The sequence below is a fragment of the Prosopis cineraria genome, unplaced genomic scaffold, assembly GCF_029017545.1.
Source record: "Prosopis cineraria cultivar Desert tree isolate PC_DT_omini unplaced genomic scaffold, ASM2901754v1 PC7, whole genome shotgun sequence".
NCBI lineage: Eukaryota > Viridiplantae > Streptophyta > Magnoliopsida > Fabales > Fabaceae > Prosopis > Prosopis cineraria.
In genome coordinates, this window is record NW_026555338.1 from 25,098,284 (window position 1) to 25,170,372 (window position 72,089).

The following is a 72,089-nucleotide window of genomic DNA, read 5'->3' on the forward strand; positions in this document are numbered from 1 at the left end:
CACCAAAAATGATAAGGGGACATATAGATCATGAGGAACAATTATGTTTGATATGAGAGATAAATAGATGCATTGATTAGCTTGTCCATCATATATAAATGCTACTCCTATTCTCAATATCACTAATCAAGTGTTGGGGATTTCATTATTTGTAATATGATCTAATCTCTTTTTGTTTCTTTATGCATGATTCTTCAATGGTCATGTATTAAAAAAAGGAAAAATCATAGCCAAGGGCTGCTGGAGAAACATATTCACAGCTGAGGACCAATTAATTTTGAATTTACACTATAGACTCAAAGGTCCTAACTATAATTAATTTTAACTAGGAAAATATGAAAATGCCCCTCTAATGGAAATGAAATGAAGCATGGAACTCAGGAAAATAAGCTGTCGTTTGCGTGAAAACATTTAAAGGGTTTAGCTAATGTAAGCTAGTAAGTTGAAAATTGCAGATTCCTTCCTCAATCCCTGTCTTCCTTAGTGAACTAGTTTTGCATTCTTTCTTTCAGCTAACTTGTATTTGGTTCTGTTTTTTGGGTATCTTAAGCTTACCATCGAGTTACTTTAAGAGATAGGCAGTTGAATCCAAAGTTTACAGTGTCATCGAGGTAAATGATTTAGCCCTGACTAATATTAGCTTTAAGATTCTTGATTGCATTATATACTTTTATGCCACCGAAGAAACATGTTGAATGTGGGAACAAAGTAGTTAGGGGTTTAGCATATACAGTTAACAATAGTAGGTTGCATAATAATGGTATTCAGTAGCATTAATCTATCTTATTTAACGTGGGTCTATCTTAGCATCCACAGAAACGTTTTGTTCTGATATGAAATGTTGTGTTATAAATACAATAATATATTATTGTTAAAATGGAGAGTGTAGTTGTTATTTTATGATTTGATAATATTTTTCTTTTCAATATATTGTGATAGCCTGAGAAGGAAAGTCTAGAAGTGATAAACTATTTTTTGGTAAAATAATAATGATATATAGTTGATATTGAAATTTTAGTTATATTAGAAAATAGAGTAAAATTTAGTTGAAATATGGAATTGTTGAACTTTTTGTTGTCAAAATAATAATAATATATTGTTGATATTAGAACTGCAATTATAGACTCAAAAATAGGACAGATGTTCCCTGATGCAGTAGCTTTCAGAAAAGCATTGCACAAATATAGCCTCGCTAACAAGTTTGGGTATAAATTCCAGAAGAATCATAAGGACAAAGTCATCGCGAAGTGTGTGGCTAAGGGGTGCAACTTTATATACAAATAACCCATTATAATATTTTTTTAATAGATTATTGTCTTTTATTTATGTTTGTGCAGCAATATGATGTAAATGGAAGAAAAATTTCATTAGGGTACTTGTTTCTACCATGACAAGTACCATTATAAAATTAGGTGGGATTGATGTTGTCTATATACTAATATTAACTTGTTCTCAATATAATGAAAGTTGTTCACCAAAATGGATGTTATATCATATTATAAAGTATGATGATGCTGTCTGTATCAATGTTAGTTATGTATCAGTGAATGTAGACTTGTCATTTATATAATAGTTTTTTTTTTTCAAAATGGTGAGTTGTTCACCAACTTTGAACACCTAGACATTTTCCTAAGTTAGGAATTCTTGCACATAGTATTATTTCTTATAAAAATGGAATGGGGAGTTGTTTTTGTCGAATGGTGAGTTATTCACCAACTTTGAACACTTGAAAATTTTTTGGAGTTATAAATTCTAGCACATGAAATTATTTCTTGTAAAAATAAATGGGGATTTTTTTTTGGTGAATGGTAAGTTGCACACCAACTTTGAACATCTAAAAATTTTCTTAAATCAATAATTATGGCACATGAAATTATTTCTTATTAAAATGGAATGGGGAGTTGTTTTTTCAAAATGGCAAGTTGTTCACCAGCTTTGAACACCTAGACATTTTCTTAAATTAGAATTCTAGCACATGGAATTATTTCTTGTTAAAATTCAATGAGGAGTTGTTTTTTGTCTAATGGTGAATAGTTCACCAGCTTTGAATACTTGGAAATTTCTCGAGTCAAAAATTCTTGTTGGCGGCACCGGCGGTAGATGCGAACAGCAAACTTCAAATAGCTTGAGTTGTGCCCGGAAGGACACTGTCCTGAAAAACTATTTCGGCACACCTAGATGATGGACCAGCAATTCCCCAGGATTAAACAAGCACTTCCTGCGATAGAGTAAGGGAACAGAATAACAGAGACTAAAAGTAAACGCAGATGAATGGACGAACAGAAGATAGAGGGAGGAGAGAATTGCCCCGAAAACTGAAGAGGCTGGCACACTGTTCTGTCCGCACCAATGGCTATATATAGCCCGAGGAAGGAGACATGAACGTTGGCTCATAATCACCGGATTAAAGCTTTGGTTACATTCTCATAAATCACGTTTAAGGACTTGTCTGGGAGTTATGCAGACGTAAATCTCAGTTAATCTTCTGTCTGAAATGTTGGCAGACAAAACATTTAAAATATTAACTTCACAAAATCAATTTTCAGAAGAGGTTTAATGCTGAAAAACTGCCAAAGCTTCAAGTTCAAATTTGAAACAGTAAAATCAGAGGTTTTCGGATAAGCTAAAAATAATTATTTATTTAATTATTTTTGTAAAAATAATTATTTATTTTGGGTAAGCTAAAAATAACCCGGTAAAAGGAACTTATTGCCTCTGCGATTGCCCTGAGTTGACCTGTCTCATATGCACGAGGCCACTTCTCCTCTAAACCCATTTTACTAGCCCATTTCATTCCTTAATATATATACACTAGGAGAGTCTTTCTTTTAGTCAATGTGGGACTTTGACACACACACATTTTTTTGACACACATACAACAATTTTGGCACATGAAATTATTTCTTTTTAAAATAGAATGGGGAGTTATTTTTTTATGAATGATAAGTTGTGTACTAGCTTTGAACATCTGGACATTTTCTTAAATCATAACTCTGATACGTGAAATTATTTCTTATTAAAATGGAATAGGGAATTGTTTTGCTAAAAAAAATGGAATAGGGAATTTTTTTTTTTTCAAATGGTGAGTTGTCCACTAGCTTTGAATACTTGGACATTTTCTTAAATTAGTAATTCTGGCACATGAAATTATTTCTTGTTAAAATGGAACGGTGAGTTATTTTTGTCGAATGGTAAGTTATTCACCAACTTTAAACATGTAGAAATTTTCTCAAGTCAGGAATTTTGACACATGAAATTATTTTTTGTTAAAATGGAATGGAGAGTTGTTTTTTTTTCTAATGGTGAGTTCTATGCTTCATTTCCTTTCTATTAGATGGGTATTTTTGTATTTTTTTAGTTAAAATTAATTATAGTTAGAACCTCTAAGGCTGCAGTATAAATTCATAATTAATTGGTCCTCCACTATGAATCTGTTTCTCCAATGATCCTTAACCGTGATTTTCCCTTAAAAAAGAATAGTATATAAGGCTTATTTGGCAATCTAGCTTTTCATATTTAGGAAGCCACTTTGCATTTTTATGATGCTCAAAGTTGTATGGGTAGCAATTGTTACCCAGATTGACTTTGTTGAAAGCAAGGTACTGAAAAACAGATTAGTCATTGAACCAATTGAGGTAATGGTCCAACCACAGGTCAACCTGAATTCAAATCGATCACGATTAAAATAATATAATTTGATTAAATATATAAAAATATTCATATGAAAGACTACAATATTTAAATAACAGTCATTAATTCTTGAGTAAATAAAAATTTATCCATAAAATCTTACGCATGTCTTATAGAAATAATAATTATGAGTTTCTGACAATAATAAAACATAATATCATTAAAATTATTCATTAAGAAATTTATATTTGATTTAAAGTTCAATGTTCAAAAGGAGAAAGGAAGAAATAGAGAAAAATAAAAATAAAAATACCAACTTAAGTCAACCTATTAACCCATCGAGTCGCCAAGGATTGTTCAGATTGAGGTCAGCTTGACAAGGTTGACACCGAATCATAGATGATTAGTTTTCCTCAATCAATCAAACTAGCTAAGTAATTGGTTCATTGGTTTGTGGGTCAACCTAACAAGTTAGTCCGAGTTTACAAAAAATGATTGAAAGCACATTCAAATGAGATTTAAAAATGAATCGAGCAAACGTTGACATCTGAAACTATTGAGATTGACATTTGGCCAATGTCTGACTGGCACAAGCACAATGCCTCCTATGCTCATGGAAATCAATATTTTTTTAATAATTATAGATCATGAATAAAACCATTTTATAAATGTAAACCATTGTTATGTAATGCTTATTCTTGGATTTTGTTTTAGTTATTGCAAATAAAAAAGTTATTAAAAACCATCCATCTTTTAAATCATGGATTGTTTTGTCCATTTTACATATTAACGTTTATTTATTTTTATTAGCATCAAGTTTTGAACTATTCAATGTTATAAATAACTATCATCCTTTTTGTATCTGAGCTCGTGGTTATCTTTTAATGAAACTTTTTGCAGGAATTGATTTTCCTCCTATACATAGAAGATAAAGGAGGAATTTAAATTTAATAATTTTAAAAAATATAAATTTAATTTGAATAACTTAGATTTATAGTGGAGAGATAATAAAGAAAAAATATAATGAAGATAAACTCACTTGCTTTTGGCCATACGACACTAACAAACTAAATTCATGATTTTTTGTTCAGGAGGAGAAGTAAATAATTACATACTGATAAGCAAATTTTATTTCTTTTTAGCTTCAATACAAGACAAAATTCGAGTACTAAATTAGTAAATTTTCTTTTATAAATTTATCCCTAATTTATTTATTATGATTTGAATTTTTATAGAACAATTTATTATGGGTATTAATTTTAAAGAAGGATAAAATTAAAAAAATTACATATTTTTCAACAATTTTTAGAATATAATTATCATTTCATTATCATTTCTTAATATGCATCTGATTAAATTTGTTTTATATTAACGACATGAACAGTAACTTGTAAGCTTCAGTTCAATCATATCTCTAAGGCCTCGTTTGATATGATAGAAGAGTTTTTGATATAATTAGAATCGGAATTGAAATCGAAATCGAAATCGGAATTGGAATTGAAATCAGAATTGGAATCGAAATTGAATTGAGTTTTAAAAGTGTGTTTGGTATAAAGATGAATCATAATATAATTTTAATAAGTATATGTATTTAAAATATAAAAAATTAAAATACCCTTTATTTTATTTTTTAATGAAAAACTTAACAATAAAAAAATAAAGAATGTACTTTTAAAGCTAAAAATATCTTTTATTTTATTTTTTAATGACAATAAGCCAATTTCATGTTGAATTAGTGGATTTTATGGTCTCTACAATGGAATTGGATTTCATCAATTTAATGGAATCAGATTTCTTCAAGAAAGCAATTCTGATATATCAAACAAGCCATCAACTGAAGAATTCATGTCCAATTTCATTTTATTTTCATTTGTATCAAACATGACCTAAGGTTATTGGTTAGGAACTTCACACGAATCAAACCTCGTAAAATTAATTAACAAAATATGTTCTTATTATTTTCTTCTCAACGGGGGCAAAAAAAAATCTCATCTTCACTTTTGATTTTTTGGTAAAAAATATTCCGCTCAATTTTTTTTTATCAAATTACTATTTTTTTCTCTGGTTAATTCATTGGTCAAGCTAAATTGATCCTGTCTATACATGGAGCTAATCTGCCTACCAAATTTCGAATCAAAAGCGCGAATCTTGCATTGCATCTTCCTCATAACAACACAAACGGCTTTTTGCCTTCGTTTTCCTTCTCTCTGTATATCTGCTTCCGCTGAACTTAAACCCTATTCTGGGTTCCTATCCTTTTCGATCCCAAACGGAATTTGATCAAATTCGGGTGGAATTTATCTCGTTTCCTTGACTTTTCCATTTTAAATGGAAAGAGATGGGAATTATGTTATTGCAGGCGATAAATGTCAACCTGATGCTCTGCTAGATGGTGAATCAGCTATCTCGAGCTGCAATGTATTCTTAGATCATGTTGGGGAAGTCACCCTCGCTTTTAATTCAGACGGGTTATCTTGGGAAGCGGTTGAACCGTTGGTTAATGTAAGTGCTGTTTGATTACTTTAAAATAGTAGTTATGTTCAATTGGTTGTGGTATTGGCCTTTGGAAATTGACCTGATCAAATATTTATTAAAATTTTCTACATTGCAATAATATGACTAAATTTTGAAACATGAATTTTATATGTTATGATAAGATATGATTTAGTTTAGTCATCTATCACCTGTGCTTTAATTGATGTTTACATGTATTTTTATCATTGCTTTACTTATGGACGACGATGCCTTCTCAACTTTGATACAATTGTGGTGAAGACTTCTAAAGGTTTGAGTGAGTCTTACTGGGCTTGTTTTGTTTTCATCTAACAAGACCTGCTTTACCAATCACAAATATTTAAATTAAGAAGGCTTGTTGTATGGTCATGGATTATAATTGAGATAGTTCTCGTTCTCAAAGCTGTTAATTACCAATGAACAGGTAATCCATGTTTCATCTTCTAATACTTATCCTAGACTTTCAATTGAACAGGAGAGTTCAACCTGTTTGGGGATAAAATACATTTCTAATGCTGCTACGGCAATCAAACTTTGTGACATATATGCTGCTGAGTTTACTGGTTATGGTCTGGTGCATTTATCACGTATCTCTCGTGCCATGAAACATCTTCTTATTGGGCATGATGCCAAGGTTTGTCATTGTTCTTGTTTATTTGTTTATATTCTTTCAGGGGCAAATCAAATAAGGTGAATGGTATTTCTTGCAAAGTTGCAGATGTATCGTTTTACGGTGTATGGTGTCCTAAGGAATGAGATTCAGCCTTCTCTATTGGTCCCTGTTAAATATACTTTTGGCCATAATAATATGCAAACATGTCAGATGTGGGTAAATCGGCTTGATTCTTCCTTGAACCTCAAAGTTGAAAGGCCAAAGAATCTCATGGTATGTTCTGGTACTGGTCAACACTAGGCTTTATACTTTCTTTTAACTTCCATTGATTAGTTGAAATGAACATTTCCCAGAGATGATTTCTGATTCACTAGGTTTTTGTTCATCCAAGGAGTGGGAAAGGACTTGGCTGCAGAACCTGGGAAGCTGTGGCTCCTATATTCTCTCGTGCTAAAGTGAAAACAAAGGTGAATATTTTTTTTTAGCATATTTAGTGATTTTCTGAATGGTCTACTCTTCTAAACATCAAATATTTGTAATTTAACATCTGATATGCTATTATACCTTATTTAAGAAGCTCACACTGAGACATGTAATAGCTTTTCCCGACCGTTACCTTTGTACTTGTTCAGTGGTTGAAATTGAGATAGCATTCTGTTCCAATTCGTATAAAGTTTAAAGCCCTTCCATCCACTTTCTATGTTTACTATGGAAAAAATGATGAAAATCATGCCTGATCCTCTGTTAAATTTTGCAATGATAACATGCTGGTTGCTTTCATTTTACCTTCAAGTTTGTTGTGTCAAAAGGTGGATCAAACTTAATTTTTATAATAATTAAATAAATCTGTGCATGATACCACGCAGGGGCATTCAATTGTAACTATGAACATGTGTCTGAATTCAATAATTCTGATTATACCAGTAACAAGGGTTATTTTCCCTAAAATTACTGTTGATATAGACAATCTCAATTGAACTCTACTTGAAATAATTCTATTTGAACTAAAACAGACTACTGGAATCCTATCAAAATACTAATAGATGATATCCCTATTCCTTAGACCCAAAAAAACACCTTGATGAAAGTTGAAGTCACTAATAAGCCTATAATTTAACCGGAATTCTCAACTATGAAATACAAACCATAAATTACATTTATATCATAAATTCTACCCCCTCAGTCCCTTTTTATAAAAGCCAGTTTTGAGATACCAAGGAAGTAGGTAAAGTTAGTTGATGTCTTAAAAATTTTAGTTTCTTTCCAATTCTGCCCTCCATTAAATGTCATAATTTTGCACAACTCCAAATGCCTTTTTCAAATTCATCATTTATTAGGAGTATATCTGGAAACATTTTCTAATTCTTCCTAGAACTGTGAAAAAGCTCATAACAAAAGGGACACTGTACCCCTGAAAACTGGCTCTTATTAAAAGGGACCAGGGGAGTAATATTAATGAATGGTTTTTCCCTCGTACCATTACAAGTGCTTACTGATATATATATATATATATATATGTTACATGTTTATATTCTTGTTCTTGAACTTGACTAGACTTGGGCTTTACTTCTGTATTTAATGAGCTGAGCTTGAGTGATGATTTATAATTTGACTTGCGTTAAACTTTCATTGGCTGATATATGGAAGTATGCGTGAGTTCTGAATCCATTCCCATCTCAACGAAGTTTATGTTAGATTTGATACTTTAGAGAGCTATGATGACATAATGACATTTCAGTATTTGATTTGCAAATGGGAACAGCTATATATTTTAGCTGCTAATATCTAATGTAATTTTGTTTTGATCAATTTCTTAGTAATCCATTTTCCTTCCTTTCACTAGGTAGTTGTAACGGAGAGACCTGGACAAGCCTTTGATGTGATGTCCTCTATAACAAACAGGGAGCTCAACTCTTATGATGGTGTCGTAGCTGTTGTAAGAACATACGTATCTTTGATGCATTCTTAATATTATGAACATTTACCATAGTGCTACTTAACTGATAAAGTTATAGAAGCATGTCTGGTGATAGTAGAATGAAATGCTTCCCCTCGAGCACAGTGAGCAGTGTGCCTGCTTAGTTTCATGACATTACATGTTGTTAGTTGCTCCATGCTACTAAATGATCTCTTTAGCTAACTTCTTTGTTAGCCTCCCTTCCTTCTCTCAATAACAAAGAATCTAAAGAAGATACATAAAATGTGAAGGAGGAAATACCTTTTTCCTTTTCTTGGGTTTATCAATCATTTGAAACCTCATCATGCATTATCATACTTTTTCTAGTCTTCGGACCATCAAAATGATGCAGCATCTCAGAATGTCTAAAAACTATTCATGTGAAACTTTGCACCATGCTAACAACTTTTCATCCACATTAATGTTATGAGTTCAATAACTGCTATTCAATGGTCATGTAAATTTTGCATCCCTTTTTAACTCATGGGTACTTAAATAAGATGGGAAAGTTTATCGTACTGCTATTGTCAGGAGATCAAATTATACCTCAAGTGGAAAAGTTTAGATATTTGGGAGCCATTATTAAAATGATGGCGAAATCAATAGGGATATTTCACATAGAATTTAAGCTAGGTGGTTTAATTGAAGAAAAGCTAAATGAGTTTTTTGTGATCGTAAAGTGCCTAATAAACTTAAAGGAAAGTTTTATCGTATTGCTATCAGACCGGCTATGTTATATAGTAGTGAATGCTAGGCTCTAACGACAAACAAGAACATAAAGTTGGAGTAGCAGAGATGAGAATGTTATGACGGATGTGCAGACATACACGTAAAGATAAAATTCAAAATGAGCACATTTGCGAAAAAGTGAGGGTAGCACTTATTGAGGAAAAAATGATAGAAAATCGTTTGAGATAGTTTGGGCATGTACAAAGAAGACCGCGGGAGGTATCAGTGAGAAGAGTGGAACATATAACTTTGAGCGCTGTTAAATGGGGTAGAGGAAGGCTTAAGAGAACACTCTTAGAAGTTGTTGAACGTGATCTTTTAATTAATAATATCTCTAAAAGCTTGACAAATAATAGAGCACAATAACGTCTTGCAATCTAAGTAACCAACCCCACCTAGTGGGATAAAGGCTTGTTGTTGTTGTCGTTGTTGTACCTAAATGGGATGGGAAACCCTCCCCCAAAATTAAGAATGGAGAACCTGTCCACTTAAATACCCCATTGAACATTTCATATTACTCTATGTGACTTAGGTATTCCATACTTACATAGGTCTCCATTAACCAAGGAAAAAATTATCTTGGAATTGAACCTTGTGGGATTTGACTTGGGAATTCATCATCATATTCACTTCCAATCTTGAACCATGTTTTCACTACGCAAATTAAGCCATACTTGTAGTAGAGAGAGGCTCTTACCAAATCATGTTTGAAATTCATGCACTTATGTTTGCATTCTTCAAAATGAGGCTGACTGTTGGTGAAAGTTCAAGCCTTGGCAATTTAAATGGATTCATTTACTTGATTTTCTGATTTGCTTTCTGTTTGTGAGTGATTTTCTTTATTATATGCCAATTACTTGCTCTTTTCTAATTGAGGTGGTTCCAGGGTGGTGATGGATTTTCAATGAAATCCTTAATGGGTTTCTTTCTACCAGGCTAAAAGCTCCGATCCCACCTGCTCCATCGGATTTGGTTCATTTGGTTAAAGATGGTCATAGTTCCTTGGTTCATGATGGAAATGAAGCAGTTGAGGAGAATCCCAATCAAAATGAAGAACATCCTCTTATTTCAAGTCCAAAACAAATTGGATCCAGAATTGCAAATTCCAGTGAGTAGTTTGCCTATACTTGCTTGCCTATCACTCTACAACTCCTTCCTGGTTGTAATTGTTGGATTGCTTTCTGATAAATATTTTTTCTTGGTTAGTGGTTGTCTTTGAATTTATGGTAACTGAAAATGACTTTGTAAACATGCTAATATTTCCATACTTTACAAAGTAATGTTATGTTAGTCTTCCATTCCCCATCTTTTCTGTTTTCTATTTTATGTTTTATTATCATAGACTCACACCGTCACAAAGAAAAAAGAAAAGGGAACGAGAGCAGAAGGAAACTTATGGGGATAATTTTTTGGCTTTTGAAGATTCAGCAGATCAAGATCCTGAGTTTCAAATCCTCAGTGAACGTTTTAGATTGGAATCATCCCTGCAGGTTCAACTGATGCCATTGTAATGTGGTATGATTTTCTCCCCTCTAATAATATGTTTGCCTTTCCATTGACTTAAGCTTCATATCTATAAACTCAACAAAAGATCTATATTTGTGAAATTGTATCAGGTTTTATTTTGCAAGGATTAAAATTATTTCCCTTCCTGGAATAGGCTCATGATGTAAGGCTTGCTTTATGCTTCATGAGTGTCATGTTAAGATGAACAAGCCTCCATAGTATTATGTTCTGTGACTGTATGAGACATATGAATCAGCTTTGTTGCTAGTTGACTTGAGGGATGTGATGTTCAGATCATCATGGTCTGTATCTATACCACTTTTTTGTTGCTAATTGTTGAGAATACCAAGTATTTATTCTCCATGTGGTTCATTTGTGGTACACAGATTGCATAGTTGCAGGTTAAATGCTTGCGATTATTTGATGATCTGTCTATAAAGTTGCTTACAACACGCCTCCTGACAAAACAATTTTGCTACAAATGTCTCGTCTTGTTTTCTAATACACTTTGTGAGTTATCTGAATACAACTCTCTCGTTTGTATCTTTTCTAGTACAACTGGATGTCGAGATCCTATAACATCAGCACTGCATATTGTTCTTGGCAAAAAGGTGCACCTTGACATAGCGCAAGTTGTAAGGTGGAAAGAAACACCTAAATCTGCAGTCGAACCTTGTGTGCGCTATGCAGCTTCATTTGCTGGGTAATGTCTCTATTAGTGTTTTCTGATAACGTTGACAAAAGAATTCAGTTCAAACTGTAGTTCGTGACTCAGAATAATGCATTTAAACATTGTTTTTTCTAAGTGTCTTCTTTTGGCTTTTTTTAAGTGTCTTCTTTTGGCTTACTTTCTGGAATTTTATTGATTATATAGATTTTTCTTCTTTGCTGGCAAAAAAAAAATGATTTCCTTTTTCCTTTTTTCAATTTTCGATGCTTTTCTTCTTTTAGAAAACAATTATTTGTATCAGGAAGCTTGTTCTCTCTTTCTCTTCCCCCTCCTTCCTCTTTTGGATCAGAAAAATGCCTGGTACATGCATGGAAAATTAACATGTTCAAATACCTTGATGTAAATGCAAATAGTTGTTCTATGGCAATGGAGGAAACTAACTGATGCTAGCTTTTTTGAAAACTTTTTAGCTATGTGGATTGCTAATCTCAGATTCCCGTAAACCTTTAAACAGAAAGGTTGAAAATAAAGAGTAAATTTCTGAAATTATCATAAAGGCATTGCTACTAGCCCTTGCCTTGAATTTAGTTCACTTTAATAACACCCTTGAAAACAATGAAAATTTTGTTCATGTGTCTTCAGTTGTGCATTTCAGTACCCGTTACCATACTACAAGTTAAGACGCTTTCAGTTTTGTGAATGAAAGATTTTATGTGGCCGTTGTTGTTTTGAGCATGTTACTTTGAAGCATATTTTTTTTAATTGGGAGATATTCTTGTGTGGCCTATCCAAAACCTTACTTTAGTTCCGACATGTTGATTCATATTCTTGCATCCACTGCATTTTGATCCTTAATTTTTTAAAATGCTTTTTTCAATAAGCTCTTATTCTTTCTGATGACCTTAGGTATGGATTCTATGGTGATGTCATCACAGAGAGTGAGAAATATCGCTGGATGGGACCCAAACGCTATGATTATGCAGGGACAATGGTGTTCTTAAGGCACAGGTGAACTGAGCGCCATTTGTTGAATTTTTTTCCCCTTCTTTTCATCTCAATTCATCCTTTACGTGATGGACATTGCTATATGTGCGGTCTCACGCCTCACGGTCTGGGGCTGGTCTCTTTCCTACTTTATGGGAAGTTTAGCATATCTGACAAACCCTGGCAAAATATGCGCTTAACTAGTTAGTTCATGAAGAATATTTTACTGAACCTCCAGTGGGTTGTCAGGAGCTTTTGTCAGCTGAGACCCATTTTAATAGATCACATTTTGTACTACAGGTCATTAACTATTGATCAATGGAATCCAATCCCTCCCCCTTTTTTCTGTGATCAATTTAATGGAATCCCTTTTGGGAAATTGAAGAACTATCAATTTTCATTGGTAACTGAGAGAGAGAGTAAATGAAAAATTACTTGAGTAGCCTGCGGGGTGAAATTCTTTGAATTAAACCCTTTTTTCTTTTGCTGATGAAGCTGCCAGCTTGATGCAGTACTTATAATAGCTTCAAAACGTGCATTAGACTCTCTAACCTTCAAGAGTTTTCCAGTGCTAAGCTCAGTTGACAAATGTATTTGTTTGATCTATTTTGTTATCTTGCTACTCATGCTGAAGCTAGTGCCTCTCCAGATAATTATTTTCATTGTTTTTCTCATTGTGTATTGTCATACAGGTCATATGAGGCTGAGATAGGTTATCTAGAAGTTGATTCAGATAGATCCGATCCGACTTTCAAGGGCAACAATCAAGGTAGTAGGGTACAAGATAAAAGAAGTCCATATAGACCAGAAAGATGTATCTGCCGTGTCAATTGTAAAGTTTGTATGCCAAGTCACATGGCTTCAGGAATCTCTGGCCCAACCCCTTATTTGAGTACAGATAATGCCAAATGGAATAGATGCAGAGGACGTTTTCTCAGTGTCGGAGCCGCTGTAATCTCTTGCAGAAACGAAAAAGCACCTGACGGTTTGGTGGTTGATGCACACCTTTCAGATGGTTTCCTTCATCTTATATTAATTAAAGACTGCCCTCACGCCTATTATCTTTGGTACACACTGCCTCCTTTTCTTTTCAAGTTATCAAAGCCTGTAAGTTGATAAAATAGTTGGCACATGGAACTATTATTTGGAAACTGACTCTTGAAAACAGTGTTTTTCATTGTTGCTTTATGGCTTCTCGTTGAAGTCTCTTCAAAATCTCGTTTATCCAAATTCTTCTGACATGATGGATTGTTTTTCATGTGGATTTTTTTGGAGGGTAATTTACTATCCGGAGTGACATGGCAATGCGATATCATATTTGACCAGTGGTTTAGATTGGTTTGAATTGAGAATCTATTACATGCAGTAAAATGCCTATTAGATTAAGGTGCCTTGTAATGTGATAGTTTCTTGCTTCTCAAATTACTTTAAACATATTGATAAGTTGAGGATAAATACAGCAAAAAAAAAAAAAAAATCAAACACTATATTCTTCTGTGGTTTTCCCCATTATCCTAATTAGTTTCCTGTTATTTCTTAGACACATTCTGTTTTTGTGTTCATACTTCTGATTATCTCTTCTGTGACCTTTTGTTTTAAAAATCATGCATGCAGATATCTTAAGCTTTTTTTTTTTTTTGGTATTATTACAAAATATATATATATGTATATGTATATGTATGTGTGTATGTATGTATATATGGGTATAGAATCTGCAACCTTATCCTAAGAGTGCTTGGAAAGGGTCTGTTTTATTTTTATTTTTATTTTTTAAATTTCTTTTCTTGGTTATTAAATAACTTGCACGTATAGTAATGAACGTTTCCTTTGCATGACAATCGATGAATCCAGGCACCTGACTGAACTTACACGAAGAGGTGGAAATCCCTTTAATTTTAAGTTTATAGAGCATCATAAGGTTAGTTTTCTCCTCTTCTCCATTTACTCAATCTCTCATATCATGAACGACTTCCTAAATTGGTTTAGCATCCTCAGACCCCAGCATTTACTTTTACGTCCTTGGGCAATGAGAGCGTATGGAACGTGGACGGTGAGCGCTTTCTGGCACACCAACTCTCGGCGCAAGTGCTCCGTGGCCTTGTTTCCTTGTTTGCAACTGGTCCTGAAGTCTAGTGTCTGAAATAGCTTTTTGCTTGAACTTGGTTTTGGCTAAGGAAGCCATGAATCCATGATGAATTTATTGTATCTTTTGTAATTTGTAGTGTAAAAACTTGCTCTGTATATTTAAAATCATGTTTAGGACCTGTAACTGTAAGCATGAAGGGAAAAGTTTTTAGCACATGAGTATTTTTCCAGTGAACTCTTCAAGATTCTATCTATATTTATGCTTGGAATCCTGAGACTGAATAGATCCAGGTGTTGAGTGCAGAACTTATTGGCATTGTTAATGAGAGGTTGAGGTCTTGCATTTTGATGTAGGCATTTTAGTGAATCAGTACATGTTTTTACTTTTCAGTGGCTATTGTATCATTATTGAATAAATGTTAATTTGAATGAAGTTTACGTGTTATTTTATTTTTCCTTTTTCTTAGGTTGTGACTTATCATGCACTGATTAATAGCTTGAAAGATGCAGAAAGGTCTTTAATACAAAATAGGGATATAGAGAGGGACTGCCCTTTATATTATATTATCAAAATAGGGTTAGGAAAATTAATATGACTCAACTCATACTAATTGGCGGTTAAAATAATTTATTTAATTAAAATATAATGTAAAAATTCGTAATAATATAATTTTTTCCCTCTAGAGTAACGTTTAGTATGAGTCAATTTATTACAGTCACGGTATTTCTACTTTACTCTTACGTTTATATTATAAATTCAATTGCGTCTATAATTGAACTACTATTCAGGTGCATACAAATGAAATATGTATTAATTTTTATTAATGCATTTTTCTGCATTTAATAAAAAAATGACTTGATAGCTATATTTTAAATAGCAGTAATTTAACGATATTATGACCATTCATGAAATTGACTAAGTCAGGCCACCGTAATAATCAAATAATAAATAATGTGAATTATTTTCATTTTTTAATCCATTTTCTCATGAGCTATAAATCGCTATTTAAAAAAAATATAATAAAATACCCTCAAAATATAAAAATGACAATTAAGTATCAAGAAATGTAATAATTATTATTTAATTCCTTCGGACTTATTTGACATTTTAATTTCCTGTGAAATGACAATTATGCCACGAAAATGGAGAAACTCGTAAGCTCCAGCATCAAGCTCATGCTTCTTGTCATTGCTGGTGCTATTTTGAGTCTGAGCATGGTGCTAGTTGTCCCAACAATTTGAGCTTTGATATTTTGACATTGATTATGGGTTTCCAGATTCGGATTTTATTTTGATTGAATAATCGATTAAATCTGGGAAGATGATGAAGATCGATGCCAAGGTTTGCAGGTTTTTTCGGCTTTCCTGGGTTTTTAATTTGGGAGAATGACAGAGAGGCTCTAAAAAGATCAATTAATTCAACTTAAGTCCCAAGTATTAAAATCTAAGAATTTGGGAGTTTGATTATTAATTTTACAATTTCATTGTGATGAATTTGTAATTTATGTTTCAAATTAAAAAAAAATAAATTTATTTATTCTTCAATCATGTTGAAATTTAAAAAACAAGTTGCAAATTCATTACAATGAAATTATAAAATTAAAAGATGAACTTGTAAATTCTTAGAGTTTGATATTTGAGATTTATGTTGAATTAATTAATTCTTTTGAGTCCTCTTTATCATTTTTCCCTTTTAATTTTGACAGCTGAGGGCATAATGGTCGATTCACAAGAAATTAAAATGTCAAGCAAGTCATTTGGAATAAAATAATAATTATCATATTTTGTGGTATTTAATTATCATTTTCATATTTTAAAAGTATTTTACTGTCATTTTTTCTTTAAAAAAACTGATCTGGGAAAAATATTTTTCAATTAAACCTAACAATATTTAAATATGATTTGTTATTAATGGATCTCAGATAAATCTCAGATAAATATATGTGTGTGTAGAAGTCAAATTGAAAATAGTAATATAATCTTATGGACGGATGGACCAGAAGTGAGTCCTTTTTTTTTTTTTTTAAGCTCTCTTTGAATCATAAGGCTTATTTAAACCCTAATGAATCCTATAAAACCCAACTTGCCTGAACACTTGCCAACCAAAAGAAGACCTCAAGCAATTCAACAATAGATATACTATTTTTTTAATGGAGCAAAATAATAGATATACCAATTGACCACGACATTCAATCCTATTCCAGACTGAACAATCAACCCTTTTGTTTTAATTGTTTTTTGGGCCCGGACTGAATAATGTGTTTAACCAACTCACGATTTGAATAATTGACTTTGATTTTTTATTGTTTGTTCTTTCATTGACTGATGTGTAATATGTGTTCCTCTATAATAAATTCTTAAATAGACCCAGTATATTGTGTTACTTATGCTCTCTCTAACAAAAATACACCAAATTATATTATTTAAAAAAAATATAATGTTTGATCTTTATAGTTTTATTGACTTTGTTTTTTAGTCTTTGTAATTTTTTCTAATATTTTTTAGTCTTTATTCAGTCCTTTTAAGAACTAAAACCATTAAAAAATAAAAACTATAGAAATTTAAAAAACAAATGTCGCGCAACCTTTTTAAAACTATGAGGACTGAAAACATTGAAAAAAATTATAGGAACTAAAAAAAAGTGATAAAATTATAAGGATCAAATATTGTGTTTTTCCTTATTTTAAATCCACACGGAAATCCTTAATTTTTAATACTTTAGTGTCGATAATTTTTAATAAAAAACCATTAAGGGGAACGCTGGGAGGGGGATCCTAGTTTTTTTCCTTAAAAAATATAAATACTAGAATATTATAAATTAAGGGGTTGTCATGTGGGATTAAAATAATGAGATTTGGTGTATTTTTATTTGAATGAGCATGAGTGAGTGCATTGGGTCATTGGGTGCACTTAAAAATTTCTCTTCTTTTTTTAGTTTTGTTGTTTACGTGTTTTCTTATAGTAAGCAGTGTGTAATTACTTGTATCTCTTTTTTTTTTTTGGCCAAAAGTGTAATTACTTGCATCTTGATTATTTGGGGAAAAAAAATTGAGGCCTTACAATAATTTTTGTTGAAGGAGCAAAGCTAAAGGTCATCAGTTATGACTTGCAAGATGCAAGGGCAATCTTGATAATATTGAGCCAAGGTCAAATTAGGATAACAGTATCTAAATACTAAAGATTAAATTTATGGAACATGATCAGATTCTTTCTGACATACAAGTTTCCCTTTTGAAAGGAGTGGATCATATAATTGAATCTTTGTTATTGAAAGTAAAACATTAACAATACAAACTTTAAGGAGAATAAAAAAAAAAGTTAGAAAGAATTCATGGGAAAAACCCAATGCATTTCATAGAAGGAATGATGTCTTATAAGTTGGTTCTCATATGTAGAAGTGAAAGAGGTTTATAAACCTCTTCCCCTCCTTAACTCCAAAATACAAGTTTCAACAAAGTTCTTTTTCCAACACTCTTCATATGCACATATAATCCAAAACTTCAAGTTACAAGAAAACTAAGCTAAAATTAATAGGTGAGTACAAATTCCAAGTAATTAAAAGACTGAACTTCAAATTTATTGTTTATACACACTAATGTGCAAAAAAAAAAAAGTGTCTTCTTATGGATCATAAATAAAATATTAAATGATTAGTATTGTTCATGATATGTAAATTTTACATCTTCCTATGAATTTCACTAAATTTATTGATACATTGATAATATAGGATCCTTTTTTAATAAGATCATTTTAATATCACTCGACATTTCAACATAATCATCACTATAAAACTATGGCTTTGTCAGGGGCATTTTAATCATCACTCAAAAGGGATTCTATTTAGCTATAGAATCATGTGATTGACTTTTCATATCAATAACTAATGCACATCTCTTACTTTTTTTAGACCTACACTGCCACCTGGACCAATTCAATGACTAGTTATTTTTAGTACAGTGCATGCATCAATTGGTAATGTGAGAAGTCAATCAGAATAGGCTCTCACATCTATCGATGTTATATTTTTGAAAAAGTAGAATTGACTTCATCTTTCATATTTTGAATTGAGTAAAAAAGGGAGAGAGAAACAAAAGCAAGAAGTAGCTTGGCGGTGAAGGAGCTTGATAGTAAAAAAGCTCAACAAGGAGAAGCAAGTCGAAGGTGAGGTGTTCAACTTTAATGAGGTCGATGGCGAGAAGAGATGGAGACCCGAGGTTGATGACAAGGTTAGGGATATAAAGAGGCAAAGATCAAACTCCAAGCTTTAGATCAAGGCATTCATGCTTCTTTCCCTCCCTCCCTTTAAAAACCCCTCAAAACTACATCATTTTAGGGTATTTCATGAAAAAAATTAACCCAATAACCCATCTAGCTCATGAGAAAACCTAGGTTATTCCAAATTAATCTCGAGCTAGGTTAGGTCAGTTTCAAAGCGATTCAACATGAAAACCAGATAGAAAAATAGGCCGGCTTGTTGGTTCACTAAGTGAATTGGCCAATTCGACCCTATTTTTCATTCCATGGATGCACATCTCTTACTTTTCTTGGGATTTACACTACTTCTTTATTTTTTAATTTTTAATTTTTAATTTTAATATTGCTAATACCCAATCCCACTTTTCTTAACTTTGTGAGTATATTTTGGTAACTTTATATGTTTTTCCTTGTCTTTCAATTCTTTAGATTTTTTATTTATTTTATTAATATTTTGAACATTAATTTCTTTTATTTAAATATTTTTTCATGGTTAAATAAATATATTTTTTATATATTTTAATTAAATTTTATTATTTTAATCATGGTCTGATTGACTTCAATTTGGCCCTTGGTTGAATCATTGATCTTTGAACCATTACCTGGATCGATTCAATGACTAATCCAATTTTTAGTGTTTTGGTTTTAATGTATGTGATGAACTCTAGGCCATTCAAAAGTGATTTTAATGATTCAAATTTAAAACTTTTAACCCATAGTTTTTTATATAAATTTATTTTTTAGAGTGACAATTATAAGGTTATCTTTATTTTAAATTTTACACCTATTAAAAATAATAATTTATTAAAATATAAAAATAATTTTTTATCAAAATTTAGATGGTCCAGATGAGTGATGAACATTAAGATTGGCTCCGTGCATATGTTAGGTTTGTGGTTACACAGAATTAATGGCCATTTTACGGCTAAGCAAGCTTATTATTATGCCAAACAAAATGCCATTGCTATACCTAATGTTGGTCCACGAGGACGTACCCACGTTATAAGAGAAGGAGGCAATTGCGCTCATGAAATTTACAAAAATCACACCTTTTTTTTTTTGGGACAAAATTACACTTGCCTATTTTAAAATTGCAGTTTCGGCTCATAAAAAATCCATTGTCTGCATTCTCTTTAAAATTATCCAGCACACATATTTAAAATGTTGTTTACTCTTGTATTTATTTGAAAAATAAATTTATGATATAAATAAAATTAATATGTACTTCTAAACCTCTCATACAATGTATTTATGTATTATTTTAATTTAGAATTAGATTTTTGTAAAAAATATTAATATTTGCATTTGGAATTGTTTGGGCTTAAAACGAAATATCAAGCCCAAAATAACAATGAGAAATGATAGGCTTAGTATCCAAATGAAAAAAATGCTCGATCTATTTTTAGACAAAGTTCCTTGCAGGCACGACTCTTAAGACTTAAATGATTGGATGTGGAAGATTGTGAAGTGGTTATGGGATTGTTATCTGACGTGCCATGAATCTCGCGGGCATGCCTAATGATTGTGGATATTTCACATACAGGTTTCTAATTCTTCGAGCGCAATGGTCTTAGGCATGAGATTACAAAAGGAGATCAACCGAACAAGTGAAGGGACACACAATTGACACGAAAAACCCCTATTACTTATTCGAATTTACTTTTATATTATGCAAGTAAACGTAGATTTTTAATTTTACAGTTGTAATCGCTGTAACTTTGTACTTCAGTTTCATTAATTCAATAACTTTTACATCAATTTCTTTACATTTTTATTTCTAGGTAAATTGAAGTATGAGAGTCAGGGACCCTTTTGTCATCTTTAAAATTTCATATTTTTGGTATCCTGGTATTTTGTTGTTCAAAACACAATTTGTGATGAACAAGTATAAATATTGCACCCATTGCTAAACATTATTCAAAGCACCTTATATTTTTGAACATCTTATCTAAAGCAATGTCTTATGTTTTTAAATAGAATAAGTAATTCTTTTTTTTTTCTTTTGAGTCTCACATCTTTATTATTTTAATAACTCCTCTTACAAAAATCTATCTATGGTCATTATCATTTTAACTCGTTCATTTTATTCTATAATTTTCCATTCCATTTTCCCCTATCTTTTTCAATAATCAAAACATGTACTCCCTTCATTAAAAAATATAAAGCATTTTTAACTGAATTTTATTCTCAATAAAGTAATCACCTACTTTTTAACTAACATATCTTTTATATTTATCTATATTAAACACCTTACAATAAATATAAAGTTATTATCAATAGAGGCACTTTTGAAAAAAAAAGCAATGATTACATCTCAAAAAATTAAAAATATTTATATTTTTAATATCAAATTTATCAAAAAATGTCTTATATTTTTAAACAACAACAACAACAATAACAAGCCTTTATCTACTAGGTATCCGAACATATATTTTTAAACAAAAGGAGTAATTATTTTTCAAGGACTAATTGTTTTAATAACAATCTCACCTCTTTCGCCTGTAAGAGGTCCCGAGTGTGCATATGAGTGTGTCTCCCTTTTCCATGTAACTAAATCAAATAAGTTTTCATGATTTTATTTAAAAAAATATAAATGCAAAATATTTCACAATGTTAAAAGTTCTCAACTTTCGATTTCTTACCTCGCCAATCATGAATGGAATAAATGGAACGATGTAGAAATATGGTGCTCAAGCCATATTAAGTAAAGAATTGCATAACATACATTTTCTTTTCTTTTTTTTTTTCCTTTTTTACTTTGCACTCAGGTGTTCTATTAGTAGAGATAATTTTATTTGAATCGCGGTTGGATACTAATATTATGTTTGATAAGAAAGAAAAGCCATGAAGAAAAAAGTGGGAAAGAAAAGTAACAGTAGACTATATTTTTTCTTACTTGACTATTAAAAGAAAAATAAAAAAAGAGAAAATTGAAAAAAAAATTAATATATGAAACTCACATCCAATCGCCCAGCCACTTTTAAATTTACCATTTTACCTTTCCCATCCCCTAACTCCTTTCATTTTCTTATATTTAATTGCAGTTTAAAATTTTTAGATTAGTGTATATTTATTTATTTTATAAATCATATTTAAAATTATATAAAATAATTTCCAATTATCTTTTATTCCATTAACAATATATAGTGAAAATTAAATAAATAATATATTAAAAGATATATTTTATTATAGATAAATATTTTTAATGAATAGTAAGGTTATTATTATCAATATAAAAGTTAACAATAATTTTTTCTTCTTCAGCCAATTATAATAAGAGAAAATCATATCTTTCTACTTTTCTTTTATTAGCCAAGTATTGCATAATTGTGAATGCCTCTTTCAAAGCTTAATTTATCATATTATAAGAAATTATAGCCTCTTCTATTATATTTTTGATTTTTGATTAATATATACCAATTACAGTAAATAAAATGATTTATATATTTTATAATTTATTTAAAAGATGAATCATTTTAACTTAAGTTTCAATATCAATATAAAAATGATCATTATATTTTGTTACCTATAAATAGTCATTATCTTTTTTTTTTTTTTGGATAAGAAAATAGTCACTATCTTTATTCTTTATATACTCCTGTCATCACACGATGACATGACATGACACGCATCATCCGCGGGGATAACGCCTTTTTTTTATTCATAGATAGGCTGACCAACAAAGACACGGGTTTGGAAGCGTCCAAAGTTTTTTTTTTTTTTTTTTAAAGATTTTGTCTCCAAAATTCCTCGTAAATTAAAGGGAAATCTCATCTAGAGCTAAAAAAAAAAAAATAAAGTTCAATATATTTTAAAATTATTCTAAAAGTTTAAAGTCTTTTTTGTTGGCCAAAAAATAAAGGCTTCTTTTATAAATAAGTTTTAAAAAAAATAGACACAATTATCTTTAATGACAAAGAAAAAATTTTAAATTCACTATCAATAAATAATTATTTATTATATGTGTATTAAAATTGATGATTTATGAACATTTAGTTGTAAAAATTTAAATTTATTGTTATAATAAAATTTTTTACTATTAATGAACAATTATTTGTTAATATGTGAATTGGTAAATATGTAGATGTAAAAATCTAACTTTATTGTTACCATAAACTTTAATTTTAAATATATAAGTTATAAATTCTAGACTTTGATTTGTAAATAAATGAATAAACACTTATAAATATTTAAATTTTAAATTGTAAAAATTGGTCAAAACAAACATATCAATTTTAAATAAGAATTTCACTCTCAATAAATAATTACCTGTTAATATGTAAACATGTAATTGTGAATTCATGAATATGAAATCATAAAAATTTAAACTTATACTCATTACCTTCTTTTGTTAAGGGCAATTGAGTTTTTTTTTTCTCTAAAATATATTTGTAAAGAGGGTCTTCGATCTACAAAATAATTTCATAATATATTGGGTGCTAATTATAATTTTTTCTCTCTTGGAGCTCTAGATGGGATTGTCCCTAAATTAAAACTTCATGTTTCACCTAAAATAGGATATACACACACACACATGCGCGTAATATTTTATTCATTTTTATATTAAAAATTATTTTTTAATTTTTTTTGTATTTTATATTCTTATCTGTTTTATTGATCATGCAAACCAATCCAAACACCCGATTATAATGCGCTGGCCTTTCTATTAAAACCAAATGATGACAGAGTTCGAACTGAAAATTTGCGAACAACGACAGAGATTAAAAAAAAAAAAAAAGAAGAAGAAGAAAAATCCGAACCAGAGAGAACAAAATTTGAGTCAGATTTGACAGTCGCAGTACCGATCACAATGTCCTGTGTCAGAGAAGGCAGGCTTTAACATTTCCGTTTGGTTTTGGAATCGAATTCTTCCATTCAGTTTGACTAAGCACAGACCTGCCGCTTTCAATCTCACGGATTGGATCAAAAACCATTATATAATTTATATATCACTCTTTTTCTTTCGAATGCTGATGCGTTTGCGGTTAGTTGAATATTTAAAGTTGTTACCTTCTTATAGAGGAAACCCCAATGCGATTCTGACATTTGTTTACCCTGAATTTTGGAGAGGACGTTACCAGAGGGCAAACTAAGTTGAAGTATTTTGAAGCGTGATGTGGTCCGCGTTCTGAAGCTTTTCTGCTTCAACTTGTATCTTCTTCTAAGGTTAGTTTCTCTGGGATTTTGGCTTACTCGCTGTTCCTGAAAATTTGAATTTGTCCCTTTTGAGAGAAAGAATGTTGGGTTTGGGAAGTTCATGGTTTCTAGGTTTAAAAGAGCTGGCTGCTTGAATAGTTGGAAAAGTGTATTGATTTTCATGAATTTTCAATCTTTAACCATTTGAGTTTCTGAATCGTTTCATCCGTCTGTCTCTGTGTCTGTTGCTTCGGATCTTTGAAAGTTCATGTTCTTTTAAACTTATGAACTGGATCAAGCTTTTTTTCATCTTCTCAATTATGGAAATTGGGCCAAAATAATCTTTCTCATGGCTTTTAGAAATTTTCTTCACTCAATTTAAATTAAATTCTTATGAGATTTATGACTTAATTATTTGCATGGCAATCTTGGAATATGCTTTAAATGTGTTGTTGTAACAGATATTTGCTTGTAAATCAGTCATCATCATAATTTACTCTGCCATGAGTGCTATCATCAATAGCATGGAATGTTTTTCCACCATTGTACGATCCTGCTTATTCTTCATTTTTCTTTTATCTGTTCATATCTAGCTTATCATATTCATGTTTTTCTGCAGCTCATCTTTTTCAAGTTGAATTTGAAAGTATTGAAATCCATTATTGCAAACAGTTTATTGATTAGGAAGCATTTGGTAGATTCTCCTCAAGTGGCATTCAAAATCTCAGAATCCCTGAGGTCCTACATTTCTTCACTTTTACCTTTGCAGCTTCTATGATAACTTCTAATCCGACAACTCCTTGCTGTGAAGTTTCTCTTGCAATCTGACAGAGTTTATTGTCTCCTCTAAGAAGAGTGATGATGGACAATTTCCGTGGCAGAGGAGATGAATTCAAGAAGTCTCCATCACAGCATTCATTGTCTTCAGGTGTAGCTGTAGCTATCAAGGGTAACAAGAAAAGCAAGCATATGGTACAATGGGCGCTGGATAAATTTGTTCCTGAGGGGAGAATTATGTTTAAGCTGATACATGTCCATTCTGGTAAAAATGGAGTTCCAACACCAAGTTATATATGTTTTCTGTTCATTGTATTCAAGGGAAAGAAGCATCTTTATCCAGTAAGAGAGTGAAAAATAGTTTCTTGTATATCTCATCACATCTATAAACTTCTTAGCTATAATAATATTGGCAAGAGTTGCACATTTTCCCTGAAAAAATTGCCAGAAATCATTCGTTCTTGTTACCTGAAAGGCTTTGTTTAAATCATCTGACAACTGCTTCAGTGTTTGGCAAGTCTTCAAATGGCAGTTTTTACCTTTAAATTACTATGAAGGATGTATTTAGATGAATGATCATGATAGGATGTCGTTTAATGTTTATAATTTTTTATTGATTGAGGGTGACTTTGTCCCAAAGAAAACAAATCTTTAGTCCACAAGAGAAGCTTCAATTTACTAATTCTCTCCCTATCGAAATCTAGATTTCCCATCATTTAGATGCTTCAATTTACTAATTCTCTCTCACTTTAGAGTATAGATTTTATGTCATGTAGAAGCATCTTATGTATTGGCAAAAGGCGGGAGAAAGTTAAGAGGAGCTTTCCCCCCATGAAAAATGCTGCTGCTTTCACTACCACATCAAAGTGAAACAGGCTTGTATAGTACTTGCTGTGTCTCATTAAATTTTGCTACCATTTTGAAGATATTAGAAGGAGAGAGTAATGTGGATTACTCCATTGTAACAAGATTTGCATTTTCGGGGTAACAAGTAACATCATTATTGATAGTTAAAATTTTTCTTACTTTTTCAATATAGTGGTCATATACACCCAAGTCTGGATTTTAGAAAATAGCTTCATTTTATTTTCATGCCAATTCAAAATCTTTGTCCTTGCCGTGGGAAATACCATCCCTATATGACAAGTACATAATGATGCAGCAGCTGCTTTCAAGAAGGAAATGAAGTGGCAGACAAGTGCAATGCTTCTACCTTACAAGAAAATGTGTGAACAGAGAAAGGTCATATATTATTTCTTGTTAAATTTAGCTGGGACCAATTCAGCAAAGTAAGACTTGTACGCTTGTTCTGTCAATGCAGGTTCATGTAGATATTGTAGTGATTGAATCTGATGATGTAGAAACCGCAATAGCAGAGGAAGTTGCTAAGAGTGCGATAACCAACCTGGTTATTGGGGCTTCATCTCATGCCATATTTACAAGGTACTCCCTCCTTCCCAAATTATAAGATACTTTTAGACAGAATCTCACATACCAATAGACTTCGTTAAATACACTTAACAACCTTATCTTTTAAAAACAAAAATATAAACTTTCAAAAATACCTATCATTTAATATATTAAAAAGAAAAGGGACGGAAATTAATTGTAGATAGAGAAAGGGTAATATTAAAATTGGTGCATTCAATGAAATCTTAATCTACTCAAAGCGTTTTCTATTTTGAGACGGAGAAACTCTTTCAAAAGTGCCCTATAATTTGGGATAGAGGGAGTATTTACTTTCTGTATTGATCTATGCTGCAGAAGTAGTTCTGGTTTAAAATATACCTACTTCTATGTAACTTTTGACAGGAAGGTGGTGACAAAATATTTATACTATTACCTTGAAAAACAAGTCCTTTCTAGAAAATTGTAGATTGCATATAGAGCTTGGAATATGAACCAACTTGGATCATGTGGATTGGATGAAATGTGGGTTGGGTTCAACTTGTTTCTATATGGGTTGGAAAAATCCCAATCCAACCCTTGAGGATTGGTGGGTTACCAACTAGCTCATTGCCTATGTGGCAATGACACCTCCATGTAAATGTGAGATCCAGGGTTTGAACCCTGCTTTGGCACCTAAGTGTGTGATTTATGTTTAATTGATCATTTTTTTTTTAAAAAAAGAGGGTTGGTTGGTTAAATGGGCTAACCTACCAACCCATTTATTTTTTTCCAATTTATTTTTTGCATGAATTTTTTTTAAAAAATACACCTAATTGGCGAGTTCCAATTTGACATTCCTTCATGATTCATTCTAGATACACCAAAATATTAATCTATAATGTATGTGCAAAATATATGAATTGATCCAGTTAAATAACTCATGCCTAATATGATTTACACTCACAAAATTTTCCCTTTTTCCTTTTTTTTTTTAAAAATATTATGGGTTAAACAGGCCAGCCTTAATCCATCAGGGTTAACCCATATGATTCACGAGTTATATGGTTCAAGCTAAAAAAAACTCATTTTTATTTGGGCCAATTTTCCCCCCAACCCAACCTTTTATGACCGGTTATTCGGGCCAACCCACATAACTCGACACATATTAGCAACTCTAAATTTGCATATGATATGAGACAGAATGGAAATACAATTCACTTTTTAATGTTAGTTATTTATTGCCTATTGTCAAAAACGTTCATCATCCTGTTTAACAAGTCATTTGAATAGCATACTCTTTCTTTAATGTTCATATTTGTTGTCAAGTTGATTTGAAAAACTCTGCTTATTGTGGCGTTTTATATATTAACTGGTACTTTTGAGGTGATCTTCCTAACTATTATGTAACATCTTGAAGGGCCAATCATGAAACCTTCTGATGCTTGTTGTCTTGGAATGAGTTGTAATGCTGCAGGCGAAAACAATTTTTTTGTCCATAAAACTCCCCTTTTGTCCGGATTTCTTGCATCAATTGTTCTCTGTCAGATATGCGGTGATGACATCCTGTGTTAGTTGCTCACAAGCTTATCTAGATTTACATGCATAAACACATACGTATATACTGTTATAAGTATAAGTTTAAATGGAGAGTCCATCTCAAAAGACTAGATTAGATTGGAGAAACCTTTAGACTTATAAGCCTCACTTTTCATATGAAACTTCTTGATGTGGGACTCAACACATATTGATGCATGCAAGTATCAATCAACTTTTCTTTTTCCTCTTTCTCTTTCGTTCCTTTTCTTAAGATGAGCTTTATTGATCTTGATCAGATTATGATGGTTTCCTTGGTGATTTTTCCCCCAGTAAACTGAAGGGTCTATCTGCAAAAATCTCATCATGCACTCCAAGATTTTGTACAGTTTATGCTGTTTCCAAAGGGAAACTGTTTTCTTCACGGCCATCAGACATAGAGATTGATGGAAACTTAATAGATGACAGTAGTGAAACCAGTTGTTCGACCAGTAGCTCATTGAACTCTGCGTCCACCTCTCAGATAGGTATTCTAGTTCATACATTTAAGTTACTGAGGTTTTCTAAATAATTGATTACATTATGAGCAAACAATAAGGAGAATGAAGTGTCTTGGTATTATTACTAGTCTTAACATCAAATTCAAAACCTTGTCTAATATCTGAACTTATTGAAAATCATGTTGATTATGCTAAGCTTTTTATGGCACAATCATTCCTTTATTGGAGCATTGTTAGTATATTGTACATTTTTATGTTTCTTCCCTTACTTCTGTCGTTGTATTTCATGTGGTTTATTCAATTCTGAGAATAAAACAATAGATCATTTGGGTCTTGTGGCCTTGTCAATGAGAAGTTTTAGTGGTGTATGTGGTATTTATATGAATTTGCGTGGAGTTGCATATGGATATCCAATTTTAGCACTCTTGTTCTGAAGGCCTATTCTTAGAATACTATTAATGACATATGATTTTGAATATGCACAGACTATAGCTCAGTTGGATCGTATGCTTCTATACCTTCCTCTTCCCTAGCAGCACAGAGATATCAAGCTCTTTCAAGCATTAATCAGACCCTTCAAAGCACAAAATCTAGTTTAATTGAAAATGACCGCCCTAGAAGCCATTCCCTAGATCTTGGGATAGAGCAAACTGCTATATATTCTTCTACCAGAAACTCAGATGTTGGCTATGCTCTAAGCCGGGCTTCTAGTTACAAAAGCAATTTATCAGATGGCGAATCTTGGAATTATTATCAAAATCCCACCATGGATGCACCACTGGCATCTGTGTCGCCTGATAAGCAGGTACCTTTCATTTCTTTATTTCAACAAATGGTATTTGTATAGCTACAGATTATACACCAAGCAATGGTGGCTCTCTGATATAATTCCTATTTCTAGTGGTAGCATTGTAATGATAAAGTAGACTATACTGCAGCATGCAAATTCTGGGGAGAAAAATTTATTTATTTATTTTCTCCCCTGCTTTGCCATTTATATGAGCAGGAAAATCTTAACGTTGAGCTGGAAAAGTTGAGAATTGAACTAAGGCATGCCCAAGGAATGCACATGGTAGCTCAAAGTCAGAGCAGTTATGCATCAAAAATGGTATTATCCAATTGCTTCCGTCTTTCTCTAATATGGTAATGCTAACCTCCACGTTTGTTATTTGGAGGTTAGCAGTATTTACATTTGTGCTTTGGATGAACAAAACCTCTACTTTTCCAATAAAAGAAAAAAATAAAGGGTTAGGTACATTTTTACTTTTGAATCTTTTTTTTTTTTTTTTTGAGGTGCACTAGCCTCCCTAAAATCAAGGGTGATACAATGTCATCTCTTAAATATTAAAAAAGATGCAAAAAACTGTCAGTTTGACCATTACTGGGCATGGAAAATTACAAATAAGGCCTAAAAAATTACAAATAAGTCCCCAATAATAAAATTAATACAATGAAGTCCCTAAAATTACAAATAAATGCCAAGAGACTAATGTTATTTCTTACTCATGTAAAAGACTTTAAAATATTAATAATTTAATATTTAATACCTTAAATATCAATGTTATTTACCAATCTTCACACTCAATTTACAAGTCAACTTTTGAATTTACAAATTCTTTAGAAATTTACAATGTAATTTGTGTATATGTGATTTATAAGTGAATATGTGATAATTTATAAATTTTTCTCCAAAATTTATAAATCCTTTACAATTTTTTTGCTCAACTAGTGTATTCAACATTTATCAGTAAGTGTGTTTCTTACAATAGCTAAGTTGCAAAATAAAATAGTGTGATAATTTATAAGTCCTTCAAAAATTTGTATCTGGTGTAAAAAACACATTCACTTATAAACCATGGATTCACTAGGTAAGTTACAAATTTCTAAAGTATTTGTAAATCTCAAAAGTTGACTTAAATTGTATGCTAAGATTTGTAAATAACATTTGATATTTAAGCTATTTAATATTAGAAATTTAATTATACATTATTCAAAAAACTAATATCTTTTAACTACTTATTGTCATTGTTGCTGGTATTGGTGATCAAAAAATTACTTAGTAGCTAATCAAAGTTGTTAGTCAATGATATCTTTGTCTTTAATGAGTGAAGAATAACATTAGTTCCTTTGAATTTATTTGTAATATTGAGTACTTAGTTGGTATTAATGTTATTGTTGAGGACTTATTTGTAATTTTCTAGTCTTATATGTAATTTTCTTGGTCCACTAACAATCAAACTAATAGTCTATTAACAGAAGTGTAACATGGTATCTTTTTAAATATTTAAGGAGTGACATTGTGCCATCTTTGACTTTAGGATGACTAGCGCGTGTCAAAAAAAGTTCAACAATAAAAATGTATCTTAATCCCCCAAACAAAATTACATGGCCCTTTAGGTTTTTTCTTGTAATATTGCATGAATTGTGCATGTTAATGGGTACTTATGTTTTTATCTCTTAGTAGCAAAACTAATTAGGTTTTGATCTTTTGCGATTAAATTTGTCTTCACGAGAAATGAGGACTTTTGGGTAAAGTGACGTGATCCTATATGCAAATTGAGAAGTAAGAGGAGTAAGTAATAATCGTTAGATCACAAATTAATAATGAATATTGAAGCAAAAGTTGTTGATGCAAAATCAAAATCAAAGAAGATTTCATGCTTTTATTTGTGATCAACTTGGCTATTAATTTGTGGTCACTTTACTGTTCTCGCCTTAAATACTCTTTGTTAACTTTAGGTGAGAGGAGTTTGAACGCACTTGTGGATAAAAAATTTATTTCACAATTAATACGAAACTGTTGAAGCAGAATTAACATATTTGTTACACGTATGACAGTTCTTGCATTAATCTGAATTGTTAGTTTGTGATCTAACAGTGATTGCATGCTTTTCTCAGCTCTCACTTAAAATCACCCACCATGCTCGATAAACCCCATGTGTGCATATGTAGCTTTGCTGCGATTTAGTCTATAGCAATTGGAGTAGAAGCAAATATTCCCATAAATGGCATGGAATGCATTTCATTGATTTAAAATGTCAGTTGGAGTAAAATTTTTAAATGGTTTAAACAGTTGAACAATCTAAGTAAGAAGAGAATCGAGGAATCTACGAAACTGAAGGAAATTATTGCAAAGGAGCACAAGGCCAAAAAATTAGTAATAAAGGAGAGAGAGAAATGTGAGACAGCAGAAAGAGAAGCTGCTTATTTGATAAGAAGTGCTGAAGAGGAAGCCTTTGAAAGAAGAGAAGCAGAGAAGAAAGCTGTCGAAGCTGCCAAAAGGAATGAAATGCTAGAGGATGCTCTTAGCGGTTCCCTGCCTCAGTATAAGAAGTTTACTTGGGATGAAATAGTGTCAGCTACCTCATCATTCTCTGAAGAGCTAAGAATTGGAAAAGGAGCATGTGGAACAGTTTACAAGTGCCATTTGTATCATACACCTGTGGCGGTAAAAGTTCTCCACACTAATGAGGACCACATTATCAAGCAACTCCAACGAGAGGTATGGAAACTTTGTGAACGCATATGATTTGCGGAAAACATGCACGTGTGTGTGTTAAAATTTATATAAACAAACTATTCTTTGGCCTTTAACTGTTCACATGCGTACTCTCTCAGGACATTACCTTTCTCAAGAATGCCTTTATTTGTATCAAGGTGTCTAGTCTAGGAATTTAGTTCAAGTGCTTAATATGGTTAATACTGTATCTCCATTAGTTTTGTATTAATGTTTCACATTTTTTCTTTATCGTGATATAAATACACATATGATAATTGGCTTTTGGCCAATGAATAACTAGCCAGATAAGTATGAAACTAAATAAGCCACATGATTATCCTTATTTTCAGCTAGAAATACTGAGCACAGTTCGTCATCCAAATTTACTTCTTCTTCTTGGGGCATGTCCTGATCATGGTTGTCTTGTGTATGAATACATGGAGAATGGTAGCTTGGAGGACAGATTACTCCAAAATAACAGTAATATCTCAATCCCTTGGTTCAAGAGGTACCAAATTGCATTGGAAGTGGCCTCAGTGCTTGCCTTTCTTCATAGCTCAAAGCCCAAACCTATCATCCATCGTGATTTGAAACCGGCGAACATCTTGCTAGATCGAAATCTTGTGAGCAAGATTGGCGATATTGGCCTTTCTACGTTACTCTCTTCTGATACTTTGTCTACAATGTTCAAGGACACAGATCCTGTTGGGACGCTCTCCTACATAGATCCTGAGTACCAAAGGACAGGGTTAATATCTCCCAAATCTGATGTATATGCTTTTGGAATGGTGATCCTGCAATTATTAACTGCAAAACCAGCTAGAGCGCTTACTCTTGTGGTAGAAACAGCAATTGACAAGGGAAATTTAGCTGAAATATTGGATCCTAAGGCAGGGAATTGGCCAATTCAGGACACTCTGGAATTAGCTCAATTAGGCCTAAGCTGCGCAGAACTTCGGCGCAGAGACAGACCTGATTTGAAAGATCATGTAATTCCCATAATGGAGAGATTAAAGGAAGTCGCTGATAGGGCTCAACATTCTGCCATAACTATTATTGTTAACTCTAGACCTCCTAATCACTTCATCTGCCCAATACTTCAGGTACCAAAATATTTCACTTTGCTCATCTCGTTGATTCTCTAATCTCTTTGCTAAAATAGGATGTTCTTCATAAAAGACATTTTACATTCTGCAAATGGCTTCAACAAGATGACGTCTAATTCTTGTTCATGTGAATGAGTTAACTGGTTGACTTCTATGATGGTAAAACATTATATTTTGGGGTAAAAACATAGATATAGTTTTTAGCGTTTGGTAACAAGTATTTCAATAGAATGAAGAAATGTGGAGGAATTTTCTCTGATGATTGTCCACATGTTACTTTCCAATATGGCAAGTTGGCAACAATAAAGGAACGTTCACCTTATTGTCCTTCCCTTTCCTTTACTTTCTCTATATTATTTTGAAAGGGTAAAAAATAATACTGTGATTGGTGCAGGATGTGATGGATGATCCTTGTGTTGCTGCTGATGGTTATACATATGATTACAAAGCTATTGTAACATGGTTGGAAAGGAATGACAAATCACCAATGACAAATATGCCTTTACCTCATAAGAATCTGATTCCCAATCACACACTTCTATCAGCTATTATGGAGTGGAAATCTGGAGAAAAATGATACAAAGTTGGTAATTGTCAGTTTCGTTGTTGGGCTATTGATTTCTCCATTTTAGCTTTGGTATAAAAAAAAAAAGGGTGTTTTTTCTGGTTGGTAGTGTCTTAGATGTAAATTTTACTTTTATTTTGTCTATAATCTGGTGAGGTAACTGTAAATGTGTTTTGATTCGGTTGTCGGACTTGGGCTCTGTTTAATGCCTATAATTGATGTTTGTATTTGGCTCTTTGAAAAGGAGAAATATTGAAATTTGAAAGTAGAGATAAATTATAAGGTTAATGAGCAATATATCTCCTAACTTATTATGTGAATAACATTTTAAACCTTAAACTCATAGTCTCAGAACTTTTAAATTTGTAACATCTGATCCCCAAACGTAAAGTGTAAGAAACGATATTACTTTTTAAATTTGCAGCATCCGTCTCCTCTTCCTTTCTCTCTCATCATCTCTCCCCACTTCCTTGTCTCTACCCTCACGCTTCTTCAATCATTTCCTTCAGCCTTGTGCCGGCACCTCCTCTTCATCTTTCTCTTCTCACTCTCTCACTGCCTCTGCAACCTCTAACCTCCCTTCTACAAAGATGAATAGATGACAATCTTTTACCTCCTCCTCCTCATATTTGAAACAAAGCAACCAACAACGGAAACATAAAACATGTTCAAAACCAACGAAGGAACAGGTCAATGAGGGAATGGAAGAATGCTGATGGTGGTGTGGTCGCCAAATTTGAGAAAAGTGGGTGTATATGACATCGATGATAGGTGGGGATGAGGTTAATGGTGATGCTCTGTCCGAAGAGGCCGAAGTCGTTGGTGCTCGGATTCGCAGAGATCTAGAAGGACAAAAGAGGAAGAAGGAAGCTTTTAATTTAGGTGAGGAAAGAAGGGGGGGATTGCAGAGAGGAGGAGGAAGTGGAATTAAGGTTGACACCGGCAATGACGGTGATTCTGGTGAAGGTAAAGGAGAGAGAGAGGGCAACGATGAATCATCCGTGAAGAGAGAGAAAGGAAGAGAAGAGGAGGGAGATACCACATCAGCATGTAGGTGGGCCTCACCATCTAAAATGTAATGCCGTTTCTCACCCTTAACGTGTTGGGAGTCAGATGCTACAGATTTAAAATTTAGGAGAACTTTTGTTTGTTTCATGAATTTAAAATTTGAGATCTATTTGCATAATAATTTAGGAATATATTGCTAGCATTTTTAAACTTTTAAAATATAATTATAATTTTTTTAAAAGCATCCATATTAATAATAATTTTATATTTATTATAGGGTGTTTAATAGAGGTAAATATGAAAAGATAGAATTCGTTGAAAAGTAGGTAACTACTTTATTGGGGTGAAATTTATTAAAAATATTTTATATTTTTAAACGTAGAGAGTATATATATATATATATATATAAATATAAATAAAGGTATTAGGGTTTTTTGGATAAGTGACTTTAAATCTAAATAATTAACTTCAATTTTGAGCTTTTTAAAGTAGTAAAAGCATTTTTTAAAAGTTAAATGTAAGTAAATCCAAAAGGGGGGGGGGAGTATACCGAAACAAGCCTTAAATGGAGTGAAGTCATTTTCCAAATTTTACACTTGCTTTTCCATTATTAGTGAAAAACAAAACATCCTCAGTTGGAAAAAGCCATTGTCTTTTTCTTTTTCTTTTTCTGTGAAGCCATTTTCTATGTAACAATCAAATAACCTAATATTTTTCACTTAAAATTCTTTGAATCAGTTAGAAATGTGGACTCATACTTTCCTTCTGTAATTTTATGAATATCAATCCAAGGTAGATATACAAATAATTCTAATAATCTATGTGGAAAAATAATTAATTGATAGTCTTAAATATTCTCAAACATTAATTTCTCTGCGGAGCATCCATCATCATCTATACATATCAAGTTGATGTTGGAAGATTATTTCTGAAAAACTTGTCGACATAATTGAGTGTGAAGTTGCTTATTGCCCAATCAAGTAAATAGTCCTTGTTTTATAATTTTCATAGATTCAAGAAAGTATAGAACCTCATCTACTGGTTAACTCTAGTTGAAGGGGTTAATCTCTCATAACGTAGCAAATCAATATTCAAATCCTTACCAGGAGGAGAGATGCTAATATTTAATGCTTAATTATATCTTAATAGAATTTCTTTTAATAAAATAATATCTGTAAGTAATCAAAAAGTAAAATATAGAGCCTCAACCTGCCAACACAATGGAGAGAAATTAAAACAGAAGTAAATGTTTATTGACATTTGAATAAGAAAATTTCTTACTAAAATATGTTTCCTTAAGACATTTTTCTGGTTGATTTTTTTATTGAATATTGAGATTATATAACGTAATAATTAGTTGTTCAAAAGTAAACATGTCTTTTTTTCTCTTGCATTCTGTGCATCTGGAACCTTTTGGCTCCACTGCTACCTGTATAAAGAAATATTTCTAAGTATCTAACAGAAAAGGAAACACAAGACGCAACAACAACAATCAAATCCACCTTTCAAACCTTTTTGGATTCAAAATTCTTCACCTGCAGTAATATCACTCTGTTATTTTCAATATCCACATGAAAGATGTCAGCTTTTCGCTATCGACCATTAGAAAATAAAGAAGATCCACCAAAACTAACGCACATAACGTAAGTAAAGTATGAAACAATAAGATATAATTTAAGCAATAAGCCATATTGACTTAAGAAGTCTCTTAATTCCACTTTTAGATAGATCAAGCCATTGATGTATGAGATTTATTATGAAATTGAGAAATACCATAACATTGATATTGTTATGTAGGTAAAACTTGCTAGCATTTACACATGGACAATTGATCTAAATGTTAGGTTGCTTCAACTTTGATCAAATTGCAGGTAAGGACTAAGCAAGACTGTTCATAGCTTTTTTAATTTGGAAAAATTACAAATTTATCCCATACAGTAAACTTATTTATATATAAATCCCACAAAATTGAAAACTGTAGTCATGTCCCTTAAAACTTGAGTATAATTTAGGATTTGGGTGTAAAGATAATACTGCCTTGTTAATTTAGCTTTTACTTACAACTATAATTTCAAAATTTATAAGTAAAAATTTGTAATTCACAATTTGAATTTTTTTAACAGTTGATATAACATGAATCTCCATGGAGTTAATTAGGCCTACTTAAAACTATAATTGGTCTAATTGGGATGTGTGAAAAGTAATAGAACTCTTTTAAAATTTACATATTTAGCCTATGGGTTATTTAAGGTTAGACTTAATTAATAAAGCTATTGACAATTGATTTGATTTTCTCTTAATATAACAACTTCACCATTTACAAGTAAAAATTTATAATTGACAAGCCAAATTTCTAATTTTACACTTGACATATCATAAAGTCTCTATGGAGTTACTTACGCATGTTTAATGTTATAATTGATCTAATTGGGAGGTCAGAAAAATAATAGAACTCATTTGAGATTTACATATTTAGGCTAAGAGTTGTTTAAAGTTAGACTTAATTAATAAAACTCTTGACAATTAATTTATATTTTAATTACAATTTCAATTTAAAATTTTTACATAAAAATTCATAATTTTCAAGTCAAACTTTTTTGTTTAACATTTGATATAACATGGAGTTTCCAGGAAATTAATCATAATTGGTCAAATTGAGATGTATAGAAAGTAATAGAGCTCATTTGGAATTTAAAGATTTAGCACATGCATGGGGTTGTTTAAGGTTAGATTTAATTAAAAAAGCTATTGACAATTAACTTTGGCTTCACTTAAAACTACAACTTTACAATTTACAAGTAAAAATTTATAATCTACAAGTTAAATTTCTCGTTTAACATGATATAACATAGAGTTTCTATAAAGTTAATTATGCATGCTTAAGGTTATAATCGGTAATTGGGATGTAAGGAAAAAAATAGAGCTCATTTGGAATTCACATATTTAGTGTACACGTGGTTTAAAGCTAGACTTAATTAATAAAACTCTTAACAAATAATTTGGATTTCATTTATAATTGCAATTTAAGAATTTATAAGTAAAATTCATAATTCACATGTTGAATTTCTTGTTTAACACTAGATATAATATGAAGTTTTCATAAAGTTAATTTTGCCTACTCAAGACTATAATTGATCTAAATGGGATACATGAAAAATAATAGAGCTCATTTGGAATTTATATATTTCACCTACGGGTTGTTTAAGGTTATACTTAATTAATAAAGCTATTAAAAATTAATTTAGCTTTCACTTAAAATTATAACTTAAGGATATCCATGCACCATTATTAACTTAAGGATAGAAAAAACTCTTGGATAAAAAGTTTGTAAGTATTTTTACATTTTATGTTTGCTTTATTTTTTTTAACGGTTACAATTAAGGGACATCAAGTAAATTTAATGAGATGAGAAAGGTTGTATTTATTAATTATTAAATATCATCAAATATAAATAATATGCAAGGCCCTGTTTGGTGACATGTTAGATAATTTAACATGGTGTCTTACCTTCATCTCTCTGAGAATATTTCGAAGTGAAGGTACCAACGTCGTATTAAAAGGAAAAAAAAACTAGAGAACCTAAACTATCGAAAAAAAATGGTAAAGGGATCAATAATAAAGCATAATAAAATTATAAGGACTAATAATAATGTCTTTCCAAAATAATATTTCTTTGAATTTTAATAAAATTAATAATTTTTATCAAATGTTACGTATAATTGTTTTGCTTTTTATAACATTAAGAGGTTTCAACCACCAAGAACCTAATTTCAAATGACGTGTCATCACAGGAACAAGACAACGTAAATATTAAGTAACTATTTATTTAGAAGATCAAATATTTGTATCATTGTGGCTAAATACAAAGTTTTAAAATAAATAAAAAATAAAAAGCTGTAGAATCAGTTGAGATCGCTCAATCGAGGTGCCAATTTTATCCTATATTTTTTTTTCATCAAGGCTAGAAACCACGATAGAGAATAAAGTTTCCGTTTGGATACTCAAATTAATCAATTTTGGAAGTAGCAGCACAGTTTTGGGAAAATATATCTAAATGCCCTTGTTACATGCTAGAACCAATTATGAAGTTCAATTCTTTTAGAAATATCCAAACACCCTCGTAAATGCCAAAATCAATGATGAACCTAAAATCATGATTATTTCATAACTTGCTATCACCTACTTTCAAAAATCGATCCTATACAAGTCCTAAACTTATAAATCAGTTACAACCCAAAATCAATTTTTCCAACTCAATTTCTGCAAATTTTGACAGACACCTTCAGATTGATTTCTGGTGCTACTATGAAGAGGAGCATGTACAAAAGGAATCCTATATCCTATAATCATGATAAAATCTCTCCAAGGTTCAAGGAGACCGGACAATCAACACCTGGTCAGTTGCACACTTTCAATGCACAACTAACAAATGGTTGATGTCAACAACCAAATGGTTTAGCTGTACAATGATTCAAACAAACAGGAATATATCAAACAAACAAGTAATTCTGTAAAAACATGGGTCATGATAAGCTCCAAACAGTAAAGCAAGAGCTCATGATTGCGACTTCTATGTAGTATGAAGCCAAGTCATAAACAACCAACGTTCCAGCAGATATTGTGTTCAACTCTTCTCTTGTAAATTGCACAGATAAGCTCCAACATCTGGGGAGTCTCTCTCTTGAATGGTTCAAACAAATCCATGATAATATCATCAACTGCTGAAGAAATTTGACATTGTAATTCCTTGCATTATCTTAAAACTATTTGACATAGAAAGTAATGAAAATTTATTCACATTGATAAAAACCCAGTTGAAATCCTTCCAAATATGTGTGCCTACCCTTGCAGAAATTTCCCTTGCAAGCCACGGAACAAAAGAGCATCTGCAGTGACAATGCTTTAGATTAGAAACTCCAGCGACACAGAACAAGCTCATCTGTCATTGCCCCCAACGAGAATATAAGGGTGAATTTTAAAACGTCAAGACATAAATGTTACTGCGATCAATAATGGCCTCTGGTGCAGATGAAGGGTACAAGGCAAAATCTGTAAATCCTGAATTGAAGCCTTTTCAAGTCTAAAAGCGATGAAGAAGTCTGAAAAGCCTTTCTTTTAATTAGAACAGAAAAGTACGACAGAAAAACATAACATGGATACCACAGAAACTAAAAGCCGTGGATGGATACCGCACAAACTTTGAAGCAATGTTTAGACACGGTGCAAAATAGAAGAAAGCAACAATATAACATGGTATTTCTTATAGTTTTGGTCACAGAGGGATATGCGTAAAGGAATAGATTCACACCAACAGATAGAAGGAACGAATAGCTGAGTGGCGGCTAGAAATTGTCCCTCACAAACTGAGCAAGTTAGCATATCATTATCAATCCTAATCTTCAGCGAAGACCGTCATAGTCCAACATGTGAGATTCCAACGTCCAGTGATGTAAACAAGAGTAAGAGAACAAGGATTGGTCAACCTGCTCAGTTCAAGGCCATGAAACTTGAACAGAAAAGCAAGAACAAGGATGGTTTTGAAACATTCCAAAAGTAACAACCAATCCTTGTGAAGTCCTTGAAGGAGAGCCAAAGATAATCATCATTCCACATGCCGTGAATGCGATGTCATTAAATCACCCCAACCCATTCTATACATTTCTGCACTCAACCACAAGCCCTATTAGTCTCAAGCAAAATAGGGACGATAGAGGCCTCCCTAATTATAACCCTGTGGAACCAGGTACTTATCAATCAGATTATGCAAGAATCGAAGCCTTATTTGAGTTTCAAAGCATTATTTCACCAGGAGGGAAAGGGAAAAATCTCAAAGTCCAACTGTTAAATAGCAAATAACAAGAACCCAGAAAAGTCTCGTCGAAAAAGCTATTTATACCACAGAATTGAAGCCTTTTTAAGTTCCAACGCATTATATCAGAACAACAAACATTGAGAAAGTCTCAAAGCCAAACTTTTACAAGGTGAAAAACAAAAAGCACACATGCAGTCATGTGCTGACCACCAATAACAAGAACCATTTTTATCGGTAAGGCTAAAGGACCATTGGGAGCTATTATTCAATATAATAGGGAAATTGATGGAGGTGTTGCACCTAGGATACAAGCTGGGTGGTTTAATTGAAGAAAGGCTAAAGAAGTTATCTGCGATTGAAAGGTGCTTAATAAACTTAAAGGGAAGTTTTATCGAATTGCTATTAAACCAGTCATGTTATATGGTAGTGAATGTTGGGCTTTAACAAGACAGAAAGAGCATAAAGTTGAAGTAGCAGAGGTGAAAATGTTGAGATGAATGTGCGGGCATATACATAAAGATGAAATCCGAAATGAACATACACAATAAAAAGTGGGAGTAACATCTATTGAAGGGAAAATAGTAGAAAATTGTTCGAGATGGTTTAGACAGGTACAGAGAACATCGCGGGAAGCACCAGTAAGGAGAGTGGAATGGATTTTTTTGAGCCCTGTTAGAAGGGGTAGAAGAAAACCAGAGAGAACACTTATGAAAGTTGTTAACCTAAACCTCTTAATTAACAACATTCTTAAAAGCTTGGTAAATGATAAAGCACGATGGGGTCGTGCAATCTGTGTAGCTGACCCATTTAGTGGGATAAGGCTTGTTATTGTTGTAGTAAATATATTTGTAATGTAGTACGTGGGATGCATTACGCAAGTATACACCCATACACACATGGAAAAAAAATTGCACGCTTAAGATGATGAACACTATAGTTTTTTTTTGCATGACGGACAATTTTTATCTCTTCTCTTCATTTTTGGCCGTTTGAATTTAACACATAAAATTTGTTAGACGACCGAGTTATGAAAGGGATACAGAGTCCAAGTTAAGCGGCAAATAAGAAACCACACATGGTCTTCGCACAAGATATTAGCTCACAGCGAGGGTGTGTTCACCTGCATTACGCTTTTGCCTGCATTCCATTACTAGTCCTGAACACGGCAGAGCCAATACCTATCATATCAGTATAAATTTGAATGCAATATCTATCAGTATCTTAAAAAATATTTGACACTGTAAGTATTGAAAATTTATTGATGCTAATAATTCAGCTTAAATCCTTCCTAATATGCGTGCTTACCCATGAATGTTAGAGTGAATTTTAGAAATTCAATATATAAATGTTACTGTTAAAGTTGCTAGTTTTAGCAAGGCGATTCTAGTTCTCAGACAAACATGCAAAGAAAAACAGAGCTAAGTGTGATCACGAGTCATCATATGTCTGAATCAGAGTGGAGGAAGCTTTACCTGTGAATATGCATGGCCCGGCCTCCAGGGCAACGAACAATGGCCTCTGATTTGAATGAAGGGTAAAAGGCAAAGTCTGTAAATCCCAAATTGAAGCCTTTTTAAGTCTAAAGGCAGTGAAAAAGTCTAAAAAACCTAACTTTTAGAAAACTACTACCGAAAAACATAAAATGGAGAAGTATGCACAAAGCCAAAACCCACATTTACAAAATAGACAGCTGTAAGTTACTGCTCCTTCTTATGGTAAAAGCCATAGGTACAGAAACTTTGAAGCAACGTTAAGATAGAGGGAATATACCCCTATATATTGAATTACCCATGTTTCTGAAAAATAGAAGCAGGCGACAATGTAACAAGGTATTTTTTCAAGTTTTTTGCAAAGAACTAACGGTTATGATCACAGATGTACTTTTTCTGCTGATTGCATTAAAGAGAAAGGGATGTATGTAAAGGACTAGATGTACGCCAAAAGAGAGAAGGAACAAACACCTGAGTGGTGGCTAGGAAATACAATAGTTGGGGCAATTGTCCTTCACAAGCTGATCAAGTTAGCATATCATTATCAATCCTCGTGAATGGGAGCCTTAAACAATCTTCAGCAAAGAGCTTTACAGTCCAACATTTTGAGATTCCAGCATCTACTAATGTAAACAAGAGAAAGAGAACTATAATCGTGCAAGCTGCTCTTAGTTTATGGCCATGAAACTTGCATAAGTGAAAAAAAAAAAAACAGAGAGAACAATGCTGGTTTTGAAACATTCCAAAAGCAACAACCAATCCTTGTGCAGTCCTTCAGAGAGGGCCAAAGATACTCATCTTTCCATATAATTTGATGTGATCGGATCGCCCCAAACCATTCTATGCATACCTGCACTCAAAAACAAGCCCTGTTAGTCCCGAGAAAAATATTGACAGAAGATTTGAAGCCTTCCTTGAGTCTTAGAGCATCATATCAGGAGCGGAAAAAGGGAAAAAGTCTCGAAGCCTAACAAATTAATAGCAAAGAACAAGAAACTGGATAAGTTTTTTCAGAAAAAGTCGAAGATACCACAGAAACTCTGAGACAGCATTAAAAAGTACTACGGTCTTATAAAGTGAATATCAAGGTACACATTATAGTGCCAATGTTCATGGCTAAAAAAAAAAAAAAAGCAAGTAACAGTGTAACAAATAATTGAAAATATATACCACGGTCGAATGAAGTGGATATCAAGGGGTGCATTATATTACTGATGCTTAAGAAAAACAGCAGCTATTAACAATGCAACAAATAATTGAAAAAATTCCCTGCAGCCGCACAAAGTAAATATCCAGGTATGAATTGTATTACACATGTTTATGATAAACAGAAGCGAGCAACAAGATAAAGTAGATGTCTTGAAGCCCAACTATTGATTAACAAATAACCAAAAAAAAACCCCAGACCCAGAAACGCATTGTAGAAAATTGTAATATGGCAATCGTTTGCTTTGGGAAAAAGTTTCCACACGTATGGTAACTGAAGTTTATGCTGTTGATTACATTAAACAGAGCAACGCATAAATCCAATAGATGCAGGAAAAAATATAGAAGGAGCAGAAACCTGAGTGGCGTCTAGGACTAGGAAATAGAATGATTGGAGTACTCCTTCGCAAACTCAAGCTTGTCTAGCATCGTCAATCCAAACATTAGCAATGTGAGCAATCTTTTCCCAATCAACATTGAGATTTGGGCATTTGATGACAGCAAGATGCCTCAGCTTTGATGACAAAACGCCCTCTGGAAGTGTTTCCAGTTTTGGACAATCCTCTACTCTTAGAATGCTAAGAGACGGAGCAGAAAAGTTCGCAAGTGATTCCAAATTCCCCAAACGTTCAAAGCAACACCACTTTAGCCTGGGGGCAGAAAACGCCCCTCCTGAAAGTGATACAAATTTTGGGCACTCCTTAATGTTCAAATCTGTAAGATTTGTTGGGTCATCCTTGCGCCCCTCTGAAACAGAAATCATTTCAAGGTTATCACACCCATCAAGATATAGCCACTGAAGTGTAGGGAATAGATCCAAAGCGAAGTTCCTAAGAGACACACAACTTCTTAATATCAATATGTCACGAAGTGAGTCATGATGGTGTGATGGAAACTCCAAATTCGGACACTCACGAATGTCCACCTTTTCGATGCAGGTGTTGGCAATAATGTGCTCAATCTTTTCAACCAAAGTCACATTGCTGAATGGGCCATGGAAGGAGACTTCTTTTAGATTGGAAGGGATATCTTCCAACTTCACATTCCCACATTTTCTAAGAGTCAAACTTCGAATCATTGGAGCCATGGGAACCAAAGCTACAAGTTCTTGGCAATCTTCAATAATGAGTTCCTCTAAAGAAGGAAGTTGTTCGGGCAACTTCTCTTTCAGCTTTGGACAATTCCTTATACGAAGCTCTTTAAGGCATGGGAAGGCTCTAGAAGCTGTTCCGCATTCCCATTCCTCCCAATTCACCATTTCATCAAACTCCAAGATTTCAAGAGACCCAAATGAAACAGCAGAAGATCTACTTCCAAGAAATTCAGCACCAATAGCTGCAATACAATCCAACCCTCTAATGAACAGTGACTTGAGGGACGGCAAAAGGCCCAATGATGGCAGAACAAGGCAATAGCTGCAACTTTCCAATCGGAGTGAAACAATGTTGGGCAATGCATTAGAAAACCAGTCTGGAAATCTTGTACCGCCATAGTGCATGACTGACAGTTTCTTCAAGTTCTCGTGAGGTTGGAGCTTCTCCAGCACGTACCTTTCATTCCGGGAATTATTATGGCAGTCCGGACTCCAGTGGAAGCTTACCTCATCAAGGCACTTCTTTTCTTTCAAGTTGACAGTAGAAGCATCCATCCCAGGAACTACATTCTGTAGCTCAAAAATGGACAATTCTCCTTGAAGATTGAGTTTGCCCAACTGCTCCATGTTGGACTCACTGTATCTTCCCACATCGAATGATGTCAGACGAACTCGAAGATCTTTCAACTCTCCCAAATTTAGAGGAATCGTTTTCAGCCATGTGTATTGTAAATCCAGAAGCCGCAGACGTTTTAGTTTATTCAAATTGGCAGGCAGCTCATCCAAATGATCACAATTTTTCAACCTCAATGTTTGTAGATTATAGAGAAGGCATATAGAGTCGGGGAGTCTCCTTATCCCGCTGCCAGATAGATCAAGATACCGTAGATGTATGAGATTTCCTATGGAATCAGGAAGCTCTGTAATTTTGAAGTTGTAACATAGAGACAGAGCTCGCAAGCATTTGCACTTAAACAATTCATCAACCACTGAAGTCCAACCAAAATCTGGATTAAGGAAAAAAGGCAAGAATGACCGCAACTTGCTCGATTTTTGCAAATACTCAGGCTGTCCGAATCCTCCATTTTCATGCGAAAAGGATAAGTGACGTGTCTTGTCTGAAACATTTGGCACCTCTTTAACCTCTTGCCTTAAGCAAAATTCTCCGGAAACAAAATTTGCCAAGTCATTGAGAAGGTCATGCATTACATAATGTGTTCCACCTAGAGCAGATTTCTGAAAGAAAGACCTCGACACAAGATCCTGGAAGCATTCGTTGCCTACTTCTTCAATGGTCTTGTTTGATTTAGAGGCTGGTAAGAAATCTTGAGCCATCCAAAATAAAACTAGCTCCTCCTTTTCGAATTGATAATCCTTGGGAAGTAATGAGCAATAGGCAAAGCAGTGCTTAAGATGGGATGGGAGATAGTGATAGCTCAGCCTCAAAGCAGGAAGAATATTGTTGTGGGAAACTTCCCATATATCACAGGTCAAAATGCTATTCCATTCCTCCCAAGATAATTTCCTCCCCAAAAGACTTCCAACAGTTTTCAAAGCCAGAGGTAAACCTTTGCACTTCTTAGCGATCCTCCTACCAATTTCTTCAAGATCAGGACTCGCTTGAGGAGAGTTGTGAAATGCATATTTTGCAAATAACAACCAACCATCTTCATCTGATAATTGATGCGGTTGGTAAATTTCATCCGAGCCGGCGACTAGAGCAACATTCTGATTGCGTGAAGTGATAAGGATCCTGCCGCCTGCAACCGCAGAAATCAAAGGTGCCCGGAAAGCTTCCCATGCTACATAATCATCACACCAAACATCATCAAGAACGATGAGGAATTTTTTCTTGGTCAAAATATCTTTCAACCTACTTTGCAGCATGTTTATATCTGCTTTACCATCATAAGATCCCATCACTGCCTTGAAAATTACTCTGGTCAATCTCAAAATGTCGAAGTCGTCAGAAATGGATACCCAAACTTTAATGTCGAATTCAGCCTCGACCCTTTCATCATTATAGACAAGCTGAGCAAGGGTGGTCTTACCCAAACCACCCATTCCCACCAGAGATATGACAGAAAAGCCACTGTCGTTTAGCAATTGCTCAATTATGATTTCTTTTTCATCATCCCTGCCATATGTTCCAGCTTGATCGACCAGAGAAGTGGTTGGCAACTTCGTGGAAGTTTCAAAAGCACCACATTTAACTTCTTTCAGTCCCAGAGCAGTCTTTCGGCTCTCAAGAAATTCAAGATTTTCCAGCAGTTGTTTCATCCTTGAATCAAATTCCTTGTCAAATGAACTAAAATGGAAGAAGCGCCGTACCTTGCCAGTAAGACCAGCTTGAGTTTCAGGTTCCATCTCCTGCTTGTAGGCTTCATAGTTAATCTCATCCAAAAGATCGTCAGCATCGAACACAGCATGCTTGAGCTCAGTAAGCCACGCCACCACATTAGCATCACTGAACTGCTTATCTTCAGCATCATCGATTACAGAGTTAATGGATAGGAGCGCGATTTTCAACTTCTTCATCAGAGACGTATCCAATGTTCTTCCCCGGAAGTACTCACGGACCTCAAGAGACATCATCTTGTCGAAAGCCACCTGAAGGAAGGAGGACAGAAAAGCTCCGCCAACAATTCCTGGAACCATGGTGGGAAAAGAAATCAAGAAGAGCGAATGCCAATGGAGGTGAAAACAGTAAGCTATTTGTCTAGCCGGAGGCGCGCAAACGGATTCTGGGCACAGTGACCACTGGAGTGGGAAACGACCAGACACTCAACGGGCAAATGATCGAATTTTTTAATTAGGTAAATACAAATTTCACACAAAATGTGAATTTTAATTAGGTTAATAAAATTTTATCAAAAAAATTGGGCATCTAAAAAGGATAGTGAAAATATCATTATATTATTTTAAAATTAAATATCATTCATGGAAAATTGAGGTTGCAAATAAAATTCGCTTTTTAATTTTGTTGTGTTGGCACAGTGTATGAAAAAAAATGAAATATATTTTTTCTTCAATTTTTTAGTTTCCATTATTGGAATTGCTCATTGAAATCCTCCCCCAAAAAATAGCCAGATCAAAAAGAATGAAAAGATCATTTTATTTTCAAGAATGACTTAACTCAGGATAATAACATAGGAATACTTTTCTAAAGATACTTAATAACATTTTTGACACCTGGAAAATCACCATTTGTTTCATGGAAAAGATATTAATTTTCAAAATATATTTTAGGCTTTAAATTTGACCTCTTATAAAGTATTTTTTATTTTAGTTATAAACTACATAAGATTTCAGAAATTTAAATTTAATTATTTTTTTATAATTTAAGACTTTGATAATAATTTTATAAAAATATTAAATATAATCCGTCTAAATCTTAATCTCATACCAAGTATGGATATCAAAATTCTTGAGAAATCGATAAGCCATGAAAACCAAGAGAGAAATTAATACATGAAATGATGAAACTCGTTTTAGAACGCAGAAGCCAATTAACAATCACAGTCACTATCTACATAGCTAAAGAGAGAGGAGGAAAGAGCACTGAATTGGACAAGATGAGAAGAAAGAACAGTGAAGGCAAAGAAGAAAACTACAACAAAGAAATAAAATAAGCAATTGATAAAGTGATGATCATACCTGAAATTTCGTTATGTTAATATTTCTCTTTCACAAACCCTTTCTTTCTTTTCTTCAACCTCTTCTTTCTTGACCTCTATTTATAGAGTTAAGAACTTGAGTTTCTGTGAGATAAAATATTTAAAAGATGTGATTAGTGAACTCTTCAAGGGAAATTTAATTTTGTTTCGGTTATAACTAAATTCAGTCTCAATTCTTATAATTTTAAGTATTTAAAATAGTAGTCCTATATTGTAAAAAATAAAATTATAAATATTAAAATTATGTTAAAATTTATTACTGATATTTTAAATTACTAAATCCTTTTAATCTTCATAAAGATTATAAAGATTACTAAACCCTGTTAAAATGTATGCTACTTTATCTTCTTTAACAAAACATATAAAGATATTTCTCTTGTTTTGGAAATTTATTTAACTTGCTTTAACAAAAATACCTCGTTATCCTTTTTGTCTCTTTGAAAGATACTTATTTAATTTTAAAAAACTATTTTAAAAGATAGCACTTAAAACAGACTCTGATTATTGAATCTTAAGGAGGAAGCGAATTTTATAAATGAATTTCTATAAATTAATATTTCTCCCGGCTTAGTTTTACTCATGGCAATATGGAAAAATAAAAAATCACTGGAAAGAATAAAAATATTTCATTTGTTCAATTCTCAGCCTAAAAATTTGGAAAATTTCAATGAATGAATGCCGTTAGACCACACAAATTTAACAAAAACAAATTAAATATTATTCATGGAAAATTGAGATTGCAAATAAAATTCACTTTTTAATTTTATTTTGTTAAAATATAACTTCTCGTTACATTTCTTCCCCGAATATAGGAGGCACCAAGTGTAAAAAAATGAAACATATTTTCTCTTAAATTTTTATTTTTCATGATTGTGGTTGCCCCTTGAAATCCTCCCCGAGCAGGATCAAAAAGAATAATTTATTTTCATAATAAAATGGGACCTAGGCCTACGTGAATCATATAATTTGAGCTAAGATGTTTATTTTTCTGAAAAACATTCAATTTCTATTTGTGGCACCTGCGAAGGCTTCCCTGAAAAGGCATTAATTTTCAAAAGATATCAAGAGAATTTCCTCCTCATCTTTGGAAGATTTAAATTTGATCTCTTGGAAAATATTTTTTTATTCAAACTATAAACTAGATTAGATGTCAGCAATTTAAGTTTAACTATTTATTTTTCTTTATAATTTAATATTTTAATAATAATTTTATGAAAAAAAATTAAATATAAACCATTCAAATCTTGATCTTATAGTTAAAATAGGAAAAGGGGAGTGGGACTATGGAAATTAAAATCCTTGTGAAATCGATAACAAGGCTTTTTCTTTTACACATGTGTGTGTGTGTGTAAATTTAGATTGCCATGAAAATGAGAAAAAGCCAATGTCTAAGGCAAAGGGAGGAAAAAAAAAATCAACACATAAAACTCACATTTAAAAGGCAGAAGTCAGTTAACAATCATCGCTAATATAATTATAGAGAGAAAAGAGGAAAGAGCACTGAATTGGACTATAAGAGAAGAAGAAGTGGGAGGGAAATAATAAATCTACAGCAAATAAATAAAATAAGAAATTGCTAAAGTGAAAACCATACCTGTCTCTTACGTAATTTTGTTATGTTAATATTTCTCTCTCATAAACATTTTTTTCTTTTTTCAACTTGTTTTTTCTTGATTGAGTTTATAGTTAGAGTTCCTATGAGATAAAATATTTAATAGATGTGATTAATCAAGTCTTGGAAGATATAATATATATCTTAAGATAAACCTTGTATATTGGCATGTCATTATTTTCTTTAATTTATTGGGAGATATTGTGAGATATAACTCATTCATTTATATAACTCCTCACAATCACCATTGAATTTTATTTAAGAAATTTGTAGATACCAATTTTTTAAAAGGAAAAAACTCATGTTATTTCAATTTTAATTTCCATGATTTTCACATTTTTGGCCTATTTCCAATTGCCGTGCTCAAATTGCTCGTGAACGAATAACAACGACGCATGAACGGACCAAGTTTATTTTAAAATATTACAAGTCACCCATGATAGAAAGCCTCCCTAATATGAAATTAGTAAAACATTATATATTATTTCAAAAAAAAATTATATTTAGTGTTTTAATTTGCAAAAGATTATTTAATTTCACTCAAATAATTGTCTTATTTTACAATGAAAAATGCAAACTGTATTATCTTCTTTGACGAAACAAATAAAGATACTTCTCTTATTTGGGAAATTTATCTAACTTGTTTTAAAATAATAATTCGTAAAAGAATCAATGTTACTGGTGACAGCAAAAAAAAAAAAAGAATGATCAAATAAATTATGTGTCAGGCCAAAAAAACATTTATGTGCATCTCGATTGTAAAAGATAATTGGATTTGTAATACTCACTCTATAATTATCCTTTTTTCTTTTTTCCTTTTCGAAAGATACTTATTTAACCAAAAAAACTATTTTAAAAGATAGCATTCAAAACAAGTTCTGATTATCCAATCTTCAGGAAGTGAATTTTCAAAAGACGGTGAATTTTATCGAAATAATTTTTTTGAGGAAAAATGATTTTCTATAAAATAAATAAATATAGAATAGCCCTTTCCCACGTCAGTTCTTGCTATTATGCCCGGCTTAGTATTACTCGTGGCGAGAAGGAAAAATCACAAGAAAAAATGAAAATTTCATTTGTTCACTTCTCAACTTAAAATTTTGGAAAACTTTAATAAATGAATGCCATTAGAACACGCAAATCTAACAAAAACAAATTGATTAACATGCTACAAGAGATCCAGAGTTAAAAGCCTCTCACGAGAAATACAAATGGTAGAAAAAAAAACAACACTAAACATACAGTCAATGCATAATAGTTATTCTGCTTGGGTATGAAAGTGTACTAACTCGACGATACAAACTAGAAGAAGCGTGGAAAAAGAAAACTCAACTAAAATCAAGCTCTGGGATGAAAACAGCAAACAGCCCAGCACCCAAAAACCGTTGAATTGAACTCCACCTCCAAGTTCTCAAAATCATGAAAACTTTACACACCAAATGGAATCAAACATGAATATTTAAAGGCATCAATATTTATGCCAAACAGAACTTATATGGAGATATCATATCCGTGCTTTAGATGCAGAAAAGCATAAACACTTGGTCTATTTAAATGAAAAGGCCTGGCATCAATATTTGCAACACTAGACTCAATATTTAAATTGAAATAATCATGAGCAAATGGAACATCTCAAGTGCTTGAAGAAGGACCAATAAGTGCACAGACCAAGTCCTATTTTTGGAAAGGTCAGCCAAAAACAAAACTTTAAATGAGATAGGACATGATTTACTTTAGAGGCTAGAAATAGGATCAATGGAATGATGAGACTAAAACAAGCTTCTTGAAACAAATCAAGGCTGAAAGGTCTTTGAGCTCACAAGAACATTTATGAAGTTAATGCTGTCAGACATAGTGAATCCATTGGTTTTTAACACATGATTTGGGTTAAGTAGAGACAATAAACATCTTACACGCATTCTTCGGAAGAATTCCAGATCACCAAGCCTTTGTAATTAAGAATCCCATACCCAACAGAGACCATTAGCAACAGCGTTAGTTGATAAAATCGTACCTAAAAAGGGACTGCGCGTGAGAGGCGAAGATGCAGGAAGATGTTGCTTGAACTCCAGTTGTCCCGTTCATTGTTCGGCCATAGCTCCTTGCCCCTTCCTTCCACCATTTCTGGCTCTTCCCTTCACCTTCTTTTCCTCCTCCCCACTTTCTTTCTGTCACTATCTTCTCCTCATCAGCCGAGATTGGAGAAGCTCATCCTCGACTGCCTCACTGCACCACTGTTGCGTCTTACAATCAACTTGCTCCGGCACCCTTCGCCCTCTAGAACACGCCTTACATAGAAATTAATATGGAGAGGTTTCACTTTTGCAGGATAGATAATAGTCATTTTCTTCTCTCTGTTCTTGCTTGCTTCAAGCATGCTTTGATGCTCTCTCATATTTCCTTAACGGCTTAACCGTGCTCCTCCTCCTGATTCCCACTTTTCTTTTAGGGAAAACAAAAATTTAAAAAAAATGTAGAAAAGTCATTTTCCACGTCACTTCGTGCTATTAATCACGGCTTACTATTACTCATGGCAAGAAGACAATCATAGATAAAGAAATAAATGATTCATTTGTTCACTTTCCATCCTCAAAATGAAGAAAATTTCAGTAAGTGAATGACATTAGAACACACAAATTTAACAAGAACAAATTGATCAACATGCCTGTCGAGCCTTACTGCTCCCACAACGAGTGATCACGCCGTAAATGCCTGCCAAAGTTAAATACCTCTCATGAAAAATACAAAACACAGATAACACAACACTAAATAAAATGAATGAAAAATGAATCTACAATCAAAGCATAAAAGTCTATTTAGATGGAGGAGAGAACAAGCACCTCCTCGGTGGAACAAGGGAACAAAACGACGGAGACCAAATGCAAGCACAAATGAAAATAGATGGAGGAGAGAACACTGAGTAGTCAAGAGACTTGGTTCCGCTCTGTCTGCACGCATGGCTATATATATAGCCCGAAGGTGGACATGAACGTTGGGGGTTACCACTGGATTAAAGGCTCGGTTACATTATCATAAAATCGTTTAAAAACTTGTCTGGAAATGTTGGGGTTACACAAACGTACGTTGGGGTTACACAAACTTAAACTGCATTTAACCTCCTGTCTGGAAACATTGGGAAGACAAAACGTTCAGAAAATTAATTTGGTTAATGATCAAAAAGGTTCTTGGTTTGGTTTCAAATTTCAGACAGCCAAAAATTGAGTTTCTCCGGCAAGGCAAAAATTATTTATTTTGTAAAAATAATCCGGTAAAAGGAACCCATTATCTCTTGAACTCGCGGGCGCAGGGGGGGAATCGGCTGATTTCAACTGCGATTGCCCTGAGTTGGCCTGTCTCATGTGCGCGAGGCCACTTCTCCTCCAAGCCTATTTTACTAGCCCACTTCATTCCTTAGTATATATACACTAGGAGATTCCTTCCTTTAGTCAATGTGGGACTTTGACACACACATACTTTTGACACACATACAACAATCCCCCACATGTGTCAAAAGGATTTGTATTCGTCTGTGTTATTCACACGGAGGATAATTACTTTAATTTTGGTGTCTGTCGACTTGAACCAAACCTAGACTAATAAAACTTAGCACACAGAAAAGTTGATGTAACTTCGTTATTGAACCAACAGATCTTGAGCGTGTGCTAGTGATCTTATTAATCAGATTATACCCCCACAATCTCTGTTGTTAACGACGGTTTTGCACGTTATCGGCCATGCACATGCCTAGTTTTAACAAATGCTCTAGAGATTTCGCCACGATCTCATAGGAGCGGCCCCACTCCACATTTGTATAGGTATTTTCATCAAGTGTATCTATAATGAATACACCATTCGTAAGGACTATGAAAACATTAAGAGCTTTCGCTTAGCCTCCGTTCAATACATTCTAGCACTTTCTCAAGCCATAGGAAGGAACAAAATTCAGTGCTAGCAGAACTACCAAATGACTTGTTCTTACCCATTGAACCTTCTTCATGGGATCTCCAATCACAAAGATTGGGTTGCCATCACCGTTAATTTCAAACAGGCTTAAGTCCCATTCCCCTCGACGTTTCAATAATAAATTTCTTCCCTAGGGGTTTAGTTAACGGATCCGCCAGATTTAACTCTAATTTCACATAATCAATTGAGATGACCCCATTTTTGAGCAGCTGCCTTATAATATTATGTCTCAATCGAATATGTCTACTTTTGCCATTGAAGGTCTTATTTTTAGCCGTTGCTATTGCAGATTGGCTATCACAATGTAAAGACACTAATGGTGTGGGCTTTTCACCTATTGGAATACTCGCTAAGAAGTTTTTCAACCACTCAGCCTCAGTCCCAACCAGCTCCATGGCAATAAACTCAGAATCCCTTGAGGATTTTGTGTTGATTGTCTGTTTTACAGACTTTCAGGTTATTGCACCACCACCAAGAGTGAATATATAACTACTAGTGGATTTTGTCTCTTCTGAATCCGAAATCCAGTTAGCATCGCTGTATCCTTCCAATACAGTGGGAAATCCACCATACAATATACCATAATTTATGGTACCTCTTAAATATTTCAAGACTCTCACCAGAGCCTCCCAGTATTTACTGCCAGGACAGTGAGTATATCTACTTAATCTGCCTACAGCACAAGCTATATCAGGCCTAGTAAAGTTCATCAAATGCAACAGACTCCCAATAATCTATGCATACTCAGATTGAGCAACTGGGTCACCCTTATGTTTTTTGAATTGCACACTTGAATCATAAGGAGTACTCAGAGGAGCATCTTCAAGATGTCCAAACTTTCTGAGAATTTTCTCAATATAATGTTCTTGGAAAAGCAAGATTCCATTTTCATTTCTTATGATTTTTACACCCAAGATTACCTTGGCTTCACCCATATCTTTCATGTCAAAATTTGAAGAAAGAAAATTTTTTGTTTCATTAACAACACACATACTAGAGTCAAAAATTAGCATATCATCCACATACAAGCATATAATCACACAATCATTATTCACAAGCTTTGTATAAACACACCTTTCTACTTCAACAGTAGAAAATCCACCAGTTGTCGAAACTTGATCAAGTTTTTCATGCCATTGCTTAGGCGCTTGTTTTAAGCCATACAAAGACTTTACAAGTTTACAAACTTTATTTTCTTGCCTAGGAATCACACATCCCTCAGGCTGTACCATGTAAATTTCTTCTTCTAAATCACCATTTAAAAAAGCTGTTTTAACATCTATTTGGTAAACAAAAAGTTTGTAAATTGAAGCCAAAGCAATAAGAACTCTTATAGAAGAGATTCTAGTCACAGGAGAAAATGTGTCAAAATAATCTATATTTTCTTTTTAAGTAAAACCTTTGGCCATAAGCCTTGCTTTATACTTATCAATTGAACCGTCTGGAAAATATTTTTTCTTAAAAATCCATTTACACCCAATAGCCTTAGCTCCTTGGGGAAATATGATAAAACCCAAGTTTTATTTTTTCTTAAAGAATCAATTTCAATTTCAATTGCTTCTTTTCAAAATTTGGCATCAGGAGAAGAAATGGCTTCATAAAAATTTAACGGTTCACCTTGTACTAGATAAGTGTAAAAATCATCTCCAAAACTTGTTTCTTTTCTTTGCCTTTTACTTCTCCTTAAAACCAAATCCTCGTTAAAATTTTGTTCAAATTCTGAATTCTCAACAGGTTTAGAAACATGCTTAATTTTTAAAGGAAAAAATATGTTCAAAGAATTCAGCATCCTTAGTCTCTATAATTGTATTTTGGTCTAAAACATCACTTTTTAAAACTAAAAAGCAATACGCTGCACTTTGTTCAGCATACCCAATAAACATACAATCAGAAGTTTTAGAGCCAATTTTCCTCTTTTTAGGATCAAGCAATAAAACTTTTGCAAGACACCCCCACACTTTTAAATATTTTAAGTTTGGGGTAAACCCTTTCCATAACTCATAAGGTGTTTTCTTTGATTTCTTATGAAGTATCCTATTTTGTAAAAAACATGCAAACAAAATAGCTTCACCCCACAAGTTATCAGGGGCAAAGAACTCACAAGCAAAGCATTCATCATTTCTTTTAATGTTCTATTTTTTCTTTCTGCAACACCATTAGACTCGGGAGAATAAGGAGGTGTTATCTCACGTATAAATTCCTTCTTTTTCACAAAAATCATTTAACAAAACATATTCTCCTCCTCTATCCGATCTAACCCTTTTAATTCTTTTGTTTAACTGATTCTCAACCTCTGCTTTATATAACAGAAATTTTTCAAAAGCCTTATCTCTGTTTCTTAACAAGTATACTTTAGTATATCTTGAAAAATTATCAATAAAAGTGATATAATATTTTTTACCACCTCTAGTCATGGTTTGTTTTAAGTCACCTAAATATGTGTGAATTAAAGATAGTAATTCAGATTCTCTTTGACTAGAAAAATGAGGTTTTTTACTTTGTTTAGTTTCTGCACATACTTCACATTTTTCAAAATTATTGTTTTTAATTTCAAAAGTAGTCTAAGTTATCGCATCCTATTTATATAACCTTTACTAGCGTGACCTAGTTTAGCATGCCACAATCAAAGGAATCAACCATATAAACAGGCATATACTCAGAAGATTCAGTCTTATTCATTTCATCAACATTTAAAACAAACAGTCCCTGATTACAATACCCTTTGCCTACAAACACATTATTTTTTGTCATTACAATCTTGTTAGATTCAAATGACACTTTAACCCAACTTTCCCTAAAAGAGCAACTGACACTAAATTAGCTCTAACTTCAGGCACATGCAGAACATCATTCAGAGCCATAGTCTTTCCTGATGTGAGCTTTAAGACCACCTTTCCTTTTGAACTTTAGCAGTTCGGGAATCAACAAGGTAAACATGGTCTTCCCCTTCCTTTACAAGATTATAGGTGGTAAACATCTCTTGGCTCGCACATATGTGCTTGGTAGCCCCAGAGTCTACCACCCATTTCTTCACATCAGAAATCAAGAGAGCTTGTGACACCACTGCAGCAATGATATCATCATCACTGTTACCATCTTATTGTACTAAATTTACATTTGGCTTCCGAGGCTTATTACGATTTGCTCTCTTCCTACACTATGCTGCATATGTCCTGATTTACTACAGACAAAACAGTCTCCCTTCTTTTTGAAAAAAGGGTTAGAAGCATTGGGTTTATAATCAGATTTCCTATTCTTCTTGTCTTTAGTTTTAGAATCATACCTCTTGTTGTGAGGCTTTCTCTCCACCAGGTTGGCTTTGGATGTCATTTCTCTGGTTCGAGCTGCACGTATTGCCTTGCGGTTGGTGTCTTCGATGATGATGTGAGTGATCAACTCGATCAAGGATAGCTGCTTTTGTTTGTGTTTCAGCTGCTGTTTATAATCAAACCATGATTCTGGTAGCTTTCAATCAGTATCCCAGCAACGAACTCATCCGGAAGGTTGATGTTTTCAGCACGAAGCTCCTCCAACAGCTTATGATATTCGTTAATTTGCTCCTTGACATCCTTGTTCTTGGTCATATCTCATTTGTAGTAGTTGCCCAAAACGAACTTTTGTTCGCCGACATCCTCAGCAATGTACTTTGTCACCAGGGACTCCCATATCTTACAAGCTTTCTTATAGACATAGTAGACATCGAACAAATCATTAATAAAGTGCTAATGATAGTATGTCAGCATACCTTGTTTGCATGAGTCCATGCAACTCTCTAGGCTTGATCAGTATCAGCAGCAGGCTCGGATTGAGCAAGAGCAGCCACCACACCATGCATGTTAAGAACAGTGAAGACTCGTTCTTGCCAGCGTTTAAAGTTCCAGCCATCAAAGACTTCTATCTTCGATATGTCTGGGAACGGCCTGGGTAGGGGGACGGCAACAACGGCAGGGACGTACTGACCTCCAGCCGAACCACTGTGCACACCTTCAGGAATGACATTTTCAGCACTGTTCGTCGCTATTAGACCGTTTAGTTCTTAAGATTGTTAACGGCACCAGCAAAAACGCGAACGGTAAGGTACGAATTGCTCGAGTCGTGCCCGGGAGGACACTGTCCTTAAAAACTATTCCGGAACACCCTCAGATGACGACAGTTCCCCAAGATTAAACAAGCACCTCCTCGGTGCAATGAGGGAACAGAATGATGGAGACCAAATGCAAGCACAAATGAAAATAGATGGAGAGAGAACATTGAGCAGTCAAGAGACTTGGTTCCGCTCTGTCTTCACACATGGCTATATATATAGCCTGAAGGTGGACATGAACATTGGGGGTTACCATCGGATTAAAGGCTCGGTTACACTATCATAAAATCATTTAAAAGCTTGTCTGGAAACGTTGGGGTTACACAAACTTAAACTGCATTTAACCTCCTGTCTGGAAACGTTAGGAAACAAAACGTTCAGAAAATTAATTTGGTTAATAATCAAAAACGTTCTTGGTTTGGTTTTAAATTTCAGACAGCCAAAAATTGAGTTTCTCTGGCAAGGCAAAAATTATTTATTTTGTAAAAATAATCCTGTAAAAGGAACCAAGTCTCTTGACTGCTCAGTGTTCTCTCCTCCATCTATTTTCATTTGTGCTTGCATTTGGTCTCCATCGTTCTGTTCCCTCATTCCACCGAGGAGGTGCTTGTTTAATCCTGGGAACTGCGGTCATCTGAGGGTGTTTCAGAATAGTTCTTAAGGACAGTGTCCTCCCGGGCACGACTCGAGCAATTCGTACCTCGCCGTTCGCATTTCTGCCGGTGCCGCCAACATTTGTAACACTAGGCTCAATCTTTAAATGAAAGAATCATGAGCAAATGGAACATCTAAAGTGCTTGAAGAAGGACAAACAAGTACACAGAGAAAATCCTCTTTTTTTGCAAGGTCAACCCAAAAACAAGCTTTAAATGAGATAGGACATGATTTTATTTAGAGGCTAGAAATAGGATCAATGAATGATAAGACTTAAACAAACCTGAAAGGTCTTTAAGCAAGAACACTTATAACGCTTTCAGACATTATGAATCGATCAGTTTTTAATATGTGATTTGGGGTAAGTAGAGACTAGCCGCCAAATCAGCAGAATAAGTTCGAATCTCATTTAGACATTACAGCAAACATGTTATATGCGTTCTTTAGAAGAATTTTAGATCACCAAGCCTTTGAACTTTAGAATCTCATACCCAACAGAAACCATTGGCGACAGCATTAGCTGATAAACTCGTACTTGAAAAGAGACTACGCGTGAGAGACGAAGATGCAAGAAGATGTCGCTTCAACTCCAGCTCTCCCATTCACTCTACTGCCAGAGCTATTTGCCTCTTCCTTCCACCACTTTCGTCCCCTCCCTTAGCTCTCTTCTCCTTTAAGATGACATTGAGTGTGTATTAGAGAAACTCATCATCGCTTCTGTCTCTCTGCACCACCATAGCGTCTTTCGATCAACTTGCTTCCTTCTTCGGTGCCTTTCGACCTCTAGAACCCGCCTTACCCACTTTCCAGCTTCTTTTTATTCTTTAGTTATTTTTCATTTTTTCATAGTAGTTATTTTATTTTATGTTTTCTGTCATATTTTATTTCAAAGGACTATTGTGGCTTTCTCATGTTCCTTTTTTTTAATCATTTTTTAAATTATCTCTTCTAACTCTTAAATGTTTGTGCTAACCAAAAAATTTTCATGTGTCTGAGCTTATATTCTTCTTCCTCAACTTCTTCCTCTCTCCCCTTTCTCACCCTCTTGCTGAACTTTGAACGATCCACTCTTCGCCATCACTCCCACATCTACCACACAAACAACATTTGTCACTTTAGGCACGCCATCGAAACTAAGATTGCTTCCACCATTAAAGCAGATTGTCATGTCGAAGACATGTGGAAGAAGAGTGTGCAGAATCAAGCATTTCATGCAATGATGGTTTCTCAGTTGCACATGTGAAGGGTCAACTCCTACATTCTTTTTCCATGTCTTGTTCATCACTTTGTCATTGGTCAATAGCAAGCATTAGCATGGTTAGTGTTGAAGGACCTATAGTAGATGAGGCTGTAGACTTATGCCTCAAACATATGAAGATGGGCTTGTTTGGTAGGCCTGTGCTCTCATTTGTGAGCTTTTTTGTGGCCACCTAAGGCTTAGGAGGTTAAGAAGTTTCTACAACAGTAATGGCATTCAAATTTTTTGTTAGTCTGGCTATTCTCATTAGCAGAGCTATCCTTCCCATTCGAATCTTTAGTTGATTCAGCATCAATCTACTGCACATGAACAAAGGTCATCATACCCCCACAAGACCATACATGAACGACGCCTAACTGTTCGGCAAGAGGGTAAAAAGGGGGAGAAAGGAAGAAGAGAGAGAAGAAAAAGTTGAGTAACAAAATCAACTCAGCTCAAGGAGACACCTTTAGAATATTTGTTAAAGAGCTCCTTAACTTCTTCAAGTGGCACCACCATTGAACCACCATTGGAAGCGCATTCAGACTGTGTATATTCTCTCATGTTTAGAGTTCGAGGGAGAGAAGGGGGATGCAACGAGTATGGACAGCTAAAGATAATGGAAATAGGTGATAGGTGAAATATTTTCATAGGTTAAAAAAAATTATTAGTCAAATGTTAGTAAAGGGAAACGTTGCCCCACTTTTAATGCTTTCAAAGTGACATTACTCCTTATTAAAAGTAAGGGTATTCATAACTTCTTTCAAAAAACTTCAAGAGTATTTTTACCTTTTAATTCAAAAATATACACCATACACATTCTTTATTTTTTCAAAGATAAATGAGTATATTAGCCCTTGAATTTTAAGTCTAGTAGTATTATAGATCTTGAATTTGTTTATTGTGCAAATTATTTCTCAACTTTTAAAAATGATACAATTGATCCCTGCGGTTAACCATTAATTTTAATTGTTAGTTGACTAACAGAAAAAATTGAAAAATTACAAAAAATAATCCAAAAATTATAATAAAAGACCCAAAAATTACATAACATGACTTTTTTTTTGTCTGTTTACATAATTTTTGATGTGATTTTTTAGTTAATTAATGGTCAAAATTAATTTTCATTAATAGTGGAAGTTGAAATGAATCATTTTCAAAAGTTGATATAACACTTTATACAATAAACAAGTTTAAGGTTTATAGTATTATTGGACTTAAAGTTCAGTGAGTAATTTACTCATTTATTCTTTATTTTATTTTTCTCCTCTTTAATAATAAAAAAATTGCGCTTGATGTATTTTCCTAAAAATGAAATATTTAATTATTTAAATAAAACACGTTTAAAAAAAATTAAAAGTTAAAAATTGTCTTCATTTTATATTTTATGCCATATTGAACGAAATCTTTAAAATATTAATGATGAAATGAAAAAAAAATATAAACTATCTAATTTTAAAATTAAAAACTGTATATACTTAACATTATACACTTAAAATACTTGTATTTAATTGAATCAAGACATATGAATCTTTTACATATTATTTATTATATAACAAAATTTTATTATTAACACATCGAAACTTTTTTGTTTTGATTTGATTGGATAAAAATATATTAATTTGATAAAAAAGATAAAAATATATTCAATATATATGGTTAGCTAGCTAAGTTTTTCCCTTTTAAAATTGAAATTCCAATTTCAAAATTGTTTGGTTTTGTTCAACTCAATGCATCCAACCATCCATGACTTGACTTAACCAAGCAAAATGAGCACAAGTAACTAGGAGGACTTTTAGTTTCTTAAACAAATTATTATGTGCTCATTTTTCTGCTGTAATCAAAAGGAGTATATTCCTTCCTTCTAATTAAAATACAAGAAAGAGTCTATTCTTTAGGCTCTTGGTAAGATCCCATGTGGTATCCTTGAGTGGTGTGCCATGTCATCAATTAATCCAAAATTAAGTCATCTAAGTAAAGGAAAGTTCAAATAAAAAGATTTATATTCAATAGTTTATAATATATATTAGGAGCCCAAATAATCATGTTAAAGGCCCATACATAAAAATATATTTGGAGGGGGCAAATTGGGCCACAACCTTGCATATTTAGGCATAAGTGCATATTTTAATGTACCATGAAAAGTCATGAGTATAAATAGTACTTGGAAGAAATTTAATAAGCTTAATGAAGGCTTAAATGGATTCATAAAAGGCATTACATGAAAACCAATCCAGTTAGAGTCTGTTTATTTTAATTACATCACTTTTTTTGTTTTTTGAATTTATTTTTTATGTATTTTATTTAATTATTGTTTTAAGTTTTAATAGCCAATTATGAGCTTTTGGACTTCAGTAATAAATTAGGATTTTTCTATCAGGGTTTTTCTTAAGAATTTTAGTATGATTAGAGTCATAGTTGGAATCAAAGTCTTTTAATATAAATACACCCTTTTTGTACCTATTGAAATAAAAATAGAGAGAGCTGAATAATATTAATTTCTTTTCAAGTTAGTATTTCTTGTTTCCCTGTGTTCCTCGGAGAAGACATCTTGGTAGCAAGAGTTTGATTGTCTCTTATGTTCTAGATACTTGGAGTTTTTTTGAAACAAGTTTCCATTAGTTGTTTGGTTTCATATTCTCGGTGTTTATTTGACCCAATTTTTTTTTTTTTTGGGTTTCAAGTTTTAGATAATCTTACATGCTTTTTTTTTTTTTTAATGATATGTGCTTTTAATTACCTTTCTTTGCTAGCAAATTCATAATTTATTGATTTTCTAGAACAAGTTCGAGTCCATATTAGATAACCATAAGATCCCTTGTGGCATCCCAAGTGGCATGCCATGTCATCAATTAAGCCAAAGCTCATTGAATCTCTTCCAAATAGTATTCACGCTCATGAATTTTCATGGTACATTAGGATGTGCACTTAGGCCTAATATCAAGGTTGTAACACAATTTATCTTCTCCAAGTGCATATTTATGTATTGGGCTTTCAATACGGTGACTTAGGTGCCCAAAACATATTATAAACTATTGATTACGTTTACAAATTTCTTTTATTCGGGCTTTCTTGTACCTGGACGACTTGATGTTGATGACATAACACGCCATTAACATAGGATCTCATCAGCACTAGAAAATATTAGTCTTTGTTATTAGTAGAAGGTAATCCTAATAAAAAGTGTTAATGGTTTTTAAAAAGCATCATGTTTACTAATTATTAATCATTAAGTATTACTCACTAATTAGATATTGGTATGTTGTTGGGCTCCTTGGCTGTTATTATTGTGGGATCCCATAATATTGTATTTTGACAGGTTTTATATAATTATTGTGAAAGTTGTGTTGGAAATCGGGAATATTACAACATCCATGTAGGACTGGTTTTGAAAAATATTACATGTAGTAGTTATTACTAATTATTAAATGTCATCAAATATATTTTTTTAATTTAAAAACAAATGTCATCTAATATAAAAATATTTTTTTGAATTCTAATAAATAATAATTTTTATCAAATGTTAATTGCATTGCTTTGTATCATGGGTTAAAAGGCATTTTTATCCATTTACTATTTGTTAGAAGTATCTAATATTATAGACTTTCATGTGGTATAATTTTGTCTTCCAACATTTTAAAATGGTGCACTAAGCACCTTGTGTTAAAAAAACATAATTCTGACTACTAGTTAACTTAAAAATTAAGGAAAAAATCAGAAAATTATAGAAAACTAAATTAAATTACATATGAATACCCTCTAAAAAATTAATATTAATTAGGTAGGTATCTTAAATTACATATAAATAATAGGATATAAATGTTATTTTTTACTTATATAAAAGGCTAAAATGCAATTTTCACCAACCATTATTTGACTGATGTCTGACCATTAAAAAACATTGTACAATCAGTTAAGGCTGCTCAATCCAAGTGCCATTTTTATCGAGGGCTTTCGCGCCAGAGCGCCTTTATTCGTAGCAGGCCGTTGCTTGTTGTGTGACTAATGCCTTTACTAATCTAAAGCCTTTGCGCTAGGGCGCCTTTATTTGTTGCTTGTTCCTTAGACGAGTAGGGGCGCCCTAGCACCATTAGCCCTCTCGCTTTGCCTCCACACATTGCAACAAGCAAAGGATTTAGTGCAAACGCGCTTCCCCCCCTCTCTAGCTTATTATTTAGGGGCGAGATAATGCATAACCTTCACTTACATAGTGAAATATCAAAATCAAAACTATTCGATATCTGATTACCGTTGGTGAGTCAGTTGCTAGCTTTGGCTTAACCAGTAAAAGTAAAGATCATCCTCCATTTCTTTAAAAAAAAAAAATTGAACTCACTAAAGTTTCTCTTCCCCTCCCTCTTCTTCCCTCCATTTCCCTTCAATCATACCATAAAATTATGAAAAAAAAATACTTTAAAATTTATAAAAAAAGGGATCTAAAATTTATAAATAAATACTAAATAAGAAAATCAATATCAATTAAGTTCTTTAAATTGTAAATAAATTTTAATAGAAAAATGTTATTTCTTTCACTTATAAAAGACTAAAATGTCATTTTGAGTTTTTGACAAGTTTATTAAATAACATTTATTAACAGCACACTGATAAATAATTGAAAAAAGTATAATTAACTTTTTTTGGGTTAAGGGTAACATCGCACTGATTTTAAACATTGAAGAGAAATATTATATCAAAAAAATTAACGTAATAGACATTCCTGGACTTATTATAACTTAAAGGAAAAATTGTCCTTTAATCTTTCAAAAATATTACATGTAGTAATAATTAATTATTAAACATAATCAAATATAAAATAACATTTCTTTGAATTTTAGTGGTTAATAATTTTTATCATATGTTACGCATAATTTTATTGCTTTTTATAACATTAAGAGGTAACAAGGGCAGTATTAAAAATTGAATCAGACATTAAAAACTGAATCGGACACTCGGGACCGAAAACTGGTGAATTGGCTAGGGAGTCAGTTTGGATTTCAACATTTAGCATTTTAAATCCACTTTTTAACATTTTAGATGTTAAATGTTGTTTGAGTATTTTTTATGTGAACAAAATAACTTTTTAAAAGTGGGTTAAAATGTGAATTTGGTAACTTAACTTTTTAGTAGATTTGAAATTGCAAATGGGAGTTGGATTGTACCTACTTTTATAAATAATCATGATATCTTTATTATGTTTTAATTTTTTTTCTAATATTAAACTGTATATTTTTTATTCTTATTATTTAACATATTAAATTTTATGTTATTTTAATTTTTTTTTCATAATTTTTAAACATTTTTAATATATTATATTTGTATAACAAAAATTGTCAATTATCAAAAATCAATGTTCTTTTTTATCATTACATGTCTAAAAATATATCTCAAAAGCAAAAATCATCATTAATTCAAATAATTTTTAATTTATCAAATTAAATTTTAAAAAAATTATCCAAACACAAATTTTATTGCATCAATTGATTTTCATTAAATTGAATTTTTCTAAATGAATAGCAAATGGACTTTTAATAAATTAAAAATCAAACACACATTTCATTGACCTGGATTGAATAGATCAACCCAGTTTTGATCCGGTGCAAACTGATGGTTTTGCCCTTTAAAATATTGCATGCATACATTATTAGTTCTTAAACATATTCAAGTATAAAATAATAGGAAAAATATAATTTTTGTCTCTATAATTTAATCATATTTTGTTATTAGTCATTGTACTTTTTTCAATATTTTATATCTCTTTAAATTTTTCCATAAGTAATATTAGTCCCTCTATTTTTAAATATTTTTCAGAGGAACAATGATATGATATGGTAGTAATAGTATTAAATTATCTAATATGTACTTAATAATGTTAAATATTGTGTTGAATGTTAAAATAAGAATGATGTGACAATTTAATCAATTTAACCAATGGTTATGTTTCCCGAAATAATATTTCTTAGAATTTTAATAATTAATAATTTTTATCAAATGTTACGTATAACTGTATTGCTAAAGACAATTTTTTTAATTAAAAACAATAAAAAGCTGTAGAATCAATTGAGATTGCTCAATCCAGGCGCCATTTTTATCCTACATTTTTTTTTTTTTGATAAACTAGCTATCCTGCATTTTTTTTTTTTTTTTGGCTTTGGTACAAGAAGCAACGGTTGTGATCACAAATTGTTTTGCCATTAATGAAGCCGCGGAACTCAAAAAGAATGAAACAAGAAGACTGGATTTATAAACGTTCCAAAAGAACCAACCACAAGATACTCACTATTAGTCACAAGCAGAGAGTCGTATGATTCTATTCACTGTAAGAGTCCAATAAAAAAAACAACATGCATGTGAGACAGTGGTAAACAGAAGGAGCAAAACTTGGTTCTGGAACATGTTTTCTTAATAATGCATAAAATTGAGAGAATAGGGTTGAACGAAAAAAGCATCTTTCCAAAGTGCTAGAGTAAGCTTATCTTTCCATTGCCCTCAACAAGAATAATATCAGAGTAAACCCTGCAAACTCAAATAATGTTATTGTTAAAGAAGTTCATAGTTTTGTAGCAGAATTCTAAATCTCGGGAAAATGTGCAAAGAACAATAATTCAAGCGTGTAATTATGTGTCGTCAAATATCTTTTCATTTATATTGCAAGCATATATGCAGTCATGTGCTGACCACCAATAACAAGAACCATTTTTCCATTTTGTAAATATATTTGTAATGTAATACGTGGGATGCATTACACAAGCATACACCCATAGACAAATGCAAAAAAATTGCATGCTCTTGTTATAAATTGATGAACAGTGTGGTTTTTCTGTATGAAGGACAATTTTTATCTCTTCTCTTCATTTTTGGCTGTTTGAATTTAACACAACCTAAAATTTGTTCAAAGACAGAGTTATAAAAGGGATACAGAGTCCAAGTTAAGTGGCAAATAAGAAACCACACATGGTCTTCATACGAGATATTAGTTCACAACGAGGGTTTGTTTATCTGCATTATGCTTTTGCCTACTTTCCATTACCAGTTATAGAACACGATACGACCAATACCTATCATATCAGTATAAATCAATGAATGCAATATCTATCAATATCTTAAAAAATATTTGACACTGTAAGTATTGAAAATTTATTGATACAAATGATTCAGTTGAAATCCTTCCTAATATGTGTGCTTACCCCTGAACGTTAGAGTGAATTTTAAAATTCAATATATAAATGTTACTGTTAAAGTTGTTAGTTTTATAAGGCGATTCTAGTTCTCAGACAAACATGCAAAGGACAACAGATGTAAGTGTGAACACGAGTTATTATATGTCTGAATCAGAGTGGAGGAAGCTTTACCTATGTATGGCCCTGCGTCTAGAGGAAAGAACAATGGCCTCTAATTTGAATGAAGGGTAAAAGGCAAAATCTGCAAATCCCAAATTGAAACCTTTTTAAGTCTAAAAAGAAATGAAAAAGTCTCAAAAGCCTAACTTTTAGAAAATAACAACAGAAAACCAAAATAAGGAGAAGTTTGCGCAAAGCCAAAAACCACATTTACAAAATAGTGAAATACAAAGCTGTAAGTTATTGCTCGTTCTTCTAGTAAAAGCCATAAATGCCGCAGAAACTCCGAAGCAATGTTAAGATAAAGTGAATATACTGCTATATACTGAATTATCAATGTTTATGAAAAACAGGAGCACATAAAAAGGTAACAAGTTATTTTTTCAAGCTTTTGGGCGAGAACTAACGGCTATGATCACAGTTGTACTCTTGCTGATTGCATTAAAGAGAAAGGGATGTAGGCAAAGGAACAGACGGCAAGAAAATACAATAATTGGGGCAATTGTCCTCCACAAACTGATCAAGTTAGCATATCATTATCAATCCTCATGAATCGGAGCCTTGAACAATCTTAAGCAAAGACCTCAACAGTCCAACATTGTGAGATTCCAATATCTACTGATGTAAACAAGAGAAAGAGAACTATAATCATGCAAGCTGCTCTTTGTTCATGGCCATGAAAGTCACCTAGGGGGGAAAAAAGAACAAGGCTGGTGTTGAAACATTACAAAAGCAATAACAAATCCTCGTGCAGTCCTTCAGAGAGCCAATGAAACTCATCTTTCCATATAGTGTGATGTGATTGGATCGCCCCAAAACATTCTATACATATCTGCACTCCACCACAAGCCCTGTTAGTCCCTAGAAAAATATGGACAAAGAGGCCTCACTAAGCATTACTGTCTGGAATCAAACAAGTATCAATCAAAATATGCAAGAATTGAAGCCTTTCTTGAGTCTCAGAGCACTATATTAGGAGGGGAAAATGGGAAAATGTCTTGAAGTCTAACAATTTAATAACAAATAACAAGAAACTGGAAAATTATTGTCGAAAAAGTTGTACATACCACGGAAACTTTGAGACAGCATTAAAGTTCTACAGTCTAATAAAGTGAACATCAAGGCCCACATTATAGGGCCAAAGTTCATGATTAAAAAAAAAAAAAAAGCAAGTCACAATGTAACAGATAATTTGAAAAATATACCACGGTCGAAAAAAGTAGATATCCAGGAGTGCATTGTATTACCAATGTTTAAGAAAAACAGCAGCGATTAGCAATGTAACAAATAATTGAAAAAATTCACTACAACGGCATAAAGTAAATAGCAAGGTATGAATTGTATCACACATGCTTATGATAAACAGAACCAAGCAACAATGTAAAGTAGATGTCTCGAAGCCTAACTATTGATTAACAAATAACCAAAAAAAAAAAAAAACCCAGAAATGTATTGTGGAAAAATGTAACATGGCAATTGTTTGCTTTGGGGAAAGTTTCCACACTTATGTTAACTGAAGTTTATGCTGTTGATTACATTAAATAGGACGCAAAAAGTGTAAATCCAATGGATGCAAGAAAAAATGTAGGAGCACAAACCTGAGTGGTGGCTTGGACTAGGGAATAGAATGATTGGGGTACTCCTCCTTCACAAACTCAAGTTTGTCTAGCATCGTCAATCCAAACATTAGGGATGTGAGCAATCTTTCCCCTATCAACATAGAGATTTGGGCATTTGATGACAGCAAGATTCCTCAGCTTTGATGGCAAACCCCCCTCTGGAAATGTTTTCAGTTTTGGACAATCCTCTATTCTTAGAATGCTAAGAGACGGAGCAAAAATGCCCATAAGTGATTCTAAATTCCCCAAATGTTCAAAGCAGCAACATTTTAGCCTAGGGGCGGAAAACCCCCGTCCTGAAAATGATACAAATTTTGGGCACTCCTTAATGTTCAAATCTGTAAGATTTGTTGGTTCATTCATGCGCCCCTCTGAAACAGAAATCATTTCAAGATTATCACATCGATCAAGATATAGCCACTGAAGTGCAGGGAATAGATCCAAAGTGAAGTTCCTAAATGACACACAACTTCTTAATATCAGTATATCACGAAGTGAGCCATGACGTTCATGTGATGGGAACTCCAAAGTCGGACACTCACGAATGTCCACCTTTTCAATGCAGGTGTTGGCAATAATGTGCTCAATCTTTTCAACCAAAGTTGCATTCATGCATGGTCCTTGAAAGAAGAGTTCTTTTAGAGTGGAAGGAGTGTATCCCAACTTCACATTCCCACATTTTCTAAGAGTCAAACTTCGAATCATTGGAGCCATCGGAACCAAAGCTACAAGTTCTTGGCAATCTTCAATAATGAGTTCTTCTAAAGAAGGAAGTTGTTCGGGCAACTTCTCTTTCAACTTTGGACAATTCCTTACATGAAGCTCTTTAAGGCATGGGAAGGCTCTAGAAGCTGTTCCGCATTCCCATTCCTCCCAATTCACCATTTCATCAAACTCCAAGATTTCAAGAGACCCAAATGAAACAGCAGAAGATTTACTTCCAAGAAATTCAACCAATAGCTGCAATACAATCCAACCCTCTAATGAACAGTGACTTGAGGGACGGCAAAAGGCCCAATGATGGCAAAACAAGGCAATAGCTGCAACTTTCCAATCGGAGTGAAACAATGTTGGGCAATGTATTAGAAAACCAATCTGGAAATCTTGTACCGCCATAGTGCATGACTGATAGTTTCTTCAAGTTCTGGTGAGGTTGGAGCTTCTCCAGCACGTACCTTTCATTCTGGGAATTATTATGGCAGTCCGGACTCCATTGGAAGCTTAACTCATCAAGGCACTTTTTTTCTTTCAAGTTGACAGTAGAAGCATCCATCCCATGAACTACATTCTGTAGCTCAAAAATGGACAATTCTCCTTGAAGATTGAGTTTGCCTAACTGCTTGATGTTGGACTCACTGTAATTTCCCACATCGAATGATGTCAGACGAACTTGAAGATCTTTCAACTCTCCCAAATTTAGAGGAATCGTTTTCAGCCATGTGCATTGTAAATCCAGAAGCCGCAGACGTTTTAGTTTATTCAAATTGGCAGGCAGCTCATCCAAACGATCACAATTTTTCAACTTCAATGTTTGTAGATTATAGAGAAGACATATAGAGTCGGGGAGTCTCCTTATCCCACTGCCAGATAGATCAAGATACCGTAGATGTATGAGATTTCCTATGGAATCAGGAAGCTCAGTAATTTTGAAGTTGTAACATAGAGACAAAGCTCGCAAGCATTTGCACTTAAACAATTCATCAACCATTGAAGTCCAACCAAAATCTGGATTAAGGAAAAAAGGCAAGAATGACCGCAACTTGCTCGATTTTTGCAAATACTCAGGCTGTCCGAATCCTCCATTTTCATGCGAAAAGGATAAGTGACGTGTCTTTTCTGAAACATTGGGCACCTCTTTAACCTCTTGCCTTAAGCAAAATTCTCCAGAAACAAAATTTGCCAAGTCATTGAGAAGGTCATGCATTACATAATGTGTTCCATCTAGAGCAGATTTCTGAAAGAAAGACCTTGACACAAGATCCTGGAAGCATTCGTTGCCTACTTCTTCAATGGTCTTGTTTGATTTAGAGGCTGGTAAGAAATCTTGAGCCATCCAAAATAAAACTAGCTCCTCCTTTTTGAATTGATAATCCTTGGGAAGTAATGAGCAATAAGCAAAGCAGTGCTTAAGATGGGATGGAAGATAGTGATAGCTCAGCCTCAAAGCAGGAAGAATATTGTTGTGGGAAACTTCCCATATCTCACAGGTCAAAATGCCATTCCATTCCTCCCAAGATAATTTCCTACCCAAAAGACTTCCAACAGTTTTCAAAGCCAAAGGCAAACCTTTGCACTTCTTAACGATCCTCCTACCAATTTCTTCAAGATCAGGACTTGCTTGAGGAGAGTTGTGAAATGCATATTTCACAAATAACAACCAACCAGCTTCATCTGATAATTGATGTGGGTGGTAAATTTCATCTGAACCAGCGACTAAAGCAACATTCTCATTGCGTGAAGTGACAAGAATTCTGCTGCCTGCAACCCTAGAAATCAAAGACTCTAGAAGAGCTTTCCATAATATATAATCATCAGACCAAACATCATCAAGAACAATAAGGAATTTCTTCTTGGTCAACAAATCCTTTAACTTATTTTGTAACATGTTCAGATCTTCAGTTCCATAATCTGATCCTGTAATTGCGATGAAAATTATTCTGATTAATCTTAAAATATCAAAGTCATCAGATACAGATAGCCAAACTTTAAGGTCAAATTCACCCTCCACCCTTTGATCGTTATAGACAAGCTGAGCAAGGGTGGTCTTACCCAAACCACCCATTCCCACGAGAGAGATGACAGAAAAGTAACATTCATTTAGCAACCACTTAATTATGATTTCTTTTTCATCATCCCTGCCATATATTCCAGCTTGATCAATCAGGGAAGTCGTTGGCAACTTTCTGGCAGTTACAACAGCACCACCCTTACCTTCTTTTAGTCCCAGAGCAATCTTTTGGCTCTCAAGAAATTCAAGATTTTCTAGCAGCTGTTTCATCCTTGAATCAAAGTCCTTGTCAAATGAACTAGTACGGAAGAAACGCCGTACCTTGCCAGCAAGACCAGCTTGAGTTTCAGGTTCCATCTCCTGCTTGTAGGCTTCATAGTTAATCTCATCCAAAAGATCGTCAGCATCGAACACGGCATGTTTGAGCTCAGTAAGCCAGGCCATCACATTAGGATCATTGAACTGCTTATCTTCAGCATCATCCATGACAGTGTTGATGGATAAGAGCGTGATTTTCAACTTCTTCAACAGAGACGTATCCAATGTTCTTCCCCGGAAGTAGTCACAGACTTCCAGAGACATCATCTTGTCGAAAGCCACCTGAAGGAAGGAGGACAGAAAAGCTCCGCCAACGATTCCTGGAACCATGGTGGGAAAAGAAATCATAATTAAGTGAGTGGGAGACGACTAGGCACTCAACGGGAAAATCGGTCGATTTTTTTATTTAGGTAAATACAAATTTAAAATTTAACACAAAATATGAAATTTAACTAGGTAAATGAAAAAGATAGTAAAATTGTCACAAGAGAGTAAACTATTACGTTTGACTATAATTATAGAGAAGTAAATAAATGTGTTAATCTTTTTATTTATTAAACATTTAAAAACAACTTTGATATTATTATCTATAATGACTTTTCTTAAGATACAAATTTAACTTTTTGTTCCTTGCACGATCTTTTTGTGACCTTGTAATAAAAAAATAAAAAGATAATGAATGTGTTTTCAAATTTCATAAAATATATTTTCAAAGAGAATTTCCTCTTCTTCAAAAAGTTTAAATTTGATTTCTTATAAAATATATTTTTATTCTAGATATAAACTAGATCAGATTTTCACAAT

At 33.0% G+C, this 72,089-nt stretch overlaps 5 protein-coding genes across 22 annotated transcripts; 3 read left to right on the forward strand and 2 right to left on the reverse strand.

The window, feature by feature from the left end:
- The first annotated feature begins 5,799 nt into the window (after window positions 1–5,799).
- On the forward strand, window positions 5,800–15,138 carry LOC129315100 (ceramide kinase-like). The gene is given in 14 exon segments (XM_054958639.1): window positions 5,800–6,132; window positions 6,620–6,778; window positions 6,863–7,030; window positions 7,132–7,224; window positions 8,601–8,693; window positions 10,330–10,339; window positions 10,342–10,551; window positions 10,866–10,913; window positions 10,916–10,958; window positions 11,503–11,652; window positions 12,526–12,627; window positions 13,296–13,670; window positions 14,455–14,521; window positions 14,599–15,138. Coding segments are annotated over 14 exon segments (1,830 nt in total). The 5' UTR covers window positions 5,800–5,958; the 3' UTR covers window positions 14,737–15,138.
- Window positions 15,139–23,641: 8,503 nt separating this feature from the next.
- Window positions 23,642–33,735, forward strand: LOC129315580 (U-box domain-containing protein 35-like). Of its 9 annotated transcripts, none has more exons than XM_054959393.1 (12): window positions 23,642–23,926; window positions 24,011–24,108; window positions 24,698–24,816; window positions 24,933–25,120; window positions 26,018–26,097; window positions 26,177–26,298; window positions 28,111–28,304; window positions 28,763–29,082; window positions 29,284–29,385; window positions 31,351–31,779; window positions 32,127–32,879; window positions 33,277–33,735. In XM_054959393.1, exons 4-12 carry the CDS (start codon window positions 24,937–24,939, stop codon window positions 33,457–33,459), a joined length of 2,367 nt encoding a protein of 788 aa, XP_054815368.1. In that variant the 5' UTR covers window positions 23,642–23,926; window positions 24,011–24,108; window positions 24,698–24,816; window positions 24,933–24,936; the 3' UTR covers window positions 33,460–33,735. The 9 variants fall into 9 exon arrangements, with proteins under 9 accessions (XP_054815368.1, XP_054815370.1, XP_054815372.1 ...); XM_054959395.1 differs by having other exon boundaries at window positions 24,024–24,108; XM_054959397.1 differs by lacking the exon at window positions 24,698–24,816 and having other exon boundaries at window positions 24,848–25,120; window positions 32,220–32,879.
- Window positions 33,736–33,847: 112 nt separating this feature from the next.
- Window positions 33,848–36,376, forward strand: LOC129315582 (uncharacterized). Its single transcript, XM_054959399.1, has 2 exons — window positions 33,848–34,522; window positions 36,253–36,376. Exons 1-2 carry the CDS (start codon window positions 34,203–34,205, stop codon window positions 36,254–36,256), a joined length of 324 nt encoding a protein of 107 aa, XP_054815374.1. The 5' UTR covers window positions 33,848–34,202; the 3' UTR covers window positions 36,257–36,376.
- Window positions 36,377–38,690: 2,314 nt separating this feature from the next.
- Window positions 38,691–46,816, reverse strand: LOC129315400 (putative disease resistance RPP13-like protein 1). 6 transcript variants are annotated; one of them, XM_054959054.1, is made up of 6 exons: window positions 43,322–46,816; window positions 42,229–42,607; window positions 41,740–41,815; window positions 41,388–41,445; window positions 39,299–39,341; window positions 38,691–39,173 (listed from the first exon to the last, which is right to left on the reverse strand). In XM_054959054.1, the coding sequence occupies exon 1, from the start codon at window positions 46,712–46,714 to the stop codon at window positions 43,376–43,378; it is 3,339 nt and encodes a 1,112-aa protein (XP_054815029.1). In that variant the 5' UTR covers window positions 46,715–46,816; the 3' UTR covers window positions 38,691–39,173; window positions 39,299–39,341; window positions 41,388–41,445; window positions 41,740–41,815; window positions 42,229–42,607; window positions 43,322–43,375. The 6 variants fall into 6 exon arrangements, with proteins under 6 accessions (XP_054815029.1, XP_054815033.1, XP_054815032.1 ...); XM_054959058.1 differs by having other exon boundaries at window positions 39,254–39,341; XM_054959057.1 differs by having other exon boundaries at window positions 38,691–39,176; window positions 39,254–39,341.
- An 18,830-nt stretch (window positions 46,817–65,646) lies between these two features.
- On the reverse strand, window positions 65,647–71,510 carry LOC129316427 (putative disease resistance RPP13-like protein 1). 5 transcript variants are annotated; one of them, XM_054960856.1, is made up of 4 exons: window positions 68,219–71,510; window positions 67,308–67,452; window positions 66,633–66,702; window positions 65,647–65,796 (listed from the first exon to the last, which is right to left on the reverse strand). In XM_054960856.1, the coding sequence occupies exon 1, from the start codon at window positions 71,451–71,453 to the stop codon at window positions 69,189–69,191; it is 2,265 nt and encodes a 754-aa protein (XP_054816831.1). In that variant the 5' UTR covers window positions 71,454–71,510; the 3' UTR covers window positions 65,647–65,796; window positions 66,633–66,702; window positions 67,308–67,452; window positions 68,219–69,188. The 5 variants fall into 5 exon arrangements, with proteins under 5 accessions (XP_054816831.1, XP_054816830.1, XP_054816829.1 ...); XM_054960855.1 differs by lacking the exon at window positions 65,647–65,796 and having other exon boundaries at window positions 66,645–66,702; window positions 67,028–67,452; XM_054960854.1 differs by lacking the exons at window positions 65,647–65,796; window positions 66,633–66,702 and having other exon boundaries at window positions 66,981–67,452.
- Window positions 71,511–72,089: the final 579 nt, after the last annotated feature.

Coding starts and splice junctions, on each gene's coding strand:
- LOC129315580 (XM_054959393.1), top strand. CDS start 24,937: ATGATGGACAATTTCCGTGGCAGAGGAGATGAATTCAAGAAGTCTCCA. Junction 26,098..26,176: donor AAATGTGTGAACAGAGAAAG/GTCATATATTAT, acceptor CTGTCAATGCAG/GTTCATGTAGATATTGTAGT. Junction 26,299..28,110: donor TCTCATGCCATATTTACAAG/GTACTCCCTCCT, acceptor TTTTTCCCCCAG/TAAACTGAAGGGTCTATCTG.
- LOC129315582 (XM_054959399.1), top strand. CDS start 34,203: ATGACATCGATGATAGGTGGGGATGAGGTTAATGGTGATGCTCTGTCC.
- LOC129315400 (XM_054959059.1), bottom strand. CDS start 46,714: ATGGTTCCAGGAATTGTTGGCGGAGCTTTTCTGTCCTCCTTCCTTCAG.
- LOC129316427 (XM_054960856.1), bottom strand. CDS start 71,453: ATGGATGATGCTGAAGATAAGCAGTTCAATGATCCTAATGTGATGGCC.